The sequence below is a fragment of the Abramis brama genome, assembly GCF_963993115.1.
Source record: "Abramis brama genome assembly, chromosome: 6".
In the NCBI taxonomy this organism is placed as follows: domain Eukaryota; kingdom Metazoa; phylum Chordata; class Actinopteri; order Cypriniformes; family Leuciscidae; genus Abramis; species Abramis brama.
The window spans coordinates 1,364,878-1,436,966 of record NC_139968.1 but is presented as its reverse complement, the minus strand read 5'-3'; the positions used below and the strand labels follow the sequence as shown (position 1 = coordinate 1,436,966).

The following is a 72,089-nucleotide window of genomic DNA, read 5'->3' as shown; positions in this document are numbered from 1 at the left end:
TTGCTGCGCCGCTTACGCTGAATTAAAGTGATATGCATTGATCATGGCCAAAATACACCGCAGTTTTATCCAAAAAGTGCATTGATGATATCTATTGTGTTTTAAACAGTCGATCAAATGACCAACATCAATTTAAAAAGAAAACAAATGTCCAAAAACAAACTTGTTGCCAGAACAATAAAAACAAAGATGAACCAAAAGTTATATTTATGAAATTATTAATAAAATAAGCTTCTTGACAAGTATTTTCTCTTAAATGTATTTGAAAAGGAAATAAAGCAATGCCAACTTATCCATTATAGAGTAGGCTACTCTGTCTGTACACAACCTGCGGTTCAGCCGCGCGTGACAAACGCTGCCAGTGTGAAAGCAAAACGCGCGTGTCCTGCTCCTGCTTACCATACGCACTGCTCCTGCGCTGCTTACGCTCTGCTAACGCGTGCAGTGTGAAACCGGCGTAACTCTGTGCCACCGCATAACTATAGATGTGTTAAATAATAATGAGAATATATATACATATATATCCGAGTCCTGATCGGGAGGTAACGTCCGATTCCAAACCACGTGATCGGGCCCGATTTCCGATCACGTGATCGGATCGGGACATCCTTACATTATATAATAGAGATGGCTTGGTCTTCTCTTGCTGTTCGAAGGAAAATGCATTTGTACTTATAGATATACCAAGCAATTTGTTTTTGTTTTTTTTACCACTTTATCTCTGTTGTTTGATCCAACAAAAAGCAGTTGGTAACTATTTACGGCATTCACAATTTTATTTTAATCTCTATGTACCTCCAGCTAGAACTAATCTAGGAAAAACTGCCCCTTCAGACTGGAACTCTCTTCAAATGAAATTGAGGCTAAAATATTTGGTGTCTTTCAGTAACTTTAAAGCACTTTGTTTTGTGTATTTGTATAACTGGGCCGCCTATCTTGGCCAAGACACTCCTGTAAAAGAGGTTTTTAATCTCATTGAGGTTCTCTCCATGTTAAATAAAGGCTAAATATACTCAACATACTCAATTCCTAATGCATAAGCTAAGACAAGAAGACTTTCATCACAGTAATAAATCTGAAAATATTTGGAAAATGAAATGAGGGAAAAACAACAATCCCAGTTATTACGAATCCAACTCATCGGAAGAAATAAACCAAATCTTTCAAAGTTTTTTCTGTAAATTATACTAATCAGAAAAAGACCTGAATCAGAAAAACATCAATTCGTTTCTTAACCACAACTCTGTAAACATCAAATAAACAGCCTGGAATCACCCATAACACATCATGAACGTTTCAACCCATAACACATCATGAACGTTTCACTGCCCTAAAACTTAAGCCGAACAATCCTGATGGATTCCCTGCTGAGTTCTACAAACACTTCTGGTCAATTTTATTGCAAACTCTTCATCTGGATGATAAGTAAGAATAAGAATTAAAAAACACACCCAGCTAACACAAACACAGCCACAATTTCACTCCTCAAACCCAATAAAGATCCAACATTGCTGCCAAGCTATCATCCCATTTTTCTAATTAATGCAGACATTAAAATCATCGCCAAAGCACTAGCCCATAGAATGGAAAAAGTCACCCCATCTATAATCCACCCAGATTAAACCGGTTTAATTAAAGGTAGACTTGCCTCCACCAACCCACGTAGACTTTTTTTACTTAAACGGAAAGTTTAAAGTTTTTTTTAACTTTACTCCGTTGTACAAAACAAGAGACAATGATCTTCAACACTGGATGAACTTACCACTATCCGAATATGGACAGAATATCAGTCATCAAAATGACAATACTTCATAAATTAAACTATTTATTCACAATGATTCAAATACAACCCACTCTCATCTGGTTTAAATCTCTAGACTAAACCATTACCAAATTCTACTGGAAAAATAAGACCCCAGGAATTAAAACGACGACCTTACAGAAACCAAAAACACAGCTTCAAAATATGTACAAATGGACTCATCCTAACCCATCAGAAAACATATGGTTGGATGTTGAACAAAAAATTTGTTATGACATTCACATTTTATACTTACCCTTCTACAGTCAGACAATAAAAAAACACCAGCAACAGCAGCATCTCTGACAGCCTGGTGGAAATGTCAAAATACACCCCCATCTGGAATAACCCAGATTTTACAGTTAACAAGAAGCTTCCACACGTGGGCAAAAAAGGGCATCACACAACGTCAACATCTTCCATAATAATAACCTGGCTTCATTTTCCTACTTGGTCCAACAGCATCGGGAGTAAATGTTTTTTGTTTGTTTTTTGAATACCTATAAATCAAATCATCTGTCAAATCAAAAATCGACATTCGGATCACTAACCTATTAGCCTGGCAAGCCAGACCTATACATCAAGATGTTAGGTCGGGCAACTCACCATAGACGCGGTTCAATCCGAGGGGCGGGATAAACGGCTGTCTTTCAAATTCCCTCTGCACGCAATAGGACAGCGCTTCAACCAACCAGAGCATTTTCCCAACAGCGGAGCTAGTTGATAGATTCAACTTTTGAATCTGGCCAGCAAAACTACGAACACATCTTCCTTTTTTTAAGAATGACTTAAGTGCCGTTCTTTGCTCTTTTCTCAAAGAAAAACTTAACTCCAAGTCCTCCAGAGTCGCGGCCAAAGCCGATTCGAAAGATGTTCGCCAGTAGCAGCCGCAGCCATTCTTTGTTTTCAAGTAGGAACCGTCGCAACTCTGTCGTCATTATGTTAAGCCCGCCCTGCCTGCTCTATACGCGACGTGATTGGCCTGACCCAATTTAGGTTTTTGCAGCTCGAAAGTCAACGGAGAGTTGCTAGACTGCCCTGGCTGCAAAATACATTTTGCTGCCGCTAGGGTGCGTCTAGATTTCTAGGCTACTAACCTATATCTCTCTGCTTCAATCTCAGAGCTAATTAAAATATCTTTCTTTAAAAAACTACTCCAAAATATACAAAATTACTCAAATTACTCCCGATGCCGATTTCTGGACACAAATCTGTATGAAAATATACATCATGACAAAAAAATGCCAACCTGCAACTCATACAGTAGGTATTTATAAGGGAAAACTGTGTATTTTCGTCTAAATAACAAAATCTAAATCAAATTTTCACCTAAATGAGAACAACATAAAGGCCAATGTCACTTCAGTGCTGTTTAAAATGATGTACTATGTACATAAAATTATGACCCTAAAAAAGGGCCAACTTTATTGAAATCACTCATAAAAATGTCAAATATCTGTGATGATCGTTACTGAAACCGTCTGTGGGAGGATTGAATTGTGTTGAATATCAGTGATGTTAGGTTAATCGAGTGTTATAATCCATGTTTGAACATATGTGTGTCAGAGACACACAAACTATACTGAACCTCATTTAGAAAACAAATTTACATCTTCAAAATGAAACTAAAGTCGCACGCCTGTGGATTCAGATATTTGCATGATCATTTGAAATAACAGCTTGACAAAATTCACACACACTAATGTGGAACATATTTGGTTGATGAAAATGCAAGACACACTGTGTCAAAATCAGCTAATGACTTGTTGTCAATGTGTTATCTCTGAGAGCCTCTCATGTGATTGTAATCAACATGACATCATTCTTCATCATGATGGACTTTCAGTGGCTCTAAAAACATTTACTGACTTTTGTCAAACTTATAAACATGTGAATGGGATTTTCTGTATGGAAATATGAATTTATACTGTATATTGCAAAATAATATAACTATTGTCTAACAAACAGGGTTACAGGGTTATGCTTTCATTGGCATCTTGCTATATTTATATAGTTCTCTGTGAACAAATGTGACTTGATAACCTGGACCTGAATGTAAAGGAACACTGACATTTACAGTTAAATCCCAAAATAACATGATTTGCATGTCTGCAAATTAACTGTATGTCATTGTTTCAGCGGCTCTGAGCTGCGGATCATAATCGTATGGCTTCATACTGTATGTGAACAGATAAAAATCTCTCTCCTCTTAGAATGTGGACTTCACATCTCAAGAATGAAATAAGAAAATGTTTTCAATTTTAAGATTTATCACCAATATCTGTAGAAAAGAAAATTCTACTTTTGTGTCTCTATCAGGCTGTTTTTGGGAATTATGTCTCGGAAAAAGCAGAACTTGCTGTGGCTGATGATCGTCTGTTGTGGATCAAGACAGATAAGTATGTTGCTTTAAACAAATTACATTTACCAACTTCAAAAGAAAGTCTATAATGCCAGTGAATATGTTTGTATGGTAAGCAAATTATTATTATTATTTTTTTTTTTTTGAAAGAGTAAGAAAAAAAAAAAAAATCACATTCTATGATTTTGTTATATTGTTGTTTTATAACATTGTCACATCGTCACATTCAGTTTTAGTTTGGTTTGGATTAGTGGATTAGTTTTATTATTTATATAGTTTCCAGTCTGTACTCTTTCGAATTGGAACTCACACTGAGTCCCCTAGAGGACACTTTGGGGAATGCCTAAACACGACATGACACTAAACTGTCACAGTTTATAAGGAAAGATCCAGAAGCAGAGGTTCTCAAAATTAAACAGTCTTTAATGAATACAAGAAACAAGGCAGTCTGTCGTTGAAGCACACAGAGCTGGAGAAAAACAAACGGTAGTAACTTGAAGTCGTCTAGATGAAGACTTTATCCGGTCACCCGTAGAGAAGGAGAACGCAGACTAGTTGGTATCTCAGTCAGAGTACGCGGAGAAACTCACGCAGCAGAAACAGGGCTCTGGACACACTTTGATGCAGGCTGTACTGAACAGACAAGACAGGTTGACACAGACGCACCGGACAGACAGGACAAGGTGAGTATCTTCCAATATCTTGCAGAACGAAGAGAGTAACAGTTCAAACGCATGACAAGAAACAATAATCCGACAAGAGACTGCTAGAACAAACCCTAGATAAAGAGAGAGCATTAGGAGGAAAGTGGAAACAGGTGTCATCGCAAAGCAGTGCGAGCGCTGATTGCGATGAATAACAGGTGCGGGTAGAGCGAGAGAGAGAGAGAATATACAAAGAGACGTGTGTGAGTGTGCGTGTGTGTGTGTGTATGTGTATGAGAAAGGATAGAGAAAGGGAGAAGGTAACCTGACTCATGACAGTACCCCCCCACTCAAGGAGCGCCACTAGGCGCTCCCGAGGAGGGAGCCTGGCGAGACCGGTAGAAGTCATCAATCAACGAGCGATCCAGGACGTCCCGGGCCGGAATCCACCGCCTCTCCTCAGGACCGTACCCCTCCCAGTCCACCAAAAACTGGTGGCCACGCCCCCGAGGACGGACGTCGAGGAGCTTGCGGACTCTGTAAATAGAGGTTTCCTCATCAATGGGAGGAGGAAGGGAGGGACGGGAGGGCGCACGAATAACGGGCTTAATGCAGGATACATGAAAAACCGGATGGACACGGTGCATCTGACGGGACAGTTTAAGCTTAACAGCGGCTAGACTGATGACCTTTACGACGGGAAAAGGTCCGATAAAGCGAGGCATGAGTTTGCGTGACGTTTCCTGAATAGGCAAATTGCGGGTGGACAGCCACACCTTCTGACCGCAGACATATCTGGGAGATCTAACTCGGTGGCGATTGGCGGCCCGACGTGTACGTGCTCTGGACTGACATAAAGCAGATCTCACCTTTCTCCACGTACGCTTACACCTCTGAATAAAAACCTTGACAGACGGAACAGAAATCTGCGATTCTTGCACGGAAAAAACCGGAGGTTGGTAACCAAGACAAGCCTCGAACGGAGATAGCCCAGTAGCGGACGAAGGAAGGGAATTGTGGGCATATTCGGCCCAGGGAAGCTGATCGCACCATGAAGCGGGATTCTGAGAGGTAAGACTGCGCAACATGCGGCCAAGAATTTGGTTGGTCCTTTCGGCTTGCCCATTGGTCTGCGGATGGAATCCTGACGACAGACTGGGGGAAGCCCCTATCTGTCGACAGAACTCCCTCCAGCACTGAGAGGTAAATTGGGGACCTCTGTCAGATACAAGGTCCGAAGGAAGACCGTGGATCTTGAACACGTGATTCACCATAATCTGGGTGGTCTCGAGAGCAGACGGTAATTTAGGGAGAGGAATAAAACGCGCCGCCTTAGAAAAACGGTCCACGACAGTAAGAATAACCGTATTCCCAGATGAAGAAGGCAACCCAGTAACAAAATCTAACGCGATATGCGACCAGGGGCGTGAAGGAATGAGAAGGCCTGCCGGAGGGCTATTACTAGATTTGGTCTGAGCGCAGACAGAACAGGCTGCGACAAAACGACGAACGTCGCGTTCTCGAGTGGGCCACCAAAATCTCTGACGGATAGTCGCCAGTGTCCCTCTTACCCCTGGATGTGCAACTAATTTGGACGAATGACCCCAGCGAAGAACCGCCGAACGAGCGGTAACGGGAACGAATAATGTTCCTTCAGGTGAGCGGGGGGGTCTAATGGTGTGCGTGAGTGCCCGTTTAACAGCTTGCTCCACTCCCCAGACAGCAGCCCCGACCACACAATGCTGAGGTAAAATTCTCTCATCGGTCGAGGCACTCTCTGACGAGTCGAACTGCCGAGAAAGAGCGTCGGGCTTGAGGTTCTTGGAACCAGGTCTAAACGAACTAGAGAAATCAAAGTGATCGAAAAATAGGGTCCAGCGGGCCTGACGGGCGTTAAGACGTTTCGCAGAGCGGATGTACTCCAAATTGCGATGATCCGTCCAAACAATGAATGGTACACTGGCTCCTTCAAGCCAGTGTCGCCACTCACCCAGTGCTAGACGGATTGCCAAAAGTTCTCGGTTACCAACGTCATAATTGCGTTCTGCGGGCGAAAGGCGATGAGAGTAGAACGCGCACGGATGGACCTTGTTATCCTGGGAAGAGCGTTGCGACAAGATAGCTCCTACCCCAATTTCGGAGGCATCGACCTCAACAATGAATTGATGCGCAGGATCAGGAGTAATTAGTATGGGCGCGGAGGTGAAGAGTCTCTTAAGTCGGTCGAAGGCACTCTGAGCAGCCTCTGTCCAAACGAATCTGATCTTGGACGAGGTGAGAGCAGTAAGAGGGGCAGCAACTTGACTAAAGTTCTGAATAAAGCGCCGATAAAAATTTGCAAATCCTAAAAACCGCTGAAGCGCAACTCGGGAATCTGGAACCGGCCAATCAAGAACCGCTCGAACCTTGTCGGGGTCCATGCTGATCCCCTCCGCTGAAACTACTGAACCGAGAAAAGTAACCGACTGAGCGTGAAAAACGCATTTCTCAGCTTTAACGAATAGACGATTCTCTAGCAAACGTTGTAGGACACGGCGAACGTGCTGAACATGTACCGGGAGGGATGGTGAGAAAATTAAAATGTCATCCAAGTAAACGAACACGAACACGTTAAGCATGTCTCTCAAGACATCGTTAACTAGAGCTTGAAAGACAGCGGGAGCGTTGACCAGGCCGAAAGGTAAAACCCGGTATTCAAAGTGGCCAACGGGGGTGTTGAACGCGGTCTTCCACTCGTCTCCCTCCTTGATGCGCACCAAATGGTAGGCGTTGCGCAGGTCTAACTTAGTAAATATCTTTGCGCCCTGTAAGATCTCGAAGGCCGACGACATAAGGGGCAAAGGGTAACGGTTCTTGACCGTTATGTCGTTCAGCCCTCGATAGTCAATACAGGGACGCAAAGAACCATCCTTTTTCTTTACAAAGAAAAACCCTGCGCCGGCGGGAGACGAGGATGGAACAATAATGCCCGCGTCGAGGGACTCGGTGAGATACTTCTCTAGAGCAACGCGCTCGGGCGCCTAAAGGGAGTATAATCTGCCGCGAGGAGGAATAGAGTCTGGGAGAAGCTCAATACTACAATCGTAAGGCCGGTGAGGCGGTAGAGAAACGGCCCGAGAACGGCTGAAAACCGCCCGCAGATCATGGTACTCCTCCGGGACAGCTGACAAATCATCAGGTTCCTCCTGAAACGCGGAAACAGAGGACACAGTAGGGAGAGCAGACACAAGACAATTAACATGACAAGATAAATTCCATGTATGAATAGACCCCTTGACCCAGTCAATTTGAGGATTATGTTGAATAAGCCAGGGATGCCCTAAAACAATAGGGGTACCGGGAGACTGAAAAAAAATAAAATAAATAGTCTCTTGGTGGTTGCCGGAGACAGTGAGACTCACCGGGCTAGTGACGCGGCGAACAGAAGAGAGTTCTCTGCCGTCCAGGGCAAAGACGGTGGTAGTCTTAGTTAAGTTGATCAAAGGAATCTTGTGTTCACAGGCCCAACTCTCGTCGATAAAATTGCCCTCAGCACCGGAGTCGATGAGAGCAGGACCAGCCGCTGAGGAGCCCGCCCAGCGGAGAACAGCCGAGATGGTAGTGCGAGATCTGGGTGAGGAGGAAATGACAGATGCGCTCACCAGTACTCCTCCACCTACTGGCGAGCTCTGGCTTTTAACATGCAGGAAGAAACAAAGTGACCAGCCCCACCACAGTATAAACAGAGACGGTTAAGTATGCGTCGTTGACGTTCCTCCTGAGAGATGTGCACACTTCCAAGCTGCATAGGCTCAGCCTCAGACTGATTGCGAGCGGGGGCAGCGGCAGTTGAAAGGGAATCACATGGCTTGGAGTAAGAGGAACGAACCCGTCGTCTCTGCTCGAAACACTTATACAAGCGAATGGCCAGTTCGATGAGTTGATCCAACTGCGTCGGTGATCCCCGCGCGTAAATCTCCTCCTTAAGGTCTAAGTTCAGCCCCTCCAGAAAGCGAGCGGTGAGTGCTGGTTAATTCCACTCACTTGAAGTCGCCAAGGTCCGGAATTCTATAGCGAAATCGGCCACAGACATTCTGCCCTGGCGAAGAACTGCAAGAAGACGTGAAGCCTCGCAGCTGAAGACTGATCTATCAAAGACCTTAATCATCTCCTCTTTGAAGAGTCCGAAAGAGCGACAGCACTCAGCTCGAGCCTCCCAAACAGAAGTCCCCCACTCACGTGCACGTCCCGAGAGAAGCGACAGAACATATGCAATGCGAGCCCGATCCTCCGCATACGTCTGGGGCTGGAGAGAAAAGACGACCTCACATTGAATGAGAAAAGCTCTGCACTCAGCGGGCTCACCAGCGTAGCAGGATGGATTGTTGATTCGCGGCTCTGGGGACAGTTGTCGGGTGGAAGATCTGGAGGGCTCCTGGTGAAGGTGAAGAAAACGGGCAGATAAATCTGTAACCTGATCAGCCAGGCTCCGAACAGCCTGATGGGCAGCGGCCAGCTCCTCCTCATGCCTGCCAAGCACCGCTCCCTGGATCTCAACCGCCGATCGGACAGGCATCTCCTCTGCTGGATCCATTTGGTCGGATTATTCTGTCACAGTTTATAAGGAAAGATCCAGAAGCAGAGGTTCTCAAAATTAAACAGTCTTTAATGAATACAAGAAACAAGACAGTCTGTCGTTGAAGCACACAGAGCTGGAGAAAAACAAACGGTAGTAACTTGAAGTCGTCTAGATGTAGACTTTATCTGGTCACCCGTAGAGAAGGAGAACGCAGACTAGTTGGTATCTCAGTCAGAGTACGCGGAGAAACTCACGCAGCAGAAACTGGGCTCTGGACACACTTTGATGCAGGCTGTACTGAACAGACAAGACAGGTTGACACAGACGCACCGGACAGACAGGACAAGGTGAGTATCTTCCAATATCTTGCAGAACGAAGAGAGTAACAGTTCAAACGCATGACAAGAAACAATAATCCGACAAGAGACTGCTAGAACAAACCCTAGATAAAGAGAGAGCATTAGGAGGAAAGTGGAAACAGGTGTCATCGCAAAGCAGCGCGAGCGCTGATTGCGATGACTAACAGGTGCGGGTAGAGCGAGAGAGAGAGAGAGAGAGAGAGAGAATATATGAAGAGACGTGTGTGAGTGTGCGTGTGTGTGTGTGTGTGTGTGTGTGTGTGTGTGTGTGTGTGTGTATGTGTATGCGTGTGAGAAAGGATAGAGAAAGGGAGAAGGTAACCTGACTCATGACATAAACACGATTGAGTCTAAACACGGCAATGAACATTGGCTGGCGACAGCCTGTGATGTTATTCAAGCGTATGGGACGCTCAAGGGTTCAGGATTTATGCAGTCAAGATTCCAGTAAGAGAAACATGAGAGGGAATCCCAGTTGAACTTATTTATTCAAAGGAGTTTGTATATGTTACTTCACAAATGTGTGGTCTGCAATAAACAGAATATAAACAAAGAAAACAGTTGGAAGTATATCAGTAAATTATACAAACATGCAGTTAAGTAATATATAAATTAACATACTTGGGTAAACCGCGTGCTGATTATATTAATAAAATAATAAAGTAAACAATGACACGCAGATTGCACGATCGCAACGTTGCGTATGCTCAATATTACAGCAGCAAACATAAAATGTCATTAAATTCAACATTTTCAAACAATTTTGAACATAGTGATCTGTAACTAGGAAGATAATATAATATCCTATAATCTAATCTAATTAAAATAATTTTCGAGCTCAACGTCTGATATGAAAACGGTTTGGTTTCACTTTGTGATGCAGTTTAAAATGCGTTCATTTTACGAGCAAATCTCGACATTCAGAATAATAATATCAATAACAAAGACGAAATATATACGAAAACTCACCCTTAATCATTTACGTACTGAGAAAAAACATATACATGGTTGGATAACAGACCAGCCGGTCTGATTTGTAACTCAGCTGCCGATTTTGCATGTCCACACCTGGCTGATCGCTGTATAATACCAAACACTCAGGAGGTGTGGTTAGGGCTTTCTCACAGATGTCACTACAGGTGTGACCGTGAGTACACTGTAAAAAATTAAACCGTGATTTTTACGGTAAAAAAACGGCAGCTGTGGTTGCCAGACCTTTACCGTCAAAAATACGGTAGCAACGTTATTGGTTTTACAGACTTAACTTAAAATTTACAGTAATAAACCGTATTTTATATTATCTGATATAATGTGAATTTACCGTCCTGTTGAAGCATTAATATCTGTTTTGTACAATTGTAATACACTGATAACCACAAATCACAGCAGTGATGAGAGTCACATGATCAATCAAAGCTCATCACAAGCAGCTCTTCCATTAGAAAGTTAATACTAATATATAGGTGCCCAGTCATGCACACAAATATTAAACACCATCATGGTAACACATGAAATTTTAAAAATGCAATAAACATTAATTTAACAACATTAAATGTAACATAAAAACCTAATGTACATAACTGATTAGAAAAAAACGAAGAAAACTATGAAGAAACATAGTTATTTCAACAAAAATACATCAAATGTGAAGTGTCACGCAGGGAATTGTGGGAATGTCAATTTACGTTTTTTCACCGTAAGTTGTTCTTTTTCACTTTCAAAAACTGTAAATTTAATGGTATTTTACAGTAAAATTACATTAAATATACCATTAGATCTATCACAGTTATTTACCGTATATAGTACGGAAACTTTCTGTTAACCCTCTGAGGTCGACAAACGCGCCGACGCGTTTTGCCGGATTTTCTCCACATTGTAGCACTATAAACTTAAATTACTCCATCATTTATGGTCATACAGAAAAAAGAAATATAAAAAAAGAATCTGTGATATTTCTCCTTTTGTATGTGTCCACTTACAATCAAATCAAAACATTGTGCTTTTGTAAAATAAAGAAAATAAACAGGGTGTGCGTTCTGCCTCTCCGTCGCGGTGAACTTTTTTTTCTTGAGCACGTCTATAAACTGAAACAAAACTCAGCGAATACTTGTCACACATTTATGAGCCATATACCTTTATAAACATTTAAGTGTGTACTTTTAAATGATCGGATTCAAAACGAAAACAAATATTCTCTGTTTAAGTAATTTGTATAAAACCAACAAGATGTCCAGCTTCTCAAACGCTTGCTCATTACAGTTAATTTGGCCGCGCCTACTCGCGCAAAAGATATTCACATGCAAATCTCCACATGGAACGCGAACGCGCTCGTTACCTCAACAACAAAACACTTCACTTCACTTTTCGTCGAGTTTGAAAGACGTGCCTGAGCTTACATTGGATTTAGGCTACCTCAGAAGAAGAAGAACGCGATTTGAAGACAAGAAAGATAAGGTAAGAAATTCTTACATAGCCTAGTTTGTTATTGTTGCATAAATGTCACGTTGCAGCTGAACTGTTGCTAGATATATGGGGAATATTATAATATTTAGACCCGTGTTTACTGTGTTTGTGGATATCTGCTCAAGCATAGATATGTTTATGGTAACCATAATGTTTTATATTTGAGAGTGATCGCGTTTGAATGTATCATATTTTGCAAGCGATCGCGTTTGAATGTATCATATTTTGCAAGCGATCGCGTTTGAATGTATCATATTTTGGATGAAAGCAAAACGCACCAAATGGCTTCATGTTTTTATTATTATCTCATTTCATATCATCATAACGGATGGAAACATTTGAAGTAACATGATAATCAATATATTTTTCTCTAGCTTCTTTTGGAAGATTTATAGGCTGCTATAGGTTATTTATTGTTATTATTATTTTATCCGCACTGCGCATATACCTTATGCCTACAAGGCACAACAAACCTGGTGTTCATTATATTATATATCGTTGGAAACGTGTGTGTGTGTGTGTATTCTGTGAATTTTAAAAAGGAATTTTAAAAAGCAATTTTAACCAGAAAAATCTAATATTTATTTCCAAAATCGTGCAGGCCTTTCTCTTGATATCAGTATGTTCACTTTTTTTTTTTTCAGGTCCCAGATGCCACTGAGGACTTCAACATTCACATGAGTCTCAGTACGTGAACATGGTAAAGTGAAAATCTTGGAAATGAAAGGTATGTACAATGTTTTTAGGAATGGCACAAAGGTCTCTGTCTTTGAAGTGCTTTTTTGGCATTTGTTGTGTATCTTTGGATTATGTTGTGTTGTAAATAAATCCAAACAATTTAAAAGCCATTATTTTTTAAATCTCCTCATTTACAGTATTGTGCAAGGTTGCTCAGAATGATAGGGGCCTGATAGCTCCTAATAGGGCCGTTAGGGGAGGTTCTTTGTCTTTCTCAGGTGAGAAAAGCTTACATATTAATGAGCTCTCGCATAAGGCTTTTTCACACAAAACACGTCGTAAAATTTTTAAATCAATATATTGTCTTATCTGAATGAGCAGTCAGGGTGATTTTCACATAGTTTTGCAGCAAATATTCTAGGCTACGTCATACAATTTTCAAAAGTCTTGTGAAGAAATAATCAGTATGGGTTTCATGGCCTTATTTCAGTGAGAATTTTTTTTTGTATTTTCAAAAACCACGCATAAATGTCATTATCTCAAAACTACAAACTTTTACATACATGCTGCTGATATATTATTGTAGCAGAGTTTGTGCTGAATACAGTGTAATTAGACTTTAGCCATGAAAATGTCACAAGTAACAGAAATAACCAGAAATGTCAGAGCATGTCAGAACACCTCCAGGGCCCAGAAAACAGCTCAGACCTCAGAGGGTTAACCTATTAACAGTTTTTCACTGTAGCATTTTTACAGTCTTTTACCGTTAAAATTACGATCATTGTTTACAGTGAATAAAAGGGCACCTGTGAAATACGACATCCTCTTTCTAGTCTTCAGGAGACCGTTTGTTTGAACGTGCGTCTAATAAGGCGAATATGGCAAGCACTAGCTCGAAAAGCTTTCGCAGGTGTGTTCATCCATGTCAGAGTTATCTGACACACGTGATGTGCGTTATTTGCCTGGGCGAGGAGCATGCACACTCAGTCCTTGAGGGGGCTGTTTGCGTGCATTTTGAACGCTTCTCATTGAAGAAACTTCGCTCTTATTTGTCCATCTTCTTGAGGGAATTGGAACAACCATCTGTGCCTCACGTTCAGGACCTGCTGTGGCTGAGGCGAGTAGGAGACATATTGTGGAGTTCACAGGTGGAGCTTGCTGACGAATTTGAAAGAGGTATGAGTAAATCTAATTCGGCGGCGGCTGACGAGGGCGAGTTGCTAGATTTTGATGACAAGGATGTTTCGAGCCAAGATGAGCAGGAGGAGGCTGTTGAGCTGAAGATGCTTCTGAGCACTCTCAGCTCGCCTGTCCCGCATATGACGACCTGCTGAATGTTATGTCCCGCGCTACGGACAGGTTAAGATCTTCTGTGGATTCATGAGAAGCACATTCGCTCACAGTCGCTTGGATGAATGCTTTTTGTTGGGACATAACCACCCAGCTCGTATGAGCCTTCCCTTTCACACTGAAGTGGAGAGATTCTGGAGAAAGCCATATTCATCTTGCATCCATTATACTCAAGCAAACTATGCTGATGTGAAGAGGACGCGTTTATCCCGTGTTTATCCTTGCTTGTTTCCTGGTTTTGATTTGTTTATTAAAGAATACGGCTGCATCTAAATCCGCTTGCATCGTCTCCTCTTCTTTGCTTGACCTGAACGTCACAATCATTACATAATTGGTTCTTAATGTTATCTTTGTGCAAGTTGCTCAAAATATACTAGTTGGTGACAATTTGACAGATGCATGTTTCTGGGATTCGGGTGACACAGGGAGATGTGAAATATACACTGCTATCGTGACCATAGGATTAATTGTACATTTATTATCTGAATGTTCTTCATTTCTTCCATCTCAAGCAGCTTGTGGTACAGAAATTGAGAACGTTTGCACAATGAATGTCAAAATAAACACATCTTGTCTAGGTAAAAACATTCATTTATTTTATTTCATTTGAACTGTTCTTGAGATCTAAACTCTTTAGAAAGTATTTTGTTTAAACAATTAAACAATCTTCTCTCTGTTCTCTTGCGCTGCGAAACAGATGGCAAAAAACAAAGTTTCAACATAACAGATTATGGAGGGAAGTATGAAGTAAGAATGGATAAAACAAGTGCAGACATAGAGCTGTGGCTTTTGCCAAATGAATTGAATTGTCTGCAATCACAAGTCCAAAATACAAGTGAGTGTCATCCTAAATTTAATGACGTTTTAACACACAACTCATAAATGCAAATGTATTTTAGTGTTCTCTCTGGTTTCCAGGGCACTGCGAAACAGATGGCAAAATACAAAGTTTTACCATAACAGATTATGGAGGGAAATATGAAGTAAAAATGGATAAAACTAGTGCAGACATAGAGCTGTGGTTTTTGCCAAATGAATTGAATTGTCTGCAATCACAAGTCCAAAATACAGGTGTGTGTCATCCTAAATTTAATGACGTTTTAACACAACTCAAGTGGAAATGTATTGTAGTGTTGCCATGATTGATCATTGATATCAGTGATGATGAAGTTACCACTGTTGGTCAATAAATGCAAAACAAATACAGATCCTAACACACCTAAGACAAACTGTTTGAATGGAGTCTGTGGTAATAGTCTTCTAAGCACTGTAATGTGTTTGAGTTTGGAAGAGCAGAATATGGTAAAGACTATTTTAGACTAGTTATATTTAGTGAGTTTTGTAATAACTCTCTTCCCTTCAGCTGGTTTATTAGCACAGACTGTGACCATCCCCGTCTGCAAGCCCGTCTGCACCCTTAATGGAAACTCACCTCCCGGTAAGATTTTGTCCACTTTTACAGTTTTTATTAATGTCAGTTTATATTTTCAATTAGGGCAGAACAGTGGTTATTTAACAGGATAGGTAACTTACCATTATGGGAATGTGTCTGTGCTGATATCTGCTATATTTATATAATGTTTTTATGTGCATTATTTCATTTATGTCGTTTTCCTGTGTTATATTCTCCTGGCAATAAGTATGAAACAAAAGAAGCAAGTAGAAGTTTAACCTTGTCTTATTATTGGGAGATATCAGGGTTCCTGGCTCTACCATTGGAGAAAGCATGATGGTCAACTTGGATCACGTGTGCCTTGATAACCAATCACATTACAGCCTTGACGTCACTGAATTTCATTCAGAGTTGTAGGGCAGTCAATCACTGTTTACGGATACCATAGAAAAGAATGAGAAGTGCCGCACCTAAATCATATCTGTTGCACAATTGTCTGTGACTTCTCTTATAAAACAGCATTTTTTTTGGTGTGAACTCTAAAAATAGATCAATCCAAAATTGATGTTTAAGAGCAAACATGTTGAAGATTAGCCATGGGCTGTCGATTCATTAAATGATAAGCCTCACAAAAGCGGTTTATTCAGCGTAGGGAAGACATCCATTAAAAAAAATGGCCTCTGGTCTGTTAGTTGGCAGGCATTACGTTATTCATTTTTAATTTTTTTGCTAACCTTGAAGGCTACCCTAGCTAACCTAGCAGGTGGGGCAGAGCTCCACTAAAATATTCATCCAAAACATAGACTTCTATATAAACTAAATCAATTATAAATTGTAAATGTGTTCAGCATTATGCAACAAATAATTTTAGGATTTTCTAGACTATTAAAAGTAAACATTTCAAGCTTTCTAAAGATATATTGCTCATGTCTGTGAGGCAAGTAGCCTTTTTGTGATGCGCTCCAGTTCAAGGAGACCGAGACGGGACTAACTCCCTACCCCATTCAGCTCCAGCCAACCAATCAGAGCACATTATGCATTTCAGAAGGAGGGGCCTCATAGAGACAGGAACTAAACAGAGCGTTACTGACAGAGTGGGAACAAAATGTCAACAATGTCAAATATGAGGATAATAATGAACATTCAAGCTTGAAAACCTGTTCTAGTTGAGCCCAAAAACAAAAAAGGGCATAACATGGCCTCTTTAACTCTCTTTTGTTTATTCCTCTGTTGGGTAACACTTTAGAATACTGTATCTTACTTACTGCATAACTAATAAGTAATTATTGAAGAACTAATAGGTAATTATTCATTAACTACTTCTTCACTACTGTTAACTACTAAGGAAGATGTGTTAACTAATCAGTATGTAATATATTTTTATGATTGTGTTAAGTAACAGTTAGTTAATCAATAAATAATGAATTCTGTCATAACTCTTGAAGAACTACTACTAATTATCTACTAATTAAGGTTCAAGAAAAATAACTAAGAAGTAACTACTAATGAACAGTCATACAAAACTAACCTCAGATTAGTTTTTATATTTTATATTTTATATTTTATATACAGTACTGTGTGTGTCTGTTTTCCTCAGCATAGAATGCCATTGAGTAAATTCATGTTTGAGGCAATGACTGAGGGAAACTGAAAATATAGGGAACTTATTAGTAATTCATAAATAATTATCAAATAATTCTGCAGGAATTACTAAGAACCTGGAACAGTATTCTAAAGTGAGAATATAGGGAACTCATTAGTAATTAATAAATAATTATCAAATAATTATCCAGGAATTAGGCTACTTATAACCTGAAACAGTATTCTAAAGTGAACATATAAGGAAATTAATTGATAATTAACAAATAATTATTAGATAATTCTTCAGGAATTACTTGGAACCTGGAACAGTATTCTAAAGTGAGAATATAGGGAACTCATTAGTAATTAATACAGAATTACCACATACTTCTGACTCAAATCAAACTTACTGTAAAAACACATTATTAATGGTATTATCTAAACCTTTGTAAAATAGATAAGTTATCATACATTATGATACATTTTGCTAATTAAATAAAAAGTTTACTTATTTGCAGATCAATATATAGCCTAGTAAATGTCTGCACTTATCTTACTTATTAGTGCTGAAGAATGACTAAAACTGGCTAGAAAATAAAATAAAAAACATTGATCAGTGCTTTTTACTTTTCAAGTAATTACCTTTGTATATTTACTAAGGTAATTTTGAAAATGAATAGGCCAATAGTTTATCATTTTACTGGAGTAATATTTTATTGGGTTATCTGTACTTTTACTCAAGTACTTGATTTGTGTACTTCATCCACCACTCCACTGCTAAAATAAAACGGTTAATTGTAGTAACCACTGTGTATGACTGTTCATTAGTAGTTACTTCTTAGTTATTTTTCTTGCACATTAATTAATAGATAATTAATAATAGTTCTTCAAGAGTTATGACATAATTCATTAGTTATTGATTAACTAACTTAAACTTAACACAATCATACAATTCTATTACATACTAATTAGTTAACACATCTTCCTTAGTAGTTAACAGTAGTGACTTAAGTGTTAATAAATAATTATCTATTAGTTCCTCAATAATTCCTTATTAGTTATGCAGTAAGTAAGATACAGTATTCTAAAGTGTTACCCTCTGTTGTTCTTTTATTACATTCCTGATTGTATCTGATGACTATTCAATGCATAAATCTTATTGCTTTAAACTCGTCCAGCTGATGTTAAATTTTGTGTTGTCATGGTCTCTTGAGGTACATGTGAAAAAGCTAAATTTAGTAAGTAGGACTCAATATTCATTCATGACTGGACAATAGTGTCAATAATGAATATGTGAACTATGATGAACATGCATTATGAAATCACAATCCAATTCATGTGTAGGTTTATGAATGAACAACAATATATTGGGATCACTTTAATTTGTGAGATACAAATGCAAAGATATATAATTAAAATCCATCTCTTATTTAATACTTTGTGTTGAAGGACAAGAAGAAAGCAAATACGTTCTTCATTTTAATGGGACAGAATGGATCTGTGTCATCTGTGTTGATGAAAGATCAGCTACTGTCACACCCCTGTCCCACACCACTACTAACAAACCAACATCCAGTTTCACATTACTGTCACACACCACCACTAACAATCCAACTAACAGTTTCATACCATCTGCGACAACTAACAATCCAACTAACAGTTTCACACCATCTGCGACAACTAACAATCCAACAACCAGTTTCACATCATCTGCGACAACTAACAAACCAACAACCAGTTTCAAACCATCTGAGACGACTAACAATCCAACTACCAGTTTCACATCATCTGCGACAACTAACAATCCAACAACCAGTTTCACACCATCTACGACAACTAACAAACCAACTACCAGTTTCACACCATCTACGACAACTAACAATCAAACTAACAATCCATCTATCAGTTTAACATCATCTGAGACAACTAACAATCCTTCTACCAGTTTCACACCATCTGCGACAACTAACAATCCAACTACCAGTTTCACATCATCTGAGACAACTAACAATCCAACAACCAGTTTCACACCATCTGCGACAACTAACAAACCAACTACCAGTTTCACATCATCTACGACAACTAACAATCAAACTACCAGTTTCACATCATCTACGACAACTAACAATCAAACTACCAGTTTCACATCATCTACGACAACTAACAATCCAACTACCAGTTTCACACCATCTGCGACAACTAACAATCCAACAACCAGTTTCACACCATCTGCGACAACTAACAAACCAACAACCAGTTTCACACCATCTGCGACAACTAACAATCCAACTACCAGTTTCACATCATCTGAGACAACTAACAATCGAACTACCAGTTTCACACCATCTGCGACAACTAACAATCCAACAACCAGTTTCACACCATCTGCGACAACTAACAATCCAACTACCAGTTTCACATCATCTGCGACAACTAACAAACCAACTACCAGTTTCACATCATCTACGACAACTAACAATCCAACTACCAGTTTCACATCATCTACGACAACTAACAATCCAACTACCAGTTTCACATCATCTGCGACAACTAACAAACCAACTACCAGTTTCACATCATCTACGACAACTAACAATCAAACTACCAGTTTCACATCATCTACGACAACTAACAATCAAACTACCAGTTTCACATCATCTACGACAACTAACAATCCAACTACCAGTTTCACACCATCTGCGACAACTAACAATCCAACAACCAGTTTCACACCATCTGCGACAACTAACAATCCAACAACCAGTTTCACACCATCTGCGACAACTAACAAACCAACTACCAGTTTCACATCATCTACGACAACTAACAATCAAACTACCAGTTTCACATCATCTACGACAACTAACAATCCAACTACCAGTTTCACACCATCTGCGACAACTAACAATCCAACAACCAGTTTCACACCATCTGCGACAACTAACAAACCAACAACCAGTTTCACACCATCTGCGACAACTAACAATCCAACTACCAGTTTCACATCATCTGAGACAACTAACAATCCAACAACCAGTTTCACACCATCTGCGACAACTAACAATCCAACTACCAGTTTCACACCATCTGCGACAACTAACAATCCAACAACCAGTTTCACACCATCTGCGACAACTAACAATCCAACAACCAGTTTCACACCATCTGCGACAACTAACAATCCAACTACCAGTTTCACATCATCTGAGACAACTAACAATCCAACAAGCAGTTTCACACCATCTGCGACAACTAACAATCCAACTACCAGTTTCACATCATCTGAGACAACTAACAATCCAACAAGCAGTTTCACACCATCTGCGACAACTAACAATCCAACAACCAGTTTCACACCATCTGCGACAACTAACAATCCAACTACCAGTTTCACATCATCTGAGACAACTAACAATCCAACTACCAGTTTCACATCATCTGAGACAACTAACAATCCAACAAGCAGTTTCACACCATCTGCGACAACAATCCAACTACCAGTTTCACACCATCTGCGACAACTAACAATCCAACAACCAGTTTCACACCATCTGCGACAACTAACAAACCAACAACCAGTTTCACACCATCTGCGACAACTAACAATCCAACAACCAGTTTCACACCATCTGCGACAACTAACAATCCAACTACCAGTTTCACATCATCTGCGACAACTAACAAACCAACAACCAGTTTCACACCATCTGCGACAACTAACAATCCAACAACCAGTTTCACATCATCTGCGACAACTAACAAACCAACAACCAGTTTCAAACCATCTGAGACGACTAACAATCCAACTACCAGTTTCACATCATCTGCGACAACTAACAAACCAACAACAAGTTTCACACCATCTACGACAACTAACAAACCAACTACCAGTTTCACACCATCTACGACAACTAACAATCAAACTAACAATCCATCTATCAGTTTAACATCATCTGAGACAACTAACAATCCAACTAACAATCCATCTACCAGTTTCACACCATCTGCGACAACTAACAAACCAACAACCAGTTTCAAACCATCTGAGACGACTAACAATCCAACTACCAGTTTCACATCATCTGCGACAACTAACAAACCAACTACCAGTTTCACATCATCTACGACAACTAACAATCAAACTACCAGTTTCACATCATCTACGACAACTAACAATCCAACTACCAGTTTCACACCATCTGCGACAACTAACAAACCAACAACCAGTTTCACACCATCTGCGACAACTAACAATCCAACTACCAGTTTCACATCATCTGAGACAACTAACAATCCAACTACCAGTTTCACATCATCTGCGACAACTAACAATCCATCTATCAGTTTAACATCATCTGAGACAACTAACAATCCAACTAACAATCCATCTACCAGTTTCACACCATCTGCGACAACTAACAAACCAACAACCAGTTTCAAACCATCTGAGACGACTAACAATCCAACTACCAGTTTCACATCATCTGCGACAACTAACAAACCAACTACCAGTTTCACATCATCTACGACAACTAACAATCAAACTACCAGTTTCACATCATCTACGACAACTAACAATCCAACTACCAGTTTCACACCATCTGCGACAACTAACAAACCAACAACCAGTTTCACACCATCTGCGACAACTAACAATCCAACTACCAGTTTCACACCATCTGCGACAACTAACAATCCAACAACCAGTTTCACACCATCTGCGACAACTAACAATCCAACTACCAGTTTCACACCATCTGCGACAACTAACAATCCAACAACCAGTTTCACACCATCTGCGACAACTAACAATCCAACTACCAGTTTCACACCATCTGCGACAACTAACAATCCAACTACCAGTTTCACACCATCTGCGACAACTAACAATCCAACAACCAGTTTCACACCATCTGCGACAACTAACAATCCAACAACCAGTTTCACACCATCTGCGACAACTAACAATCCAACAACCAGTTTCACACCATCTGCGACAACTAACAATCCAACTACCAGTTTCACATCATCTGAGACAACTAACAATCCAACAAGCAGTTTCACACCATCTGCGACAACTAACAATCCAACAACCAGTTTCACACCATCTGCGACAACTAACAAACCAACAACCAGTTTCACACCATCTGCGACAACTAACAATCCAACAACCAGTTTCACACCATCTGCGACACCATCATCTGCGACAACTAACAAACCAACAACCAGTTTCACACCATCTGCGACAACTAACAATCCAACAACCAGTTTCACATCATCTGCGACAACTAACAAACCAACAACCAGTTTCAAACCATCTGAGACGACTAACAATCCAACTACCAGTTTCACATCATCTGCGACAACTAACAAACCAACAACCAGATTCACACCATCTACGACAACTAACAAACCAACTACCAGTTTCACACCATCTACGACAACTAACAATCAAACTAACAATCCATCTATCAGTTTAACATCATCTGAGACAACTAACAATCCAACTAACAATCCATCTACCAGTTTCACACCATCTGCGACAACTAACAAACCAACAACCAGTTTCAAACCATCTGAGACGACTAACAATCCAACTACCAGTTTCACATCATCTGCGACAACTAACAAACCAACAACCAGTTTCACACCATCTACGACAACTAACAAACCAACTACCAGTTTCACACCATCTACGACAACTAACAATCAAACTAACAATCCATCTATCAGTTTAACATCATCTGAGACAACTAACAATCCAACTAACAATCCTTCTACCAGTTTCACACCATCTGCGACAACTAACAATCCAACTAACAATCCATCTACCAGTTTCACACCATCTGCGACAACTAACAATCCAACAACCAGTTTCACACCATCTGCGACAACTAACAAACCAACTACCAGTTTCACATCATCTACGACAACTAACAATCCAACTACCAGTTTCACACCATCTGCGACAACTAACAATCCAACAACCAGTTTCACACCATCTGCGACAACTAACAAACCAACAACCAGTTTCACACCATCTGCGACAACTAACAATCCAACTACCAGTTTCACATCATCTGAGACAACTAACAATCCAACAACCAGTTTCACACCATCTGCGACAACTAACAATCCAACTACCAGTTTCACACCATCTGCGACAACTAACAATCCAACAACCAGTTTCACACCATCTGCGACAACTAACAAACCAACAACCAGTTTCACACCATCTGCGACAACTAACAATCCAACTACCAGTTTCACACCATCTGCGACAACTAACAATCCAACAACCAGTTTCACACCATCTGCGACAACTAACAATCCAACAACCAGTTTCACACCATCTACGACAACTAACAATCCAACAACCAGTTTCACACCATCTACGACAACTAACAATCCAACTAACAATCCATCTACCAGTTTCACACCATCTACGACAACTAACAATCAAACTAACAATCCAACAACCAGTTTCACACCATCTACGACAACTAACAATCCAACAACCAGTTTCACACCATCTGCGACAACTAACAAACCAACTACCAGTTTCACATCATCTACGACAACTAACAATCAAACTACCAGTTTCACATCATCTACGACAACTAACAATCCAACTACCAGTTTCACACCATCTGCGACAACTAACAAACCAACAACCAGTTTCACACCATCTGCGACAACTAACAATCCAACTACCAGTTTCACATCATCTGAGACAACTAACAATCCAACAACCAGTTTCACACCATCTGCGACAACTAACAATCCAACTACCAGTTTCACACCATCTGCGACAACTAACAATCCAACTACCAGTTTCACATCATCTGCGACAACTAACAATCCAACTACCAGTTTCACACCATCTGCGACAACTAACAATCCAACAACCAGTTTCACACCATCTGCGACAACTAACAAACCAACAACCAGTTTCACACCATCTGCGACAACTAACAATCCAACTACCAGTTTCACACCATCTGCGACAACTAACAATCCAACAACCAGTTTCACACCATCTGCGACAACTAACAATCCAACAACCAGTTTCACACCATCTGCGAAAACTAACAATCCAACAACCAGTTTCACACCATCTGCGACAACTAACAATCCAACAACCAGTTTCACACCATCTATGACAACTAACAATCCAACAACCAGTTTCACACCATCTGCGACAACTAACAATCCAACAACCAGTTTCACACCATCTACGACAACTAACAATCCAACAACCAGTTTCACACCATCTGCGACAACTAACAATCCAACTAACAATCCATCTACCAGTTTCACACCATCTACGACAACTAACAATCAAACTAACAATCCAACAACCAGTTTCACACCATCTGCGACAACTAACAATCCAACAACCAGTTTCACACCATCTATGACAACTAACAATCCAACAACCAGTTTCACACCATCTGCGACAACTAACAATCCAACAACCAGTTTCACACCATCTACGACAACTAACAATCCAACAACCAGTTTCACACCATCTGCGACAACTAACAATCCAACTAACAATCCATCTACCAGTTTCACACCATCTACGACAACTAACAATCAAACTAACAATCCAACAACCAGTTTCACACCATCTGCGACAACTAACAATCCAACAACCAGTTTCACACCATCTATGACAACTAACAATCCAACAACCAGTTTCACACCATCTGCGACAACTAACAAACCAACAACCAGTTTCACATCATCTACGACAACTAACAATCCAACAACCAGTTTCACACCATCTGCGACAACTAACAAACCAACAACCAGTTTCACACCATCTGCGACAACTAACAATCCAACAACCAGTTTCACATCATCTACGACAACTAACAATCCAACAACCAGTTTCACACCATCTGCGACAACTAACAATCCAACAACCAGTTTCACACCATCTACGACAACTAACAATCCAACAACCAGTTTCACACCATCTGCGACAAATAACAATCCAACAACCAGTTTCACACCATCTACGACAACTAACAATGCAACAACCAGTTTCACACCATCTGCGACAACTAACAAACCAACAACCAGTTTCACATCATCTACGACAACTAACAATCCAACAACCAGTTTCACATCATCTACGACAACTAACAATGCAACAACCAGTTTCACACCATCTGCGACAACTAACAAACCAACAACCAGTTTCACATCATCTACGACAACTAACAATCCAACAACCAGTTTCACACCATCTGCGACAACTAACAAACCAACAACCAGTTTCACACAATCTGAGACAACTAACGATCCAACAACCAGTTTCACATCATCTGAGACAACTAACAATCCAACTACCAGTTTCACATCATCTGAGACAACTAACAATCCAACTACCAGTTTCACATCATCTGAGACAACTAACAATCCAACTACCAGTTTCACATCATCTGCAACAACTAACAATCCAACTACCAGTTTCACATCATCTGAGACTAACAACCCAACTACCAGTTTCAAACCATCTGAGACAACCAACAACCCAACTACCAGTTTCACATCATCTGCAACAACTAACGATCCAACTACCAGTTTCACATCATCTGAGACAACTAACAACCCAACTACCAGTTTCAAAACATCTGAGACAACTAACGATCCATCTACCAGTTTCACACAATCTGAGACAACTAACGATCCAACAACCAGTTTCACATCATCTGAGACAACTAACAATCCAACTACCAGTTTCACATCATCTGAGACAACTAACAATCCATCTAACAGTTTCACATCAACTGAGACAACTAACAATCCAACTACTAGTATCACAACATCTGAGACAACTAACGATCCAACAACCAGTTTCACATCAACTGAGACAACTAACAATCCAACTACCAGTTTCACATCATCTGAGACAACTAACAACCCAACTACCAGTTTCACATCATCTGAGACAACTAACCACCCAACTACCAGTTTCACATCATCTGAGACAACTAACAACCCAACTACCAGTTTCACATCATCTGAGACAACTAACAACCCAACTACCAGTTTTACACCAACTGAGACACCTAACCACCCAACTACCAGTTTCACACAATCTCAGCCAACTAACAATGTAACTACCAGTTTCAAACCATCTGAGACAAGTAACAATCCAACAACAAGTTTCACATCATCTGAGACAGCTAACAATCCAACTAACAATCCATCTACTAGTTTCACAACATCTGAAACAACTAACAATCTATCTACCAGTTTTACACCAACTGAGACAACTAACAACCCAACTACCAGTTTCACACAATCTCAGTCAACTAACAATGTAACTACCAGTTTCAAACCATCTGAGACAAGTAACAATCCAACAACCAGTTTCACACCAACTGAGACAATTTACAATCCAACAACCAGCATCACAACAGACAAGATAATTAACAATCCAACTACAGATTATCTAAAAAACAAGGATGGATTAATTGATCGAACTACCAGTTTCACATCATCTGAGAAAACTAACAATCTAACTACTAGTTTCAAACTTTCTGAGACAACTAACAATCCAACTACCAGTTTCACATCATCTGAGACAACTAACAGTCCAACTAACAATCAATCTACCAGTTTCACACAATCTCAGCCAACTAACAATGTAAATACCAGTTTCACACCATCTGCGACAACTAACAATCCAACTACCAGCATCACATCATCTGAGACAACTAACAATCCAACTACCAGCATCACAACAGACAAGATAATTAACAAGCCAACTACAGATTATCTAAAAAACAAGGATGGATTAATTGATCGAACTACCAGTTTCACATCATCTGCGACAGCTAACAATTCAACTATCAATCCATCTACCAGTTTCACACCATCTGCGACAACTAACAATCCAACAACCAGCATCACATCATCTGAGACAACTAACAATCCAACTACCAGTTTCACACCATCTGCGACAACTAACAATCCAACAACCAGCATCACATCATCTGAGACAACTAACAATCCAACTACCAGTTTCAAACCATCTAAGACAACTAACAATCCAACAACCAGTTTCACATCATCTAAGACAACTAACAATCTAACTACAGATTATCTAAAAGACAATAATGGATATATTAATCCCTCAAAAGCATCGTAAGTGTGTAGTTACCATGTGACTTTCAAAATGAAAACTCTTATCACAGAATCCAGAGATATTTTTTAATTTTGCAGAGACGCCTTGGACAATCTGGAGTCTAAGATGGAAGAGATGGAAAACAACAATATAAGCAACGCACAGATTGTCTTGGGGGATGTTATTGGTCTTCTTCACATACAAGACAAGAACACAGAAGCCAGAGACACATGTTACTCTTCAGATCCGAACAGGATAAACGTAAGACTTGAGAAACAATAAAACATGATATGATTCCTTATTTATTATGTTATATTTTTCACAGGTTACTGATTGTCAAAGTGACCTGCAGACAGACATTCCCTGGTCTGTAAAGATTCCCAGTGAGGCCTTTAATAAATCACGTCTGGAAAACCATGGACGCGCGTTACTTGGAGTTCTACGGTTCAAAAACATGGGAAAGGTACTCACAATTAAAACATTTAAAAATCCATTTTTTTACATTTTAAGGAATGTTTATGGGAAAGTTCACCCAAAAAATTTCATATATTTTCACATTTACACTAATCTTTTTCCATAATGACACAAATCTCTTGACCTGGCTGGATATTAGTACATTGTCATAACCACTACTGTTATGATGCTTCTATCACGTTTTTTATCCTCTTTGCAATTATAAATTGTTGTTTGAAAAGAGTAAAAAATTCTACTTTTGTGTTCCATTGAAAATGTAACAGCATAAGAGGCATTTTTGTGTTAAAACTATTCTTTTAACAAATGTTCCTTGGTCTATTGTATTCATCACACGTTTATATTTGATTTGCTCTATTTCTTGTTTAGGATGAAACTAAAAATTACACTGTTTTGAACAATGAGGTTTATGGAATAACAATGAAGGCCAATATCTCCGACCTTACCAACAACATAGAAATGTTCTTTAAACAGAAAGATCTGGTAATAAAGGTTTTGTTGTGAAACTTTTTTATATATATAATGACCAGACACTGTGAAAGCAAAATAAAAATGTTCTTACAGGTCGGTGAGGCGTCCTGCAGTTCTTGGGATGGCAAAGGTACATTTATTTATGGATGTATTGATCAGTTTCCATCAGCAAACCTAATTTATTTTATATATTTCATTCCTCTCTCTCTTTTCTTTGAAGGAAATCTTACATGGACGACGTCCGGCTGCGAGACAGAAAAAATCAACAATAACACCATAAAGTGCTCGTGTTCACATCTGACGTTCTTTGCAGTGCTGATGGTGAGAAGCTTCTCAGTGTTTCATTTAATGACCCCATGAAATCAATATCAGAGTCTTTTAGTCCACTATATGCTAGTGAGCTTGAACAAGTTCAATAAAGAAACTTAACAGATAAATGCATTTAAAATGTAAACATCTGATTCTTGCTTACAAGCAACGATAGGTTTTTAAAAATCATCATCTGTGCATTTCTGTTGTTTTCTCTGCTCAGTCTCCTCCAGATGTAAATCCAAACATCACAGCGCAATATGTGGAATCATTGAGCTTCATCACTTCTATCGGCTGCGGCATCTCCATGTTTTTTCAGGCCGTCGCTCTTTTCATGCATTTCCTGTTACGGTAGAGTCTCTTAAATATAACATATAGTTTCTTTAAGTTCTTTTTGGATTAAAGCATCTGCAAAATGCATAGATGCATGTTAGAAATACAGGTTGTTTTTATATTTGAACAGGAAAGCCAAATCAAATCAGGCCACGAAGATCTTGATGAACATGTTTGTGGCTTTATTTCTCCTGAATTTATCCTTTTTGTCAAACGAGAGCGTCGCCAACACAGGAGACAAGGCTGCGTGTGTCTTCATAGCGCTGCTCATGCATTACTCCATGCTGACTACATTCACCTGGTTCTTCATTCAAGCTCTTCATATATACTTATGGCTCATCAGACAGAACGTCACCATCACAAACTGCATGAGGAAGATCACCGTGTTCGGCTGGAGTGAGTTATATGGAGAAACCATCTGTTATAGTGTTCACTTAAGAAAATATATTGTGCACGAGACATATGCATTGCATTGTCCACGAGGAAGTTTTACGTCCTGAAATGGAGAGTTTTTTCTTCTTGGTGTATCATGACATCTACTGTCATGATACTTTTATGGTGTTTTTGTCCTTTTCTTGAGCCGTTCCTTTAAAGAGCATCTGAGCACTCAACAAAATAATTTGTCTCCATCAGTGTTATTTTAGGATTTTATTTAATTTATTAATATTTTTTAGTTACCTATAATAACCCTGGTCTCCGTGTGCTTTCAGCGTCTCCGGCTCCAATAGTCGTAGCTGTTGTTTCATTAGGAGGATATAAAGAAGTGATTATAAACGCAACATCTGGAAAAACCACACGAATGTAAGTTGCTCTGATGTCACAAATGAATGAAATAATGAAGCTTCTAACATGTCAACATTGTCTCTTCTATTCTATTATAGGTGCTGGATTACAGATCCTTTAATTCACTACATAGTGAACATTGGCTACTACGCTTTAGTCTTCATCTTCACGACTGGAATCTTCATCATGATCGTCACTAAGATTGTCCAAGCCCGACACGTAAAAGCGGCTGACGGCAAGAGAAAGACGTTCAGAAAGCAGCTCATGATGGTGTTGAGTTTGTTCCTGCTCTTCGGCCTGACGTGGGCTGTGGCGTTCTTCAGTTATGGACCGATGCTCATTCCCTCATATTACATCTTCACCGTGTTGAACTCGTTTCAGGGTGAGAAACAATCACATGCAATTTGGTTGAGTAGAATGCTTCTATTTATCCGTACGTAATTGTTTATTTTGTATATAATTATTATTTTATTATATTGATATTTTATTACTTTTAAAATATTATTTATTCATTTATTTATTTATTCATTCATTCATTTTATTTTATTATTTTTATTGATTATTAGGGTTTATAATGGCAGCTATTGTAACAATCAATTTGACCAAAAGTATTTGGCCCAAAGTTTATTTTTGGTTACATTAAAACAATTATGCAAATGACTTTAAAGGTACTGTATGTAAGTTCCCTTTCGAGGGAACTCGCGATGCGTCAATGCCGCTTTGGGAACGCCCCTGCATGATTGCGTCTGAAGCACGTGTCAACTAGTCCTATGGCGAGAGTGAACATCACGGGCGGGTGACGTCATGACCAGGAAAGGATAAAAGCGCATCCGGTTTACGACCGCGCTAGCTTCTGTGCCTCAGCAAGTGCTCTATGTCAAACTGTCTGTCATATTTATAGTTGTCTGTCACGTCAACTTGTTTGTCTCAAGTTGTCTGTAGAGGAACTAGATGTGCTGAGCATCGAAATGGGGAAAGAAGAAATGCCAGCTTCTTCCCAAGCGCATGAGGAGCTGGTGGAGGTGTTGTCTCGAGCTGTGTCTAAGTTGAATATTGAATGGCCAGCTGAGAAACAAGGCGCCAGTCCAAAGAGCCTTTTAGATGAACGTTTCCTTACATCAAGCACAATACCTCCACCTAGGGGACTTCCATTTTTTTCAGATCTTCACAAAGAGTTATCTAGAACATGGAATAAACCTTATTCTTCTAGAGTGTTTAGCCCTCAAGTTCATGTTTATTCTGAGATTAAAGGGTTGAATGAATATGGTTATAGGACGATGTCAAAAGTAGAACAGCCACTTGCATCATATCTCTCTCCGGCATCGGCATCATCCTTAAAGTCCCCAATGCTGCCCACAAAACCTTTAAAAACTTCTATGTTAGTGGGTAAAGCATATATGGCAGCAGGTCAGGCCGGTGTATGTCTTCATACCATGGCTATATTACAGGCATATCAGGCTGACCTGCTGATGGATCTCGAGATTGGCGAGGGGGGCGGGGCCTGACGTAGTTCGAGAACTGCGTCGGGCCACCGATCTGTCTCTTCGAGTCACTAAAGAGACCGCTCGTGCTATTGGGCGGTCGATGGCAGCTAATGTGGCTGCAGAGAGACATCTTTGGTTGAATTTATCAGATATCAAAGACAAAGATAAATATTTTCTGTTGGACACCCCGTTTTCGCCTAGTGGTCTATTCGATGAAGCAGTTAACACCGTGGTAGACAGATTTCAAGAAGCAAAAAAGCAAGCGGAGGCTTTCAAACGGTACCTCCCACGCCGTCAACAGGCCTGAGGAGCCCCAGCCGTCAAGCTCCTTACACAGAGAGCAGCAGAAGGAGAGTGTTGCTTCTCGAGGACACGAGAGTGTTGCTTCTGAGGTTGTAGAGACCATACTAAACTCCAGATCTCCGTCCACGAGGAAGTTTTACGTCCTGAAATGGAGAGTTCTTTCTTCTTGGTGTAATCTATGACAACGGGATCCAGTTGATTGCACTGTTAGTTCAATACTTGAGTTCCTGCAAGATCGTTTTGCTTCAGGGTTATCTCCTTCTACACTGAAGGTCTATGTTGCTGCTATTGCTGCTTACCATGCCCCTGTGGGGGGGGGTTTCTATTGGAAGAGATCCTCTAATTATACGTTTCCTTCGTGGCACCCTGAGGCTGAGGCCCGCAGTTCATACAAGAATTCCAGCTTGGGATCTGGCCCTGGTCCTAGAAGGTCTATCTGTCACTCCCTTTGAGCCTCTTGAGTCCGTTTCAGATAAATTTCTGTCCATCAAAACTGTTTTCCTTCTACCTACTACTACTACCATACTGCAGGCATTCTGTCTTCCTCATTTTAAGGATTTAGACCAGGAGAAACTGAACCTTATCTATCCAGTCAGAGCACTGGATACTTACGTCTACAGATCTGCCCCGTGGAGAAAGTCTGATCAGTTATTGGTATGCTTTGGACCCCCTAAGAAAGGCCTTCCTGCATGCAAGCAGACGGTTAAGCAAGTGGATAGTCGAGGCTATCTCTCTTGAATACAAGGTTCTGGGCCAGCCTTCACTTTTGGCCACTAGAGCCCATTCTTCTAGGAATACGGCTGCCTCCAAGGCCCTTATGTCTGGGGTGTCCATCCAAGAAGTTTGTGATGCAGCTGGCTGGTCTTCGCCAGTTACGTTTGTCAGATTTTATGACTTAGACTTGGATGCCCCGGGGTCTAGATGTCATGTCGTGACAGAACGTCTCAGGTTACGACTGTGACCCTAGTTCCCTTTGGAATTAAAATAGCCGCACATCATCACATAGCCTTCACCATACAGTATCTAGAGATTGGCATGAGGTATTTTCCATAAGATCATCTCTCAATGCAAATCAAACCAGCTATTAGGCTAACTGAAATAAAACCATGCCAATCTCTAGGTATGGTGAAGGCTATGTGATGATATGGGGCTATTTTAATTCCAAAGGCCAAGGGAACTTTATCAGGATGCATAGTATCCTGGATCCATGAAATAACTGGCCTTTAAAAATAAAAATCTGCCTGCCTCTATGGGAATTTAACATAGGGGTGTCCAAACTTATGCACCCTGTATTTTAAGGAAGAACATTTATTTATTTACGATACATTATTCTTTCACAAAGAAAATTGGTGTCCTTAAAGGTTGGATTTTTCCTTTTTTTTTTTTTTATCAAGGCATTAAGTTCAATTTCCAAAAGATGATTTTTTATTAACTTTAGCATGGGTGTCTAAACTCATGCATAGCACTGTACTGCCCCTTTAATGATATATTGAATGTATTTAAATGAGATAAAACGTGTTTCTCTTACTAGTTTTTTTGTTTGTTTGTTTTTTCAGGGTTTTTCCTCTTCCTGTATTACCACCACATTCACAATGATGTTGCAGGAAATTTCTCTGATGATCCAGAAAGCTCCAGCTCCACCACAACCATCGTTTAATCCAGAATTAATGTTGTGGAAAATGTTTAAAATTAGAATAATTAAGTATTAAGTCTTAAGTCTTTGTCTCTTAGACTTTCTTAGACTGATTTCTTTAACTGGGCTGCTGTGTAAGGGGAAACTGTAACCAAAATAATAAAATTTTAATAAAATGTTCACCAAAGACAAATGTCACTTCTGAATGAGTGAGAAATGTTTAAAATGATGTATGTACATTAAATTATGACCCTAAAAAGGGCCAACTTTACTGAAATCAGTCAAAATAAATGACAAATATGATCGTTACTGAAATCATCTGTTATTGTGGGAGGATTGAATTGTGCTGAATATTAGTGATTAGTTAGAAAACAAATTTACATCTTCAGAATTAAACTAAAGTCACATGCCTGTGGAGTCAGATATTTTCCTTGATCACACACTCAGATGTGGAACATATTTGGTTATGTAAAATGCAAGACACTGAAAATAGAGAAATTCAGCTAAAACCCATAAATCCATGATTTGCATGTCTGCAAATAAACCATATGCCAGTGTTTCAGCGGCTCTGAGCTGCGGATCATAATCGTACGGCTTCATATGTGAACGGATGAAACTCTCTCTTCTCTTGGACTGTGGACTTTACATCTCAACAATGTAATAAGAAAATGCTTTAAGATTTATAACTTGTATCTGTTGAAAAGAAAATTCAACTTGTGTCTCTCTCAGGCTGTTTTTGGGAATTATGTCTCGACAAAAGCAGAATTTGCTGTGGCTGATGATCGTCTGTTGTGCTTCACGCCAGATAAGTATGTTACACAGACAGAAAAGACATGCCATCGTGGAAATAAGATAAATAACATATTATTTAAGGGCTATTTAGTTTGTTTAATAAAATAACAAATAATCTGGTAATCTGTAATCTGTAAACAAGTAATCTGGCGCTATAAAGAAAATCAAATCAAATTTACTTGACCTTCAAGCGGGACGAGCCGTTAGGAGGGCGGGGAAATTGGTAATATTTCAATATTCAATATTTCAATATTTACAAAAATATTGGTAGGGGAAACACTGGTATCTGTTATTGGAGGTATGCCAGAGCTCCTCGATAGTATATAAATAAGAACAATTGCATACAAAAATGTTTGGATGCGTGTCTCTAGTTCTGAAATCTTCTCCGTCAGCTTTACTATCTCCCTGCATTTACCACATGTAAATCCTGTGCTGACAGAGAAGGCTATGCTATGCAAGTCACAATAAGAGGAGAAGATGACATGACTCACCGTGTTTGTTGACTGATCCTACTCACCACAGTTTTTTGCTGGACTGGTATGAGGCACGAGAGAAAAAATTAAGAAAGAAAGAATACCCCGGAATATATGCTGCCCTCAGAGAGAGCAGTTTCCCTTCGGCCCATAGGAGGATCTGGTGAGCCAGCTAGTATAAGGGGTGCGACCACAGACCCCCATGATGGCCTAAGAAGGAGACCACTGACGTGTTGTCGGTATGATCAAACAAATGTTGGCCCCTCAGGTCTGGGAGGAAGTATTTCAAAGCTTGAAACATGACCAGCATTTTCAGGCAGTTTATGTGCCATGACAGATGATGGTCCCGCCACAGGCCTTGAGCTAAGAGACCACTCATGATATGTGAGGAGCTGGATGATGGCTGGGGCTGCTCCCGCTCAGCAACCCTCGAGACATGAGCTCGGTGAGGCGGTAATTTCTGGAACGCCGCCTGCTTCTTCCTGAAACCTCTCGATGATAGAATTAACTGCATCACCGAAGAGGCCAGCAGGAGAGAGCAGGGCGTCCAGAAGGAAGCTTTTCTGTTTCTCCTTCATTCCTGCGAGGTTCAGCTAGACATGCCTCTCCGTGGCTGCCAGGGCTGCCATAGAACGGCTCACTGACTTGGCCGTCTCCTTTGTGGCCCGGAGAGACAAATCTGTAATTCGAGTGCTGACTTCCTTGCTTTCATTCATGTCTTTGAGCAGCCTGACCTGCCACTGAATATGCTTTAGCCACCAAAGCCGAAGTAGCTCTGAGAGGCTTGGTGGGTAATGCTTATTTTTTGGGGGACGATGCTGACTCAGGGGAGAGATGGCTCGCCAGCGTCTCTTCAGCTCTGGGCATCGCCCTATAACTGTATTGTTTGAGCCCATAAATATTTGAATAGGTAGATGTATGTGGACTTAAAGGAGAAAGGTCCACCCATTTGCATTAAGCTTTGCATTATTAGAAACCCAGTCATACTATTGAATGGTCGTGCAACACTCTGTCATTTTCCCCTGAGACGGGAGAAATCCGTATTTACCTCTTAACACTTCCTCCTACAATGACGCAAAAATCGTCATTTTGCGTCATTGTTAGAGGAAGTGTAAGAGGGGGGGATTTCTGTTGAGACTACAAGCACTAGTTCCCACCCTTTCAAACCCGCCCATAGGGGGTTGGACCTAATGCGCTAACAGACCTATCACAGATCAGTGCCAGTGCGTTTGATTTCCAATGCCATCCTCTTTTTCCCGGACATCTCCAGCCGTCGAGATCGTCCAAAATGTCCGGGATTCGGCTTTTGCTTTCATTCATTGTTTCCATGCACACCTTTTGTTTCAATCTAGCTGAATTCATTCCGATTGGTGAATCTGAATGTAGTGTTTACATAAACGCTAAACAAGTGATCGGTTGATGTGCGTTTTACCATTTCTAAGAAAATTCCGGTGCGTCTCAGTAATGACGCCACCGGCCTCGCGCCGTTCTCCCGCGGCCCTCAGCCTTGTCCTGCTCGCCACAGTAAACATGATGAATGGCGACTGTAGAACGCAAAAGCAGAATCCCGGACATTTTGGGCGATCTCGAAATCCAGGGCAAACTCATCACGGAGAATTAGCTTAGCCAGTAGCTTAGCTTTGTTGTTGTCAACTGCCCTCTCTTACCGGTAGGCGTGGGAGTTGTCTTTGTTGTCTTTCATCCACATTAAGCCAAAAATACATTTTCTAGCTTTTCTTAGTCTAGAAAGCTCCAAATTCAAAAATAATTTCACATTTCTTCTACATAAATGACCTATTTTGAATACACATTCATCTTTCCAGAGGTAAAGTGTCCCTTTAACACACGGTATGAAACTGGTTTCTTCCACGACTTTGACACCTCAGTGTGGAGGTCGGAAGAAAAAAACGGTAAGCACCGGCGTGGAGGCTGAACACGTGAAGGCAGGAAGCATTAATCTAGCTTGATTCTCTGCCTGGTCTCTTGTTTATCAGCGGGCCAATAAATGCTTAGTTTAGTGACCGCACGAGTGATCACCTCCACGAGCTCCTCACATGCAGGAGACTGAACTGAGGCACTGGACCTGGCAGGTGAAGGCAGAAAAAAGGCCAGGCCCATCTCTAACCCGTCTGCCAGATACATTTGCAAACCTCACGACTGGAGCTGCCAGGTGCACGAGCCGCAGTGTTCTCAGCAGTAGTCGCTCACAATGCTCATATTCATCTCCCTCGAGAGCTGACTGAACATGCTGCACTCCCAAATAAACAACACACAGTACATGTGTATGTGTAACATTTCCTGAAATGTTGTTCGCTCGCCATTGTGTTTATATATATATATAACATTATTATTATATTATATTATTAATATATTATTCATTGTCAATAATGAATAGGCCTATGTCAACTGAGATGAATATGCATGATGAAATTGCAATACATATATAGGTTTATAAATTGACAACAATACATAGGGGTGAACATTGTACACAATACACAGTACACTCACATATATTATTTAAACACAAACTTTTATTTTGGATGCGATTAATCGCGATTAATCTTTTGACAGCCCTATTGTCAGCTACCGGGTAGTCTTCCAAAATTTAAAAGACATACAGCAACAGACCAATACAAAAGAAACAAACGGTGAGAAAATAATACGGTCGGACCTTGGAGTCGAACCCCTGTCAATATAAGAGCAAAACGACATCACTGCCCGTGCACGCAGACCAATGCCCTACTGAAGCAAGTTTGCTGGGAAATCCAATGTATTTCACAGACATGAATGTAAACAGAGGCTATCATTCTATATACCCATTTGATAAAAGAAAAGGGGGATATACGCGCCCAATGAAGAAATAAAAAATATGACACGATCAAGTCCAAACACTAGTCCTAACAACGTTAGAAAAACGGAACCCTTAAGGCAGATCGCCATTCAGATCGACAATCTACTACATATGTCTTTCCATTTGCTTCATTAGATGGGCTGAACTTTGAAGAAAAGGGAGGGGCTTATTATAATATTATACAAATAATATTACGCAAATTATGGCGCATTATGGATGGCCTGCGGCGTCAGAAATGGCGTTGTTGACTGGATAAAAAAAACGCCGATAATGACGGCGATTTTGCTTTTCAAACGCCGTAATTTGTACCGTTTGTACCACAGAACGCCGTACTTTGCGGCGTCTTTTCGTCTTAAACACCGTAAACACCGGCGTTTTGAGAATGAAAGGCGTTTCGTTAGTGGCGAAATTTGAACCTTTTGGCGTTCCATAAGCAATCCACAAATACACGCGAGAGATCCACACACACAAAGCAATCCACAAATGCACGCGAGAGATCCACACACACAAAGCAATCCACAAATGCACGCGAGAGATCCACACACACAAAGCAATCCACAAATACACGAGAGATCCACGCACACAAATCAATCCACAAATACACGAGAGATCCACACACACAAATCAATCCACAAATACACGCGAGAGATCCACACACACAAATCAATCCACAAATACACGCGAGAGATCCACACACACAAGCAGTCACTTGGCATCCCCCTTGGTTTTGAGCTGATATATATATATATATATATATATGTGTGTATATATGTGTATATATATATATATATATATATATATTAGGGGTTATAGTTGAACACCATCATTAGAACTCTATAACCGCCAAAACCGTGTTATTAAAATATTTTTTACAAATATTTTTTATCATAGAGAATGTTTAAATACTAATTAAAAACAATTGTTGACAGTCTGTGTTATTATTGGTCTACATTGTTTCCAACTGTATTTGATTCTTTTCCAAGTACCCCTTGACCACCTGCCAATCATCTGAGATAGAAATAAAAGCTATGATATAGTGATGTGCCATCATTATGAGATTTATTAAACAAATGAAAAACATTTGCAATAATAAACATTAGCAATAAACATTTGCAATAATAAACAACGTAGCCTATCATTACCGATAACTGATCGTGCAGTTTAATTACTCCTTGACTGGCCCCAAACATGTTTGATAAAAGAAACATATAGCCTAGGCCAGGGGTTTTCAAATTGGGTGAATGTGAGCCTCCCCTTAGAGTAGGTAAGGACAGCCGAGCCCCCCCTTCCCCAAAATCCCGTCCGTCCTGCCCTAACCCACACACGCCTCTGCAGTAAATGACATCTTTTGTGTGTTCCAGGCAATGATGAGTTTCAATAACAACTGATAAAATGTAAATATTATTTTATTTCCACAACTTTCTTAAAAGTGCATTCATAAATGATTCATTGCAACAGCAAATAATTTCCAACTTCATGCAGGCCTAACCTAGGCTACTTTTAAAATCACTGAACATCAGTAGGCCTAACCACAAGTCAACAAAACATGCTTAACGTGCAATCGGTGCCAAAGCTACCGCCGACAACACCTGATGGCTGAAATCGGCACGTGTGTCTGGGCCTTTAAGTGCACATTTGTAGGAGATGCACATCATCTTGAACAAAACCAGCAGTGGTGGAAAGAGTACTGAAAAAACATACTCAAGTAAAAGTACCATTACATTCCAAAAAATGTAGTTTGAGTAGAGTAAAAAGTACTTGCCCCAAAAACTACTTGAGTAAGAGTAAAAAAGTAGCTTATTTAAAAGTACTCATGAGTAGTGAGTACTGAGCTGCGAATTTTACCCCCTTATAAATAAACACTGTGCACTACAATTAATAAATTAAAAAAATTGCACTTACTGTAATTCACATTATATTTTGTTCTTTGTCAGAAAGATTGAAGAATATATATCATCCATCTTTTTAAAATGCATCAAATCAGTACACATCACCATTTAAATCATATTACAGTATTTAAAAAAAAAAAAACTATTAAAAATTAGGCGAAAGGCCACTGAGCCTGAGCATGCTATTGTTGCACATAAAATATCAATATTCATAACTGTGCAAATAATTAAAAAACCTTTAGAAACTCGTATGATAGTTCAGCATCACACACCATGAGATGGGTTAAATAGAGAGATTAAAAAATACCCAATTTCTCTCCAAAATGGTACCAATTTTAGTGTTTTGATAAATGAGAATCACTAATATTATATAATTATATTATCAGTTTACCTCACCTAATGCACTGAAAAAGGCTAAGATATGAGCTAACACTAATTACACTGTAATTCCATGCTATTAAATATGTTAAAATTTAAATGTAAATGCACATTGTTCTATAAGGGTGGCATCATTCCCTTATATTTTACACGGCTACATTTACTCACATTGTAATGCTGATCATATAATTTGTAAGGAAAATTGTGCATTAAATAGGGAAGTTATAACCGGGAAACTTTTACAAAAGAAACAAACAAACAAACAAACACACACACACTGACACACACAAATGCATGTCTCTTTGTAGTCTCTGCAAAGCTGTTTTATCAGCAGCATCCACACAAAAAAACAATTTAACATGAAAAACGTTTTTGCGCAAGTGCACTTGCCAAATGAAGACGGATTGTATGAAATGAAAAAAAAAAAAAAAACGAGCTGTTGTTTATTAACGAGCTGTAGTCACGCACTGACAGAAATGCAGTTCAAGTTAACGCCATGGTTCAAAAGGTGCACTGATACTGATTCTGGCGGCATTGCGAGCGCGAGACGCTGCAGTGCACAGATTGTGACGCGCGTCTCTATATAATGAGATTGTGAAGTTAATGGGAGCGGGAATTCACCGCATTATGAACTCGTCACGCAATACTACGTGGGAACGGATTGCGAAAGCGTGGGCACGGTTTATGAATTTGTGGGTACAGATTTCAAAAACTGAAGGCACGGTTAACAAGTCTGAGAGCGTGGATTAGAAAGTCGTGGGTACGGTTTATTAAACCGAGGGAACAGTTTGAGAATTCGTGAGTACTGTTTATAAACTGAGCGGACAGTTGCAAAACCGTCGCCACAGATCGTTTTTTTTACTCACACAGGTGACTTCCCGGGCTCCGTATTCTCCCTTAATGCTGACTTCTGTTGACTTGGGACAATGAAACAACGCATTTTAAAGCTAATACTCGCACACACAATTTTTTCTTCGCGTGTCGCGCCTCCCCTGTGGCTCTTTGGCGCCCCCCAAGGGAGGCGCGCCTCACCTATTGAAAACCGCTGGCCTAGGCTACAGTGTGTATATGATGTGTATTACATTTTAGCTCAAAAAACTATTGTAATAAAAGATAGGAGGATCATAAGATGCGCAATATATTGGGTTTTTACCACTTAATGAAGTTTTGTTTTGAAAATCGTCGGACATGATTTTTACCACTTCATTAAGTTTTGCTTTGTAGAAAGCATTTCTTTAAAGCGAATTTCGTTTTGTACAAATTGTATCTTAATTTTAATAAATGTTTCATCAACCAATTGCATGTATTTAATAAATTAAAAGCAAATAATAATAATAATAATAATAATAACCGTCACATGCGGGCGCATCGCTTTTACTTGCATTGCATTGTGAACTAGAGCACATCTCATCGTAAATGAATGAAACACATCATAGGCCTATGCCTCATACATTAGCATTAAATATCTTTGCTGCATCCTTTCTTGAACAGACAAGGGCTTTCTTGCGGCTCGCATCAGTCCATAGACCGCAAAACAATCAGCGGATGGCGGGCGGGTGCGGCTTTGAAATTTGGTCAAAAAACGTTGGTGCGGATGATGAGTTTTGTCATTTGACTCGCGTCATAACCGTCACACCAATTCTGAAACCGGCACACCCCTAATATATATACATACACACACATATACATGTGTATATATTGTTAGCACATGATCTGTTTAGAACCCCGAAAAAAAAAAGAATATGGGTGAAAGGATGGATAAGCACGCGCGGGCAGCAGGGATTGTCTGTCAGAGAGAGTTGGAAGTGAGTAAAACATTATAATGAAAAAGCAGCTGCCTGTTGTGGTTTGGCAACGATGGTTACAAATACAAAAGGCTTTTGTAATGTCATAGCAAGCTGATCATTGGCTTTTGCTCGTCGCGACACGTGACACCACAGCTATCGAGTCGGCCGACAGCTCTGGATATCTAGCATGCTAGATATTTTTCTGGGCTCGGCGACGCGTCTGCGAGCGTCTTTGATGTGTTGTTGGCTCTTTCATACTAACAGATTGGCGAGCGTTCATCGCCCGCTAATCTCCCGCGATTTGCACGCGATAACACCCCGACCTGTCGGCGAGCTCAACGATTTGCAAATCGGGCTTAAATCGGGCTTAAAATTCTGTAGTGTGAACTTGGCTTAAAGAGGTGTCGTACGACTGAACGCCTGTGGAAATCCACCAGGCTTGAAGTGCATCGTCTGTATCTGAACTTATGCAGGATTTTAATAATTTAGTTGCAAAATGTAGGGCTGCTTATTTTTCTAATCTAATCTCTTCGTCTAAGCGAAATCCGAAGGTTTTATTTGATACCATACATAATATTCTATCTCCTCCTGCCACTGTGACAACAATATGTTCTCAAAACGATTGTGATAGGCTGCTGTCATTTTTTGTTGATAAGGTGCAGTCTATTAGATCAAATATTCTGCGTGGACCACACTTTCTTGTAGACTGTATTCGTCCACTTAGGCCTATTACCATTTAGTCTTTTAAACCAATAAGCCTTCTTGATCTGCTAAATTTGACTAATAAAATGAATATGTCCTTTTGCCCACAGGATATAATACCATCCTCATTATTCTCAAAAGCCCTCCCTGCCATTGGCCCTGGTATAGTAGCTATTGTCAATTCCTCACTGGCCACAGGCTGTGTCCCATCCTATTTTAAACATGCCACTATTCAACCTATAATAAAAAAGCCTAATTTGGACACAACAGTTTTGAAGAACTATCGGCCAATTTCAAAGTTGCCATTTTTGTCCAAAATCCTCGAAAAAGTTGTAGCTAATCAACTTACAGCTGTTTTAGAGAATTAGGAGTTATATGACAAATTTCCATCAGTTTTTAGGAAGAGACACTCTACTGAGACCGCCTTGGTGAGAGTCTATAATGACCTTCGGACGCAGGTCTATGTTCAGTGTTGGTACTTCTAGACCTTAGTTCTGCCTTTGATACTGTGGACCACCATATCATGATTAGGAGATTACGTGAATGGGTGGGCGTATCGGGAGTGGCCCTAGATTGGTTTACCTCATATCTCTCAGAGAAGGTTTGATGTCTATATTGGTGATTCCTACTCTGCATCATCACCCCTGTTTTGTGGTGTCGCACAGGGTTCAGTGTTGGGTCCAATATTGTTTATTTTATACTTGTTGCCTTTGGGTCAGATTATTCGTGACTTTAACATTTCTTATCACTTGTACGCAGATGACATTCAGCTTCATTTTACATTCCGGCAAAATGAGTCATCCAAACTTACAAGGCTCTTAGATTGTATAGATGTCATAAACACCTGGATGGCTGAAAGTTTTTTGCAGCTGAACCCAGATAAGACGGAGGTTTTAATTGTAGTGCCAGACAGCGCTATCCCTCTGATCATGCAGAACCTTGGACCTTTGTCATCTGCGGTTCAGCCTAGTTTAAGGAACCTTGGGGTGACATTTGATAAATCTCTATCTTTCGTGACCCACATCAAATCACTGACCAAATCCTGTTTTTTCACTTACGTAATATTAGTAAATTGAGCTCATTCATTCTTTCATTTCCTCTCGTACTGATTACTGTAACTCACTTTTCTCCTCACTTAACAAATCTGTTCTTCATCGACTGCAATCTATTCAAAATTCTGCTGCTAGGTTACTCACTACATCAAATAGGCATACCCATATCACCCCGATACTCTGTTCTCTTCACTGGCTTCCTGTAATTTACAGGATCCAATTCAAAATTTTAACCATAACCTATAGGGCTTTACATGGTCAGGCCCCTGCTTATCTTGCTTACATAATTCATCTTCATACCCCTCTCCGGTCTCTCAGGTCAAATAACCAAAATCTGCTATCTACACCACGCACTCGTTTAAAGATGTGGGGATAGAGCCTTCGCCGCTATGGCACCCAGACTATGGAATGCTTTGCCAACCAGTATTAGGTTTGCTGAGAATGTGGACCGTTTTAGGGGACAAGTGAAGACTCATTTGTTCAGGTTAGCTTTTGGGTAATCTCTGTTCTTTTATATATTGAAAATTGTATCTGTTTTGTATCTGTATTGTTTTTTTATTATTTTTTATTGTCTATTGTAAAGCACTTTGTGACCTAGTCTGTGAAAGCTGTATAAATAAATTTTACTTACTTACTTTACTTTACAATCCACAAATGCACGGGAGAGATCCACACACGCAAAGCAATCCACAAATGCACGGGAGAGATCCACATGTGTATGGAAAGCCTTTAGGGCCAAAAACACGTGAATTTTAACGCGTATTTCACATGTTGTTTACATGTGACAAATTAGCGCGTTAAATACGCGTATTGTGACGCCGGTTTCACACTGCACGCGTTAGCAGAGCGTAAGCAGTGCGTATTTTTTCCGGCGCCCATGTTAACAGATTAGAGCATTCACACCGCACACAGAGGCAGCGCGGCAGCGCGTAGCAGGAGCAGAGCAGGAGCAGCAGTGCCGCGATCGTTTCGGCGCAGAGTCTATTTTTGCTGCGCCGCTTACGCTGAATTAAAGTGACAATGCATTGATCATGGCCAAAATACACCGCAGTTTTACCCAAAAAGTGCATTGATGATATCTATTGTGTTTTAAACAGTCAATCAAATGACCAACAGCAATTTAAAAAGAAAACAAATGTCCAAAAACAAACTTGTTGCCCGAACAATAAAAACAAAGATGAACCAAAAGTTATATAAACGAAATTATTAATAAAATAAGCTTATTGACAAGTCTTTTCTCTTAAATGTATTTGAAAATGAAATAAAGCAATGCCAACTTACCCATTATAGAGTACTCTGTCTGTACACACGTCGCGGTTCAGCCGCGCGTGACAAACGCTGCTAGTGTGAAAGCAAAACGCGCGTGTCCTGCTCCCGCTCACCATACGCACTGCTCCTGCGCTGCTTACGCGTGCGGTGTAGAGGGTGACACGGGAGTGGATTTTCAAACCTCTCCCGTCCCACTCCCACAAAAAAAATCCTGTCCTGTCCCAATCCCAGAAGAATGACTCCTATTCCCTCCCACTCCCGTGTTGTGTTTTTTTTTTACCGGAATCTGTCAGATACAAAATGCACAAACATAACACAAAAGCAGTAATTTTAACCGCACAATGTCATTTGATTTCAGTATTATTTAGAAGACAAAAACGCTTTTTTTCCACAAATGCCGCCATCATCTTTCCTTGCAGGTCCTGCTCCACCACAAAAAATCTGCAGCAAATGCACAGAAATCAAGAATCAGAAAAGTGCTGTAATAGCTCTGTTTGAATTACAATAATTAAAATAAACTACAACTTAAGATTTAAATAGTTGTTATTCATTTCTGTAGTATACTCACTCAAAGCCTTCATGAGCCACTCTCCACCAGATAAACACACATCTGTTCATCTGACCCTGTAACATCCAGACAAGATTCACATTACCTCTGTGATTTATGAGCTCAACACTACATTTACATGTTGAGGTTGTTTTAACTTTTTATCCAACATAAATGTTCCTCAATTTATCAACTACTAATGGACAAATAAAATAGATAACTTATGTTTAACGTTAGTTACTTTATAGATTTGTTCTACATAATAGCACACATTTATCACTCAGATGTCTATTTCATGTTGTGATATTTCAAGATTTTCCTGTCAGATGTAAATAGACATTTAAAATAAGCGTCTTTAAGATGTATATGGTTTATGTAAATCCACTTTAGAGACGTAACTTGCGTGTCTTTACTGGAGCTCCCCTGTTAGCTAACGTTATACATAATAAAATGTTTTTACAGCAAAATCACAACTATACTATACTGTGTAACGTCTTTACACCTTCAACAATTCAACAGTTTACTCTACAGTAGTTCAACACATGCAATTTTAACAAAAGGAACGTGTTTACTCACATTTGAAAGCACCCGCGTCGCTGATCTCTGCGATGTTTGATAATGACGTATCCTCTCGCGTGGCCTCCTGGGATAGAAGAGTATCCATCGGTCGAGCACTCGAAAATCAGGCCGGAAGAAGTAAGCCATCCGGGAACTTCTCGCCTACTCTTTTATGAATACTGATGTCTCGAACGTACTGCTTCCTTCACGTACTGTTTTCGCCTACTATATAGTAGGAAAGTAGGCAATTCGAACGCACTTAAGTCCGAATCTCGCGATAATTCGTACGTCACCCAGGTAATTCTCGCCTACTCTTTTGGATTCGTACATACTTTTTCGCTCGCCTACTCTTTTTCCCATACTAAACAGTAGGGAAGTATGCGGTTTGGAACGCAGCATGTGAGAGATTTCTTCTCCCAAGAGCCTGAGACTGTTGGTGTTACCAGACTCGGAGTGTTGCTCTTGTTGGTGTATGTTAAGCTTAAATGTGGTGTTACGGCTGTAGTGGCAGCTTTGATGTGTTAAGCTTAAACCAAGGTCAACTTAAATGTCTTGTGGCTGTAGTGTACAGCTTTGAATTGCTTGCCCATTATTGAGTGTTGGAGCAGTAGGGAGTGGGTGCCATTTTCTTTTATTCTCATTTTCTCCTGTTTTTGTTAGTTAGGAAGTAAGGTAAGAGTTCTGTTGTTTATTTGTGTTTACTGTTGTAGGTTAACTAGATTTTCCTTCTACCAGGTAGTGATCTTTTGTTTGTTGTTTTGGCTTTACCCGCTCCTGAAGAACACGCTTCATTTCTTTTTCTTTTGGAGCTGTTTGTTTAGGATTCTTTTTGCACTGTATTTATCACTTATTGTAAATAAATGTATTGGAAATCTTACTTTGTATTGTGTGCTGGGACTCAGATAGGTTAACTTTTCTTTGTCGCTGTTAACTTTTGCTTTAAAGTTACTTTCCCTTTTGCCCCTATGCTCTTTGACCGATAACATATTAATAACACCTTACAAAATAAGGTACTTAAGCATTTCGGAGTCGAACGTAAAGTAATTGCTATTTGTCACGTTTCCATTCATGTTTGGACTGTGTTGTCATTGTCTTCAATTCACCTGTCTCACCTGTGCCTTGTTAATCTAGTTTAGTTATCTCATTTGTTTTGCCCCAGCTGTGTCTGATTCCCCTGATCTGTTTCCTTGTGTATTTAAGTCCTGTGTGTTCCTTCAGTCTTTGTCGGTCGTTGAATTGTCAAGGTCGGTGTTGAGTGTTTTGTGTTTTCTTGTAATCTGAGTTTGTGAATAAACCAGATGTATTGAAATCCTGTCTCCTCGTCTTCGGCCTGCAAAACCCTGACAGAACGACCGACCACATCATGAACTGGGAGCTCGCTGAACAGATCGTGGCTTTGGCTCAGGATAGCCGCGATCTGTTGCTTCACGCCAGTCCAGCCGAGCCTGCACTTCACGCCAGTCCAGCCACGCTTGCACTTCACGCCATTCCAGCCGAGCCTGTACTTCACGCCATTCCAGCCGAGCCCGCACTTCACGCCAGATCTGCCAAAGCTAAGGCAGTTCGCATCATGCCCGCCACGCCTGAGATTGAGAGCGTCATACCCGCCAAACCTGAGCCAGTTGTTGGCCTAGAGCGGCCAGATCCAGTTTCGAGTCCAGTTCCGAGTCCAGCCGAGCCCACACTTCACGCCAGATCTGCCGAAGCCAAGGCAGTTCGCATCATGCCCGCCGAGCCTGAGACAGTGGTTGGCCCAGAGAGGCCAGATACAGTCCCGAGTCCAGCCGAGCCCGCACTTCACGCCAGATCTGCCGAAGCCAAGGCAGTTCGCGTCATGCCCGCCGAGCCTGAGACAGTTGTTGGCCCAGAGAGGCCAGATACAGTCCCGAGTCCAGCCGAGCCCGCACTTCACGCCAGATCTGCCGAAGCCAAGGCAGTTCGCGTCATGCCCGCCGAGCCTGAGACAGTTGTTGGCCCAGAGAGGCCAGATACAGTCCCGAGTCCAGTCCCGAGTCCAGCCGAGCCCGCACTTCACGCCAGATCTGCCGAAGCCAAGGCAGTTCGCGTCATGCCCGCCGAGCCTGAGACAGTTGTTGGCCCAGAGAGGCCAGATACAGTTCCGAGTCTAGTTCCGAGTCAAGAAGTCGGCTGCCCTGTCGAGCGAGAGCCAGTCTTCGAGCAAGAGCCAGAGCCAGGCCACCCAAAGGGTCGACACCGCCATGGTCACCTGAAGGGTCTTCACCGCCATGGCCGCCCGAAGGGTCTTCTCCGCCATGGACGCCCGAGGGTCCGACAGCTCCGCCGTGGCCACGCCCACAGCCTGCTCTGCCCTGGTTCCCCGAGCAGCTAGCTCCGCCCTGGAGGCTTCCTGTCCTGGGCAACCATGCCTTCATCTGCCTCCGGGGAGTACTGTCACGTTTCCGTTCATGTTTGGACTGTGTTGTCATTGTCTTCAATTCACCTGTCTCACCTGTGCCTTGTTAATCACCTCATTTAGTTATCTCGTTTGTTTTGCCCCAGCTGTGTCTGATTCCCCTGATCTGTTTCCTTGTGTATTTAAGTCCTGTGTGTTCCTTCAGTCTTTGTTGGTCGTTGAATTGTCAAGGTCGGTGTTGAGTGTTTTGTGTTTTCTTGTAATCTGATTTTGTGAATAAACCAGATGTATTGAAATCCTGTCTCCTCGTCTTCGGTCTTCAAAACCCTGACACTATTATAGTTACCTTACAAGCACCGGTCGCAGGACATCACCGGAAAATTCTGGCACTTTGTGCATATGTAGTTTTACAGTGATCCAGAAAAGTTGCAAGAGCCATTGCCAATTGCTTCTAACCGCCGCTCCTTTAAATGAAATTAATCGATCACAATGCCACCACCTTCTTTTGATTCGATTGGCAACCTACTTAAGGTGCATTACCGCCACCTCCAGGACGGAAATGTTTATAAAAAGAAACAGCAATGTATTATCCTATTTGATGTATTAACCAATTGATGTGTTTGTTACTACATACCTCCTGTAATTTTAAACCAATCAGACCATTGCACACTGAGATATGTGTATCTATGTGTTCACACTGTCTGGTGGCCATTTTGAAAGCTGTCTGAAAACTTTCACCAGAAGAGTGCACTCAAATGTGCATTTTTTATATGTTTAAGCCTTTATTTTGGCTAAGCACATCTACTTAATGCAAAATTAAGAGATTAATGTTTAGACTTTTGCATATTATAACCTGGAACCTGGATGTGGGAAATAATTACAGTTAGATCTAAAAGATAGTTTTAGCAACATAACCCAGATGCAACGAACATAGCTAGCTTACTAGCTGTATAAGATTGTGTGCTACACTAATATATTACTTCACAGGCATTAATGGCTTGTACTTTTAAATCCATAATATTATAATTTTACATTTTATTGATAGTCTGTGGTTTTAAACTGCTGTAATTTTTAAATAATTCATATTATTGTTAGGTGAGCTTAAAGGGTGCACTACTGACAATCACACAGCTTCAGTGTGACATCAATTAGAAAAACCATAATTTCATAGATATTGTCAATAAAAGTTGTTCATATTCAAATTGGTATAAACTTAATACATTACCTAGATTATTAATTTAGCTAAATATTTTCCTTTAAATTTAATTGAATATTTATTAATTAAAAATAGTTTTTGCTCCAATTAAGCACAGTGTGATCCCTTTAAGCTCATCCACATTGAACGTCTATGTAAATACTTAATAATCAGACTTTAAATATGAACTGATGGTTGTCAGTATGTTAATCTTCAAAAAAATGATTAATAAACTTATTTTCACAGTCTTAAGATGACAAAAGCTAGACGAAATGTTGCAATGAGTTTAAATGACACGTCACTATGAATAGGATAGGCTACCTGATCAAATTGAATGCCTTGTTGCTTGATTTTAGTGTTCTGTTTTTTTTGTGATTGACTCTGTACCTTCAAATAAATCTTTTTTCAATTATTCCTTAAAAAGGTTGTTTAAAATAAACAAGAATTTTTAATAAAACTTGTTGTGAGCTTATTGGGAACAGGGGTGTGCTTAAAGGGTACAAAACGTACCCATTAAGCACAGCCAGACTTTTTATATTTAATGATGTACATCTTAATTGAAATACTTTTGTCATTTAAAATAAAATGAAATATTATAGTGTGAGAGATTAATATTTTATTTTAAAATAACTTCTTGTACTAAAACCAATATCTTGTGCACTAAAAATGTCTCAATGTAGATTTTGGTGAGCTTAATAGGTACGTTTACCCTAGGCTAAATGTGGTCTTTGAAGGCAGGCATGACGTTATAAAAAAATGCTCCATGATGAACGGTCATTTTTTTAATCATGTTTCAATATCCTTTTTGTCTGTTTCACACCGGATTTCTCCTGTATGTGGTAAAAAAGGAGCATGTAATTTTAATGAATGCATTTTGTTCAGGTCGTGGACATCAACACAAGGAGGGAATCAGTTCTTAAATGTTTAATCATCTACTTTGGTGAATCTGTTCACCATCTCATTCAGGTACATACATTGCTCAGCCATCCACGCACATACTGTACATACTGGTAGGGCTCAATTTTTTAATGTCATCTAAGTTCAGTAAAAAAAGTTACACAAAAGTGTAACTCGTGCATTATTTATATTCATTACAAAAGCTCCAAATTCAAAAATAATTTTACATTTCTTCTACATAAATGACCCATTTTAAATACACATTCATCTTTCCAGAGGTGAAGTATCCCTTTAATTCAAAGTTTTGCCTCTACTGTTTTGACTAACTTTCTTTTCATTGTCTAGTCTGTGAAATTATAGCTGGCTAGCAATGGAACTTGTTGAACCTGCTTTTCAACTGTTTATTCTCTCTCTCTCTCTCTCTCTCTAAAATTTATTTTATTTGTTTATTTCATTGTCATTTATGCTCACACAACAGGGGTTACACACTCACTCAGTTCAGGAAATGCAGAATATAAGCAGGGGTGTCTCTCACACACTCAACTGGGTCTGGTCCGCACTCTTTATTCATTACTATGTATTGTCTTGCCAGGATATGCCAGGTGATGGACTGGAGCAACCAATGGCCGTCTTAATCAGTGAGACAGACACCAGGGTTCTCATTGAGAGCACAGAGGTCCTCAGTAACGTGCCCTCAACCGCAGCTGCTGTAGCAATGTTATTTGGACTGACATATGTGCTAAACCTCAAGTATCCAAAAGAACTGAAATTCACTTTTGAGTTTTTTCAGAAAGTTTTAATGGAACTTGACACAAGAAAAATGACCCCCAAAATATGTCGCCTCTGCACTCTGCTGCATAGGCAATGACTGACTGACAGCCTCCATTTCAGTGCTTTGATACACACACACACACACACACACACACACACACACACACACAGACACAGGATGGCAGAAATGCCTTCACCCCAGTCTCGTAATAGTAGTTCAGTAGTTGTTTGTTGTTTACTGGATGTGGCAATATCTATGTTTTGTATTTGGTTTACATTTATTTCTTCTGCCAAAAATGTTAAAGGACAATTCCAGTGAAAAATGAACCTAAGGGTAATTAACACATGGTTACCGAGTTGATCGTTCCCTGGGATGCGTTTTCATGAAAATCGGATGTAAAGAGTTTTATCTCTAAAAACAGATTAGCTTATAACGCTAGTATATGGGCCACAGAGTAAGTAAAAGTAAATCGCTAGTTAATACCACTAACAAGGCTCAAAATAGCCTCACACTAACACGGTAGCATAATGAGGGTCCCTACATACAAACCGAAGCATTGAGATCTTTGTAAGTGTACAGACAGTTTAATAAGAATATGCTTTATAAAGACAGTACATTACGCGTTTACATGCATCATCTTGGAAAACAGTCTCGACTAATCGAGTCACGAACGCCGTGCTAAGTGAGCTGGTCGATAGGAATTACGTTTGTGAAATCTAACGTAGCACGGCGTTCGTGGCTCGACTAGACGAGACTGTTTTCCAAGATGGCTCCTGTCTGTAAACGCGTAATGTACTGTCTTTATAAAGTATCTTCCACTGGTAATGGCTCATCTAAGAGTCTTCATAAGAGGCTGGATCTCGACGGGCATCCCGATGCAGAAACATAAAGGCCAGGTCTACTGGATATTTCCCGCCACTATCCTCTGGCCGGGCTGGGCCCTTGATCAAGAATTCACACGGCTGAAGGGCATTGTTAGGCACGACGAGAATATGAAACGTTGGCCGAGGTTCTCGGTTAAAGCCAGTGGGTATTAATGTCTGGCTATATTTGTTGTAGAAATTGTGTTACTAAGACCTTTGTACACCCAAATAGTTGAATTTCCAAAACAGCCTAATACATGAATGAACCTCATCGATTATGGTCTAGTCTGAGTCTAACATCATAACTAACATGGTCAGGCTGGTTGTTTCCATGTTCTAATGCTGCGGCAACTTCCTGCAAAAGCTCACTAACAGATTTCGCCATATCTCGTCGTCTCGATTACAATATAATCACATTTAAATAATTTAGTTTCACACATTCAACTCATGCACATGGGACGTCGACGACTTCGCTTTACAGAAGGCGTGTCTCAGCGCCGTTACGGGAATAAGCCACACCTACTAGAATTTGCATGCAGGTTGTCTTTGAAAATGAAAACGAAAATGAAAACTGAAATAAAAGAGGAATTAAAATGAAAACGAAAATTTACATTTGAATTGTGTCTCTATTATTGCGTGAGCGTTAATAAAGAGCTTTGTAAAAACTGTATTTGTAGTTTCTTTTTCACGTTTGGCTTTTCATTTTAATATTGTCTTGCCTCGAGACTGTAGTGAAAATGAAATGTGAAATCACCAATTGCATTTTATTTTTCAATTTGACAGGGATGATGCACTGTCACCGTGAAAATGAAATCATTTAAATTCATTCTCAATTTTGTCACATATTTTGCGTACTGTTTTCTGTAATGAAATCGTTAATCTGGTTTTAATTTTAATTTTAATCATTTAATTTATTTATTTAAATTTGGCAGAAAATGCCTTCCATATTTGAGGAACGTGCTGTGTTTTCTAAAGTTTTGAAGTAATTTAGTGAGATTAATTAAAGGCACCGCCGTCACCATGGCGACAAGAGGACTCTGCATCGGAGGTCAGCTGGTGCTGGAGGAGTCGATTGACCAAAGCTACATCCCTTCAGAACAAGGTTTTTATATATATATATATATATATATATATATATATATATATATATATATAATTTATATTTTAGGTGCTGGAGGAGTCGATTGACCAAAGCTACATCCCTTCAGAACAAGGTTTTTATATATATATATATATATATATATATATATATATATATATATATATATATATATATATATATATATATATATAATTTATATTTTAGGTGCTGGAGGAGTCGATTGACCAAAGCTACATCCCTTCAGAACAAGGTTTTTATATATATATATATATATATATATATATATATATATATATATATATATATATATATAATTTATATTTTAGGTGCTGGAGGAGTCGATTGACCAAAGCTACATCCCTTCAGAACAAGTTTTTTTTTTTTTTTTATAATTTATATTTTATTGTCTTTTTCCCAATGTGAATTTTACAGAATAAGGCAAAACACAGCCAATACTTTAATACAGTCACAACAGGTTTTCCTTCAATTTTGAAAAAAATAAATAAAATAAATAAATAAAGTAAATAAAATAACATTGTAGCTTTGAACCGGGGTGCGTGTGGGTTACTCTTAGCAACAATCCTTGTATAGTAAATGTGCTTTCCTCATCCTTCTACATGGTACATTAAAAAGGTATTCATAAACATTCAGACCTTACCACAAGTCCCTAAACAAAATCCATTCTGTGTTGCCTAACACTGTCAAAGTTATATTGTTATAGGCTAGTAGATAATTATATAGTAGAACTTCATGTTCTTTGTGTATATAGTTTAGTTCACACCAAGACTGATAACTATAATGATAACTAGATTAGTTATTACTATACAAGTTATTCTGATTAGTCGAGATTATGAGCCACATGAATTGATGTGCACCGATAAATAATTTATTAAACATTGCAGTATTCCATAAAAAAGCACAAATTGTCGGTTTTGATTTGATGGTGACTGTGTGTGTGTGTGTGTGTGTGTGTGTGTGTGTGTGTGTGTGTGTGTGTGTGTGTGTGTGTGTGTGTGTGTGTTTTTAGTCAGGACGGCAAGAGTCGATGGCTGCGTCCGAAACCGCATACTTCCCTACTATATAGGAGGGAAAAAGCAGTAGGCGAGCGAATATGTCCGAATCCTTAGTATCAATAAAAGAGTAGGCGAGAATTACCAGTGACGTACTAATTATCGCGAGATGCGGGCGTACGTATACTTATAGTGTGTCCGAATATGCCTACTTTCCTACTATATAGTAGGGGAAAACAGTATTTGAAAGGAGTAGTATGTCCGAAACATCAGTATTCATAAAAGAGTAGGCGAGAAGTTCACGGATGGCTTACTGCTTCCGGACAGATTTTCGAGTGCTCGACCGATGGATACTCTTCTATCCCAGGAGGCCACGCGAGAGGACACGTCATAATCAAACATCGCAGAGATCAGCGGGTGCTTTCAAATGTGAGTAAACACGTTCCTTTTGTTAAAATTGCATGTGTTGAACTAATGAAGAGTAAACTGTTGAATTGTTGAAGGTGTAAAGACGTTACACAGTATAGTATAGTTGTGATTTTGCTGTAAAAACACGTTTTATTATAACGTTAGCTAACAGGGGAGCTCCAGTAAGGACACGCAAGTTACGTCTCTAAAGTGGATTTATATAAACCATATACATCTTAAAGATGCTTATTTTAAATGTCTATTTACATCTGACAGGAAAATCTTCAGTAAGTATTGCAGAAGAGCACATCACAACATGAAATAGACATCTGAGTGATGAATGTGTGCTATTATGTAGAACAAATCTATAAAGTAATAAACATAAGTTATCTATTTTATTTGTCCATTAGTACTGTTGATAAATTGAGGAACATTTATGTTGGATAAAAAGTTAAAACAACCTCAGCATGTAAATGTAGTGTTGAGCTCATAAATCACAGAGGTAACGTGGATCTTGTCTGGATGTTACAGGGTCAGATGAACAGATGTGTGTTTATCCGGTGGAGAGTGGCTCATGAAGCTGAATGCTGCCGTCAAAGGCTTTGAGTGAGTATACTACAGAAATTAATAACAACAACTATTTAAATATTAAGTTGTAGTTTATTTAATTATTGTAATTCAAACAGAGCTATTACATCACTTTTCTGATTCTTGATTTCTGTGCATTAGCTGCACAGCTTTTGTGGTGGAGCAGGACCTGCAAGGAAAGATGATGGCGGCATTTGTGAAAAAAAGCGTTTTTGTCTTCTAAATAATACTGAAATCAAATGACATTGTGCGGTTAAAATGACTGCTTTTGTGTTATGTTTGTGCATTTTTGTGTGAGCACTGAGGATGAGGAGCCCAGAGCTGAATCCTGGAGATGGTGCCATGGACGAGAGCCTCCATCACTCCACCTGCCCTTATGAGACCCTCCATCACTCCACTTGCCCTTACTAGTCCCTCCATCACTCCACCTGCCCTTATGAGACCCTCCATCACTCCACCTGCCCTTACTAGTCCCTCCATCACTCCACCTGTCCTTACTAGTCCCTCCATCACTCCACCTGCCCTTACTAGTCCCTCCATCACTCCACCTGCCCTTACTAGTCCCTCCATCACTCCACCTGCCCTTATGAGACCCTCCATCACTCCACCTGCCCTTACGAGACCCTCCATCACTCCACCTGCCCTTATTGCCTCAGATTGTGAAGCACAACACATCACGCAACAACCTCCGGCACGAGGGAACGGCTCACCTCTGGCGGTCAGCTGATTAACCAGAATAAAGCCGCAGAATGGGAACCGCTGTGTTGAGACGGCAGAAGGATGTGGGGTTCAGCACCTGTAGTCTACATACATGATTGTAGTTTGAATAAAGCTTTGTTTCATGTGTTGACTTATGCATTTGTTTATTGTGTGATGGTGACTTTCATTCATTCTTTTATTAATTTATTAATATTTCTCATTGTTGTCAGTAAATAAAATATAATTATTTAATTAATGCTTTATTTAATTGTTTGAATGAAAATGTAGATATGTTCATTATATACACATCTAGAGTGTATTCATGCATAGCTGTGTCATATGACATACATTACATTTTGTTTTATTGAATTATATCATTTTCAGTAAAAAGTAATATAATTAAGTATTGGTCAGCATTTATCGTTGTTGTTATTATTGTATGTTTTGGGGTGAGGTAGCAATGCAATTCATTCTGGGGTAATATTAATTTTTATATTTACATTTTTCGAGTATAAAATCAACAGTTTTCTCCAAAGGCGAATTTTCGCTCAGCTGCCCTTTGTGCAGACATTACAAACGCTGAGGAAAACCATTCTAGGTAGGGCTGTCGAGTTACTGATGTTATAAGGTGTGTGTGTATGGGTTTGCATACATAATATGAGATTTTTTACACAGGAAAAAAGAACCTACAAGGTTGAATATCTTAATACATAGCGACGAAAATACTTTTTGTGCGCAAAAACAAACAAAAATAACGACTTTATTCCACTATTCATTTCCTTCTCTCTGGGCCTCTAGTTGGTTCACGTAGTGTTTTTGCGCTGCGCGTCTGTGTTACACGTCACCACGTAGGCTCACTATTGGCCGACGCTGGTCATGTGTGTGATGCGTGATGACGTGTAACACAGACGCGCTGCGCAAAAACACTACGAGGCCCAGAGAGAAGGAAATGAATAGTGGAATGAAGTCGTTATTTTTGTTTGTTTGTGCGCACAAAAAGTATTCTCGTCGCTTGATATACCTAAGATTAAGCCACTGTAGTCACTTGGACTATATTAACGATCTCTTTAATAACTTTTCTGGGCCAGCAAGTTTCGGTCACCTAGCAGCCTATGGAGGAGTGATCCAGCACTCAGATTTCATCAAAAATATCTTAATTTGTGTTCCGAAGATGAACGAAGGTCTTACGCGGTTGGAACAACATGAGGGTGAGTAATTACTGACAGAATTTTCATTTTTGGGTGAACTAACCCTTTAAATTCAACAAGAAAAAGAGGAAAACATAAAGCAGTTAGCCACTTTTGCTTGTGGATGAAAATGTTTGGATATAAAATAAATAAATTAACAACATATTCAAGAGATGACAATTTTGGGATTCCGTAATAAAAATAAATAATATCGTTAAGGATAAAACGGTGGGTCACATTAGTAGGGTTAAATATAAGAACTTAAATCAACCCTAAATGTATTCACAAAATAAATGGGCAGCAGTTTCTTCAAAAAGACCACAAAATGATAGATGAATTAAACTTGTCGTTCAAATCTTTTAAGTTGTTGCGTGTGTGATAACACGTCGTAGGTCACATGATAACGTCAACATGGCAGATGTCCGGTTCGCATTCATACTCAACGAGATCTGGCTATAAAGTACCTACTCTTTTATTGCTAAAATCGGGTCAATGACAGAATATGCTTTTCCCACAATAAGAAAACTTTATTTAATTTAATGTGAAAATTAAATTATATCTCAGTATGGGGGTGTTCACAATTCTTATCCAAGAATGAAAAGCCAAATACATGACAAGCCTGAGCTTTGGCCATTCCTTATTTTTTAAAAATCGAGATTTTAAATAACTACAGATGGAACTTTTTTGTACACCACATACAAACCACCAAAATCGGTTGATAAATGTAATTTGGTTTTGGTTTTTATACAGAAAAACCGCAGCTCACCTGTTTACTTGCATTTGATTACAGCGCAGTCTTGCCCTCCACAAAATGGCGGACGCGTTGACGTATCGCAGCAACGTTCCAAAGCGGCCAATAGGGCGTCTATGTATTTATTATGTCTATGGCCTCCTCCCCCTCTCTACCGCTGTGCGTTTGTTTTGATCGGAGCAAGCCAACTGTATCGTGTGGAGCTATGTCTACCAAGGTGGGTAATCTGGTAATACATCATACATGGTGTGTGTTTATGTCGAATTGCCGTAAAGCAATTTGTGTTTCGCGCTCGTTCTCGCTTCTCAGGAGACTTCCAATTTCTATCTAGCCAGGATGGTAGTCCCCAAATTGCAAGGTTGGTTTTCCGCCTGGGAACGCTGGTGGGAGCGGGGAAAGTCACCAATATCACCAGAACAGGTTGTTTAACCATCCAAATGATTTCTAGACAGTTTTATTAAGTTAAAAAAAGTTACCAAGTTCTCCTTTAAGTAGTTGCAAAACATTTAAGAATTCCGTTAATCTTCGAAAGAAAAACAGATATCGTAGGCTAATGAAACCTGAGAGATTTAACTTGTATCCCTCTGATGAACGATTCACCAAAACTGTTCACGTTTGAAAAAATGTATTGCAAAAAACATTACCTAATCCATATGAATCGCGTGGTTTCCTCCCAGTCCTTTAAAGAAACACGATCGATCCAGTTTAAATTTAGATTTCTAACCTGAATTATTAGAAATCTAATCACAATTCAAGGAACCCACAGCCAGCTCTGAGTGAGGTGTGAGTGAGCTCATTATTATCACAAGAACCAATCACAGACGTTCAACGGCTCTGGAACCAATCAGGATTAGTCACGTGTGTTATTCGTATTTTTCAAATTTAAACAAGTACAACATATAAACGTCTTTGGATGCCTTTAAAATAATATGATGTTGATATCCTTGTGGGAATTTCAGTAGTAAAAACATATCATGTAATGGACAACAGCCCTTTACAAGTATAGCCTACAAACAAGTAAAAGTGAACAACATTCATTTTAAGTGCTTATTGCAATGCTTAATAATAGTTGACAAATGTTTATAATACATTAGAAGTTGATATTATACAAAAATCTAAAATATTAAAATCATAAATATTACAAATATATTGCACTAGGCCTAAGTGTTTAAAGTACTTTAAACACACTAAAAGCTTAATCATTTTGCTATGTTCTTACACAAGTTACACAAATGTACTTTAAGTAAGAGCAACATAAGTATGTTTTCTTTAAATACACTAAAACTTCACACAAATGGTATGATTGTGTTTAGCATATTTCTTAAAAATTTAACTAAGCATATATTTCTTACCAATGTACTTATTGTGCACTTTTTAGAAATATATTAAAAGTATGCTTGTGTTTAGCATATATCTTAAAAGTATAATTAAGCATATATTTCTTACCAAAGTACTTCTAGTGCATTTGTTAGAAATATATTAAAATTATGCTTGTTTGTTTAGCATATTTATTTAAAGTATAATTAAGCATATATTTATTACCAAAGTACTTCTAGTGCATTTGTTAGAAATATATTAAAATTATGCTTGTTTGTTTAGCATATTTCTTAAAAGTATAATTAAGCATATATTTATTACCAATGTACTTCTAGCATACTTTTTAGAAATATATTAAAATGCAATTCAATGTATTTTTAATGCACTTCAAATAAGCATGTTGGTAATACAAATGTATTATAAACATACTATTTGTATTTCAAGTATATTTTTAATACAATTAATACTACGTCTTTTTCACCTGGGTTATAATAATGTCTAATTAATTTTATTTAAAGAAAGTACACTTTCATGACAATATTTCTAAACACACTTGAGTGCATGTTTTAAAAAATGCACTTTTTAATAATGTCTACTTAAGTTTTACTTACCGTGATTTTCGGACTATACGTTTTTTTCCCACGCTTTGAACCTCGCGGCTTAAACAATTTATGAAATTTTCCCTCTTTCACAAGCTTCATGCCGCAAAAAAAACTGAGTAAAAAAACACATTCTGTGCTCAGTTTTTTGGCGGCATGAAGCTTTCATTAGACCAATGAAATTCCCGAACGGGTTAAACAACTTTTTTGTTTACTGTTTAGATTAAATCGAGCACGCTCAAACTTCCCATCATTCTGATTACGGTAGTCATTTTGTCACCCTCATCATGGCAAAGACACGGAGAAATGCATATGATGCAGCTTTCAAGTTGTTGATCTGGCTGTTGGAAAAGGAAATAGAGCTGCTGCACGGGAGCTTGGTCTCAATGAGTCGATGATAAGACGTTGGAAACAGCAGCGTGAGGAATTGACAACTAAAGCTTTCAGAGGGAAGAAAAGCAGATGGCCCGAACTAGAAAATGAGCTCGCAGACTGGGTCAACACACAGAGAGCAGACGGCCGAGGTGTTTCAACTGTGCAGATCCGACTGAAAACCAAAGCAATCGCCACCGCAATGAAGTTTGAGGATTTTAGAGGTAGACCATCGTGGTGTCTCAGATTTATGAGACGTAAAGGCCTGTCCATCAGGGTACGGACGAGTCTGTGTCAGCAGCTCCCTCCCGACTACGAGGAAAAAGTTTCAAACTTCCACAAATTCACTGATGCAAAGATAGCGGAGCATTTCCATTGGCCCGCAAGACATCATAAATATGGATGAGGTTCCTCTGACGTTTGACCTGCCTCTCACTCGGACTGTCCACAGGAAAGGCGAATCATCCGTCACGCTGAAAACAGCTGGGCATGAAAACACTCACTTCGGGAGAACAGCTTCCAGCGATGGTGATTTTTAAACGCACAACGATGCCAAAAGAAAAATTCCCGAGAGGAATTGTTGTGAAAGTCAACAAGAAAGGATGGATGACGGAAAGCCTAATGCATGAATGGCATACGGAGTGTTACGGCAAGCGACCGACCGGGAGGATTCTTTCACAGGAACAAGGCATTGCTCGTTTTGGACAGCATGAGGGCCCACATAACGGATTCGGTGAAAGAAGCCATCAACAGGACAAACTCAATTCCAGCTGTGATTCCTGGGGGCACAACAAAGTATTTGCAGCCACTCGACATCAGTGTAAATCGTGCATCTAAGGTGGCGCTCCGTGTTCAGTGGGAGGCTTGGATGACAGATGGGGAGAAATCCTTCACTAAAACGGGCCGCATGCGAAGAGCAACTTATGGTCAAGTCTGCCAGTGGGTCCTGACTAGTGTTGTCAAAAGACCCGGTACTTCGGTACCAAGTCGGTACTATTTTTTTTTTAAAACGTCACGACGGTACCAGGTTTTCTCAAACCCGGTACTTGATGCGCGTGCATGGCCGAAGCCACTAAAGTTGCGTTCTCTTCATAAAAGCGCTGAGACATGGCGACCGGCGGTGCTGCTGATGTGGTGCTGATGTTTTTGCGCGCACAGATTCGTTATTTCAAATGGAATAACGTTATTTCAAATGCTCATAATAGAAGCAGCGCGCTCGTTTTTCCATGCGCGCCTCTGTTCATGGATGCATAGCAACGACAGACGCCACGGGAGAACAAGCGCTTGTGGAAAGGAGAAAGCGGTGCGAACTGCGCTCTCCATGATGACGAGGAAGTATCAGCAAAGAATGAATTGATTTCTAGCCCTTGCATTAGCTTTACTACTAGATATATTTATGGAGATGACAAATAAAAAGCTGTCATTAATATCAGTCCGTCAGAAAAGCAGTTCTAGTCTTATTCTTGGCTGGATAACTCATAGCAGGTTTAAAAAGCCCTTTTAAATTAAATATGAATGCAGTTTTGGATTAAATAAAAGTACAGTCAAGTCAAATAAAACACGTTTTATCTCCTGTATAGTTTGGTAACGCTACAATAAAATACCATTCATTAACATCACTTAATGTGTTATCTAACATCAATACACTGAGTGAACAATATATTTTTACAACATTAATTAATGTTTGTGAATGTTATTTAATACAAACACTTGATTGGTCATGTTTGTTCACTTCATTCATTGTGCATTAAATAATGTTAACAGAAATAATGTTAACTTTTGATTTTAAAAATTTATTTTTAAATTAACCCCTAAAGGAGAATAATTGCGACAGTATATAACTATTGTTTATTGTTAGGTCATTTGATCTAATGTTATCTAACAAATGGAATCTTATTGTAAAGTGTTTTTAATACTACAGTTTCCATCTTTGTAACTGTGATATACACTTTAATATAATTATGTAAATTTAATCTAAATTAAGCTTTGGTACTGAAATTGGTACAGAGAACCGTGGATTTTCACTGGTATTGGTAATACTGAAATTTTGGTACCGTGACAACACTAGTCCTGACAGCGTGGAGCATTGTCAAAAAATCCACTGTCATCAGCGGGTTTCGAAAGGCTGGACTGCTGCGTGTTGAAGAGGGCAGCATGAGCTCAGCGGGGAATTTGCCTCCGGATGAAAGTGACGAGAGCGACAATGAAAACGATCCAATATCGGATGAAGCAATTCTGAGGCTATTCAACTCCGACACCGAAGGAGCGACTTCAGTGGTTTCAGTGCACAGGAGGAGGAAGATCGTGACCAATGGCTTTCTTGGTAGGCCACTGTTTACCGCTAATTCTTTATTTTTGTTACAAGCCGTGTTTCGTAAAATTTTCATTAAAGCCTATTTATTTTCGTTACAAGCCGTGTTTCGTTAAAGCCTGTGTAAAGTTCATTTGTTTCAATGTACCGGTAGGCACCTGCGGCTTATAGACATGTGCGGCTTATTTATGTTCAAAATAATATTTTTTTAAAAATTCAGTGGGTGCGGCTTATATTCAGGTGCGCTCAACAGTCCGGAAATTACGGTAAACATACATTTTAAATAATTATGATTTTATAGTGTTTTAAAGTTATTAAAGTTAAAGTTATAAGTTATTAAAGGAAATTTATTTTGATATATTGACTAATATACTAAATAAAATAAGAATTTTAATGGAAAACATGGAAAATAATTGATTTTAATTTCAACTGTTCAACTGTGTTGTCCAAAAAGAATTTGTTAATGTATTTTAAATGTGTTTTTAGTCTATAATATATACTGTGTGCATTAATGCACTTGAAATGTATTTTTCCAATACATTTGCTTATACATTATAATCAAGTACAACATATTGTTGACATTTTTGCCTGTTTTCTACATAATATTTGACAATAAAATGTACTTTATGAGAGGAGTCTTAGCATAATAGTAATGTGTTGTACTTTACAACTGTGAACAGAATACTTTCAATATCATTATGTTGTTCTAAGTCAATTAAACACACATTTAATTGTAATCAGACTACACTACACTGAACAAAAATATTGACTTTTAGTTAGGTGAAAGAGTAAAGTTTTGTGAACGTACAGAGTCGAACAGGGACCTGCACATTAATCTTGCACTTGTTCATAGTTTTTGTATTATGTCTGAATATATTCAGTTGAATTTTGCCCATACAAATTGCCTTATCTGACCGTGTTTATGTCCAAACTCAATGCCTCATAATATGGTCTTATTATTATTTATAAAGATTGCAAAACGTCAGAGATGACAGGTTTATGATATACAACTTTGTTAAACAGTATACAAAATGTATAAACAATAATGTTAAATGTCACCAAAATACACATGAGAAAAATTTGTATTTTATTTTTATTTTATTTATTTAATTATTTTATTTGAAAAGAAATAATCTGGATTGAATTGACAGATGGGGAAAAACTTGCTTCTAAAATATTATATATATATACACTTTTTTACATCCACTCACCCAGTAATCAACACACCACTCAAGTCAGTCAAAAGAGACAGTGCTGTAGCAAAACATTGATGTCAGCAAATCTGCACAAAAATGCAGAGTGAGCTTTAACAGCGGATGTCAAGCTGATAAGGGAAGTTACTACACACAGTTAATTGCTGTCTGCCTTTTACCGTCGATGTGTGGCTGTCAGACTGCATATGAGATTTTACGGCGTTGATTCCCATTATAGCTACCCACCTTAAATACCTTTTACAAACGCTGCTAATATATTAGCAATTCTGCTCCGGCCGGAGGCAATCACCAAACTGGTTCCGCGTGTTTATCACACTAACGTACATATTGCGACAGCAAAATAAAATGTATTAATTATGAAAGCTATATTCAAATAAATTGATAATATAATATGCCTGTAGGATTAAAATGTAATGCTTTTTAATGCCATTTAAGGCCTTAATTTTTAGCAAAATCCATTAATGCTTTTTAATGCCCCGTGGATACCCTGTTAAAAGATATTTAAAAACTTTCACAGTTGCCTTATTTAAAAATCATTAATTATTATTACACTTAATGTTTACCTAACTTATTTCTTATATCAGGTGATAGATGAAATGTTTGGAAAGAAAACAAAGGGGTGTTTGGTTGGATCAGTAGCCAACTGTGTAACTTATTTTTCCCTTGAGTTTGTTGTTTTGTTTGTTGTTTTGAGTTGTACTTTGAACAAATTCCTTTTGTTTTCCAGCAGAATTTCTGAGTTAAACTTGGACTTGCAAATGGACATTTTGCTTTGGACTGTGTTGCACCTTTTTTGGAATTTGTGGCATCCTGAATAAACGTGAATTTTTCCATGGACATTTAAGTTTTTCCAGGTTTTTTTGCTGCTTGTTTAGTCAACGCACTGGCCATCCTACAACTGTCAGGTTTGGCATAGACAAAGCAGACAGAATGGTAAGTTAAATGCTTTAATTTGCAGAATGGATCGGTACAGCATAACAGGTGAGTAAAGAGAAAGTTGAATATCAGATGATAGCTTAACTGAAGTGTAACCAAGTCTCTCTCTCTCTTTCTCTTGCAGATGATGATGAAGGAGTTCCTTAGAAGACGGAATGATGACTGGCTGAGAAGATCGGGATCAAAGGTAGGAATACAGGTAAGTATGGCAGAGAGTCTGTGTCATGTGTAGACGAGATCAGACAATGACTGAATGTTCGTAGCAGGTATATATGGGTGAACTGATGATGAGATCCAGGTGACGGTGATTAGTAATCAGGTGACAATGAGCGTGTGAATGACTGAGTGGGCGGAGTGAGGGAATGAGTGGAAGGAGATGGTGATGGAATCCTGACAGTACCCCCCCCCCCCCTCCCGAGGCGGCTCTTGATGGCTGGGAAGAAGAGAGATGTTGCCGGCGGCGAGGTCGACCACGACCCCTGGGAGCTGGGTGGTCAGGATGGTCAGAATGGAACTGGGAGAGTAAGGCTGGATCTAGGATATCATCACGGAGCACCCAGGAACGCTCCTCTGGACCATAGTCCTTCCGGTCCACCAGATACTCCAGACGGGGACCTCGCCGCTGGGAGTCCATGATGGATCGAACTCTGTAGATGGCCTCTTCTTCCACAGGAACGGGAGGAGGAGGCACGTCATCCGAGGTGGAATCTGAGGGAACAGAAGAGACTGGGTCAGTGAAGGGTTTGAAGAGAGAGACATGGAAGGAAGGAGAGATCTTGTACTGAGGTGGAAGGTTGAGTCTGTAGGTTACTTCGTTCAACTGCCTCAGAAGTGAAAGGTCCATTGAATGGAGGACTCAGCTTACGGCAAGGCAGCCGGAGGCAAATGTCCCTCGTCGATAACCACACCTTCTGACCAGTTTGATATTGGGGTGTATCGGCTCGTAGACGATCCGCTTGATCCTTGTGCCTCCGCACTGCCTGTTGTAGATGCACATGAGCTGAGTCCCATACCCCCTCGCTCTGATGGAACCAAAAGTCGACAGCTGGAACCTCCGAGGGCTCACCCGACCAAGGAAAGAGAGGTGGCTGGTATCTGAGGAAGCACTGAAAGGGGGTGAGCCCGGTGGTACGCTGAGTGAGGGAATTCTGGGCGTATTCCGCCCAGGGGAGGTATCGGGTCCAGCTGTCTTGGTACTGGTGGCAATAAGTTCGCAGATAATGTCCAATCTCCTGAATCTTCCGCTCAGTCTGGCCGTTGGTCTGCGGATGATATCCTGAAGAGAGGCTGACAGTGACCCCGAGGAGCTTGAAGAAGGCGTGCCACACCCGGGAGATGAATTGGGGTCCCCTGTCCGAAACGATGTCTTCTGGAATGCCGAAATTTCTGAATACGTGATGAAACAATGCTTCAGCTGTTTCTAAAGCCGTAGGTATACCAGGTAAAGGTATCAGCTTGCAGTCTTTGGAAAATCTATCCACAACGATGAGCACACAGGTAAATCCACCAGATCTAGGAAGGTCAGTCATGAAGTCCACTCCAATGTGTGTCCAAGGGCGTCGGGGTATAGGTAGTGGCACAAGTTTATCCTCAGGTAGTTTCCTGGGAGTGTTGGTGATGGCGCAGACTGAGCAGCTGCGGACGAACCTGGAGACATCTTCGGAGATGGACGGCCACCAGTACCGCTGACTGAGGAGCGAGAGGGTACGCTTGCTACCTGGATGTCCAGAGCCCGGAACCGTGTGAGCAGAGTCCAGAAGGGGAGTACGAAGATGTTGAGGTACGAAAGTACGCCCTTCTGGACCTCCCGGCGGAGCAGGATGGCGAGAATTTTCCTGAGAGATTTGCTGGTCGATGTCCCAGAGAATGGGACTGAGGATTAAGGCTGGAGGGAGGATGGTTTCAGTACTGAGGTCCTCTGAAGATGAATGATGGAGTCTGGAAAGAGCGTCTGCCTTGCAATTCTTACTTCCTGGACGGTAAGTAACAACGAAGTTGAATCGAGTGAAGAAGAGTGCCCAGCGGGCCTGGCGAGGATTCAATCTTCTTGCCTCACGAAGATATTCCAAGTTGCGATGATCTGTAATTACTTCAAACTGGTGATTTGCTCCCTCCAGCCAATGTCTCCATTCTTCTAAAGCCAGTTTAATGGCTAGCAGTTCCCGGTTGCCGATGTCGTAGTTTTGCTCCGCCGGGGACAGCTTTTTGGAAAAGAAGGCACATGGATGGAGTCTGGGAGGCTCACCCTGCCGCTGTGACAGCACCACTCCAACCCCAGTGGAAGACGCATTGACCTCAACGATGAAAGGAAGTTCAGGATTGGGATGGATGAGGATTGGTGCTGTCGTGAAGACTTCTTTGAGGCGATGGAAGGCTTGGATAACATGGGATTCAAGGACAGAGACTTGGGTCGATTCTTTAACCCTCTGGAGTCTGAGGGGTTTTCTGGGCCCTGGAGGTGTTCTGACATGCTCTGACATTTGTTTTTTTTCAGTTATTTATAAACATGTTAATGGCAAAGGTGTAAATTCACTCTATAAAGCACAAACAGGGCTACCATCATATCTGATCAACATGCTTGTAAATCTTTGTGTTTTTAAGAGAATAATGTTTATGCGTGGTTATTTGAAAAAATAAAAATGAAAGTTGCTGAAATAAGACCACAAAACATATAGTAAATATGTGTCCACAAGACTTTTGACTCGCCTAGAGTTTTTTCTTCAAAATGATGTGAAAATCATCCTGCCTAATCGTTCTCATAAAACAATACATTGATTTAAACCTTGTAAAACAGTTTTTTTGTCAGAAGAGGTTTATGCATGGGAGGGGTAATGGCCCATCAATATTAATGAGATTCAGACCAGGGGTGTGACATACACTCCACCAGTGGCTAATGGGCCATCAAGTGCCTGAACAAAGAAGAGGAGATTCAAAGGTTTTGTTTTTCAATCTGTTTTATTGTAATTCCTCTATGTGGAGGAACTTAATGTTCTAAATTTGCAGGTATCTCACAGTAAATGCCTATGCCCCGTTGAATTAGTTGCATCACGTGGGCAATCCTTCCTGTTGTCCCTGTAAGTCCCACATGCACCAAACTTCATTGCAAACAGGTCTTTGAGGAGCTTTGGGCTTGTGTAGAAATTGTCCTTGTACACATGGTACCCAGAGCCTAAAACTTTACAGTCCAAAAGAGATGTTACAGCATCATGTGACAGTCCATGACCTATGGGAAAGTTGTTCTTTCCTGTGTACACAGAAAAGTCATATCAATGTCATATCAACCATATCATTGTCAGTCTCTGTTTTCCATGACAGAGTAGACTGCTTGTTGCTTGTCTGAATGTTTGTCTTGGCCCTCTTTGCAACAGGTGTCTGATGATCACCATCACCTTTATAGCTGTAAAACAAACAAACAACTGTGAGCATGTTTATTACACAAAATATAACAACTGCATTTCAATCATTAAAAGTAACATTGGCCAGATGCAAAGCCATACAGACACATAATGTTTGTATGGACTATGTAAAACCAGAATATGTAAACAGAATTATACTAATATCTGAAAGAAAGGGAATAAGTGTACTTACTTTTCAGTTGTTCTCAAAACTGAACGACACCTGTCGCGTGCCCTCCCAGTGCGAGTTGCAGGTGAGGCTGAGGGTGATGCTACCACATTCCTATAAAAATAATAATATTAATATTAATTAAGGTTGAACAAAGTACTAAATACACATGCATAACTGATGGACAGTCAGCATGTTGATAAAACAACATCAGGTCTAACATCTGTAAAATAGTGGGTAAATATGTACTTACTCTTTCTGATTTCTGTCTATGTTGCTGCGTGCCCTCTTAGTGCGAGTTGCAGAACCTACATCATTCCTTTCAAAAAAAGTTGAAAACTATTATTAACATATATTTTAGAGTACTATTCCAGCACATGCACAACTGATGGACATTAGCATGCTGATAAGATAACAAGAAAAAATATGTAACATTATCAACCAACCTCCAAAAATAAAGTCATACAGGCTCATATTGTAAAAAAAAATTGAACTAACATGGGTAAATATGTACTTACTCGTTCTGATGTTCGACTGTGTTGCTGCGCGCCCTCCGAGTTGCAGATGAAGGTGATGCAGCTACATTCCTTTTTTTTTTAAAAGTTGAAAACTATTATTATAACATAAATATTTCAAAGTAGGCTATATTACCATTAGTCTATATGAATAACTGATGCAAATAATTGTAGACACGTGCTGTAGGCATATATTGCGTGTCATTGGGCCATTACGGAGATAGCACAACGCAAACATTAACACATTTGCAATTCATCAGCTGGGCATATTTACACATTTCAGCACATACACACATTTGCAATAGATATTTGCAAGCACTCTTCGTTGATGATAATGAGGCAGCATAAACACTAGTCAAAATATAATCTAAACATACATAATATTTTCTAAATTAATTTCAAAATTCTAACTTTCATACAGGCCATGATCTAAGATCATGCGCAATCGCGAGACAAATGGAGTGGGCAGACAAGATTTTGACCATTTTATTAGGTTTATTTTTTGTATAAAGCCTTTCTTTAAAGTGAATTTCGTTTTGTATTAATTGTATCTTAATTTTAATCGTTGTTTCATCAACAAATTGCCTGTATTTAATACATAAGAATTAAAAATAGCAGGCAATAGAGCTCCGTGTCGGCATGTGAACTGGAGCTCGTCTCATAAATGAACCCAAACTCATAAGCTTTGCCTAAAATACCAGAGAAATATATAGAAAGCTCGAAATGTGTTATTTTAAACAAAACTATTAAAAACGGAAGAAAACAGACTGCATGAAGCCTCTCTCCTACTTTATACAGAATAGCCTAGACCATTTAAATATAAATTACTCTGAATGACAAGTATGGAAATGGTCCAACCAGTAAAATATGTAGCCTACGTTTATATAAAATAGCTTGTCAACTTATGCAAGTAAATTTAAAAAGACTTACTCATCCGAAATATTATCCACGGCTGGATCAAGTCGCTCTTCAAAATAAAAACGTTCGTCGTCAAGAGTCCCGCTCTTCTTTCTGAGGAAAATGTGAACTCTTTTTCACTATCCAGGACTAGCTGAAGGGCTTCTTCACCAGTGAACCGTGTCATCTTCCAACGGCGCAGGAAAGTGAATGAATGAAACTTGCTGGTTTTAAGGCATTTCAGGGGGCGTTTACCTTATTTTGCATAGATCACCTCAGCACATTATCTTATGAATAGCGCGCTCTGCGAGTGGGTGTGAACTCATTACAGTTAATTAGATGAGACGGGAGAAACTGTATTTCTCTTTAGTTTCATACAGATTACATTGCAGGAGAATATTTGTTTTGAATGTGAATTGTTTTATTTAAAGTAGAAATTTAAAGCTTTCTTTAGATGCATGTTTCATGGTTGTGTGATAAGTATTAGCTGAGTTTCAGTTCATTTTCCAGCTGAAAGCGCACCCTGTTTATTTTATTTATTTAAAAATAAAAACAAGGTTTTGATGTTAATGTGAGTGTACACAAAAAAAGAAGACCCTCTATAGTTTATAATCATGTATTTATTTTATTTATATGACCATAAATGACGGATTTTTTTAAGTTTATGTTGCTGCTATGTGAAAAAACCATAGCAGCAACATAAACGCGTTTGCCGACCTCAGAGGGTTAAAGAGCGCGATGGATTATAGAGCGATAGAAGATCTGTTAAATAGACTGGAGCTAAGCCGTTTAGGGCTTTATAAGTCAGTAGCAATACCTTGTAATTAATACGGAACTTTATAGGTAACCAATGTAGTGATGATAAAATTGGTGTTATATGATCATATTTTCTTGATCTAGTAAGAACTCTAGAGGCGGCATTTTGGACTAACCGTAGCTTGTTTATTGAGGATGCAGGACAACCTGCTAATAAAGCATTACAGTAATCTAGTCTCGAGGTCATGAATGCATGAACTAACTTTTCTGCGTCAGAAACTGATAGCATGTTACATAGCTTAGCAATGTTTCTAAGGTGGAAAAAGGCTGTTCTTGTAAATATGAATTTCCAAAGACAGGTTGCAGTCTAATATAACACCCAGGTCTTTTACTGTAGAGGATAAAGTAACAGGACATCCTACTATGTTAAAGTTGTAGTGCGAGAGGTTTTGTGGGCGGTTTTTTGAACCGATGATTAGTACCTCTGTCTTGTCTGGATTTAATAAAAGAAAATTGAGCGTCATCCAATCTTTTATATCTTTAACACACTCTGTCAATTTGGATAATTTAGCGTTTTCATCTGGCCGTGATGAAATATAGATTTTAGTGTCATCAGCATAACAATGGAAACTAATTCCATGCTTCCTTATAATATTTCCAAGTGGCAGCATATATATTGAAAATAACAGAGGGCCTAACACAGATCCCTGCGGCACTCCATAGTTGTCCTGGAGTTATGATCATTTAAATAGACAAAATGGTAGCGGTCAGATAAGTATGATCTGAACCAGCTTAATGCTTGTCCTTGAACAACAGTATAATTTTGTAGTCGATCTAAGAGTATTGTGTGATCTATAGTATCGAACGCAGCACTAAGATCAAGTAAAACTAGTATTGAGATACAGCCTTGGTCAGAAGCTAAAAGTAAATCATTTGTGATTTTAACGAGCGCAGTTTCAGTGCTATGATGCGGTCTGAATCCTGACTGAAACTTTTCATAGATGTCATTTTCTTGCAAGAAAGAGCCCAGTTGGGCGGACACAACTTTTTCTAGTATTTTAGACATAAAAGGTAGATTTGAAATGGGTCTATAATTTGCTAGATTATGTGGGTCTAATTGTGGTTTCTTAATGAGAGGTTTTATAACTGCCAGTTTAAATGTTCTTGGAACATGACCTAAAGATAAAGATGAGTTAATAATATTGAGGAGAGGCTCTTCCACTACAGATAACACTTCTTTCAGTAGTTTAGTTGGTATAGGATCTAATAAACATGTTGTTGTTTTAGATGAAGTGATAAGTTTATTTAACTCTTTTTGTTCTATAGTTGTAAAGCACTGTAATTGTTCTTGCGGGGTGATAATTGAGGCTGAATTATAAGGCGCGATTGAGGATTGAACGTTTACAATTGTGGTTCTGATGTTTTCTATTTTCTCAGTGAAGAAATCATTACTACTAAACTCTAACGGAATATTTTGTTCAGGTGACATCTGTTTATTTGTTAGTCTAGCCACGGTGTTAAATAAAAACCTTAGATAGTTTTGGTTGTTTTCTATTAGTTTGCGGAGGTGCTCAGACCTGGTCGCTTTTAGGGCCTTTTTATAACGTGACATACTGTCTTTCCACGCGATTCTAAAGACCTCTAAATTAGTTTGTTTCCATTTACGCTCTAAATTACGGGTTTCTCTCTTTAGAACATGCGTAGTATTGTTGTACCATGGTGCTTTACTTTTCTCTCTGACCTTTTTTATTCTAATGGGTGCAACAATATCCAATGTTCCAGAGAGAATGGTGCTCATAGTGCTAGTTAGTTCCTCTAGTTCATCTGTTTGTTTGGGTTCACTGAGCAGCTGAGACAGATCAGATAAGCAATTTGAAAAATTATCTATGGTGGATGGAAGGATTGTTCTGCCTAATCGATAACGCGGCGCAGCATGATATATTACAGGAGTACGTAATATGCAAGTTACCATGTAATGGTCAGTGACATCATCACTTTGTGGAATGATATCTATATCGGTTGGATCGGTTCCATGTGATATAATTAAATCGAGTGTATGATTAAAACGATGAGTTGGTCCGGTAACGTTTTGCTTGACCCCAAAGGAGTTTAATAAATCTGTAAACGCAGCCCCTAATGCATCATTTGGATTATCTACGTCACAGGTGTCAAACTCAGTTCCTGGAGGGCCACAGCCCTACAGAGTTTTGTTCCAACCCTGCTTCAACACACACACACCTGCAGTTTTCAAATAAGCCTGAAGACCTTGATAAGCTGATCAGGTGTGTTTAATTAGGGTTGAAGCTAAACTCTGCAGGGCTGTGGCCCTCCAGGAACTGAGTTT

General features: G+C 39.6%; 1 protein-coding gene and 1 long non-coding RNA gene across 2 annotated transcripts; one reads left to right on the top strand and one right to left on the bottom strand.

Moving 5' to 3' along the window:
- The first annotated feature begins 27,664 nt into the window (after positions 1-27,664).
- LOC311085432 (adhesion G-protein coupled receptor G2-like) lies at positions 27,665-33,432 on the top strand. Its single transcript, XM_084117931.1, has 9 exons — positions 27,665-27,796; positions 28,174-28,287; positions 28,369-28,405; positions 28,496-28,596; positions 28,808-28,935; positions 29,048-29,313; positions 29,628-29,718; positions 29,799-30,082; positions 33,044-33,432. The coding sequence occupies exons 1-9, from the start codon at positions 27,788-27,790 to the stop codon at positions 33,142-33,144; spliced, it is 1,131 nt and encodes a 376-aa protein (XP_083974057.1). The 5' UTR covers positions 27,665-27,787; the 3' UTR covers positions 33,145-33,432.
- A 33,910-nt stretch (positions 33,433-67,342) lies between these two features.
- On the bottom strand, positions 67,343-67,885 carry LOC311085146. The gene is made up of 3 exons (XR_014606751.1): positions 67,831-67,885; positions 67,602-67,691; positions 67,343-67,410 (listed from the first exon to the last, which is right to left on the bottom strand). It is a non-coding gene; the product is annotated as an uncharacterized lncRNA (long non-coding RNA).
- Between the last annotated feature and the right edge of the window lie 4,204 nt (positions 67,886-72,089).

Bases quoted from the DNA above. Each gene is read 5' to 3' on its own strand.
- LOC311085432 (XM_084117931.1), top strand. The intron at 28,288-28,368 runs GTAATAAAGGTT...ATGTTCTTACAG, and splicing joins TCTTTAAACAGAAAGATCTG to GTCGGTGAGGCGTCCTGCAG. The intron at 29,719-29,798 runs GTAAGTTGCTCT...ATTCTATTATAG, and splicing joins TCTGGAAAAACCACACGAAT to GTGCTGGATTACAGATCCTT.